Source organism: Fundulus heteroclitus, chromosome 1 (genome assembly GCF_011125445.2).
Source record: "Fundulus heteroclitus isolate FHET01 chromosome 1, MU-UCD_Fhet_4.1, whole genome shotgun sequence".
NCBI classification, from domain to species: Eukaryota; Metazoa; Chordata; class Actinopteri; order Cyprinodontiformes; family Fundulidae; genus Fundulus; species Fundulus heteroclitus.
The window spans coordinates 12480626-12534428 of record NC_046361.1 but is presented as its reverse complement, the minus strand read 5'-3'; the positions used below and the strand labels follow the sequence as shown (position 1 = coordinate 12534428).

Genomic DNA, 53803 nt, shown 5'->3' with positions numbered 1-53803 from the left:
CAGCATCATCCTCCTCATTGTTATTGATGGGACGTTACCATCTCTTACAATATAAGGTGATTTAAAAAAATGCATTTCATGTATTGTTGACCTGAGCTAATTTGTAACACTGAGCACAAGGATCATTGCTGACATAAACAAATAATGTTCAATTACCATCTTCATCATTCCATGAAATGTCCATTAATTGAATGCATGCTCTGTGATCCAAGCCCATGCTAATTGCTGCATTTGACCCCAAACATAACACAAGATTATCAGAAAAGGAACTGATTTTGCCTAAGCTTCCAAGTTAATTACAAGAGAATCAATTTCTCTTGTAATTAGCTTTAATGCAGCTATTATGTCTCCAAAACTAAGCCCCTGAATCCCCGTTTCTCTCCACTGCTGCAGACCTAAGAACAGTTTAAAATCCTACAATTATTATCTTGCACAGCTTCCAGATGATGGGGCATGCTCCTTATGAGATGAAGGATGATGTCCTGGGTTATCTCCTCCCAGATCCTGACCGGGGCATCACTGAGCTTCACGTTCGGAGGTGTTGAGACTGTGCAGAAAAACGGCAACCTCTGCACCTCAGCATTTGCTGATCCTGCTGAGTTTTCTCCCCAGTCCATCAAACCGTTGTCTTTTGGTATTTTTTCAAAGATGGAGCAAAGGGAATTGGAATAAATTATGGTTACAAGTAACAAAGTGCATGTATCTCTAGTCTAAAATTCAACTCTTTGCTAGTTTTCCCGCTATTTGTTTGCACAACACTAGCTCAAGAAAGAAGCACCTTCTACAAATATGAGAGAAATAAGGACTTCGGCACAGTGCTGTAGATCAGTGGTGTTTGCTGACATTTGCTGGATCTGTTTGTTTGCATGGGGGGGATTTCTCTTTCAGAAAGCACCACCGGTGTGTCCATCTGTTTCACCGAGCCTGAGGGTGGACAACCACTCTGAGAACGTCTGCCGCTCGAGAAAAAACAGACAGAAACCAGGGCGGACAGATGTGCGTAGACAGATGTTTGGTCGAATTATCCATATTCAGACAGATAAATACACTAACATGTTCGAAACTTGGGACATTCTGTATACAGCTTTGTGTTAGCTGAGGCAAAACCGTAAATTATTACTATGGAGAGAATTCTTTTTTTTTTCTTTGGTAATTATGGCAGTTTGCATAATAAATAAAACATACAGCAGAAGGAATGAATTATAGGCGTTGACAGTCGAATGTGAGATGCGTTACCGAGAAGCAAGCAGGATGATTTCAATGAGCTGCTTACCTGCCGCCCTTTACAGAGCGTAGTGCTGGAGTGGAGCGTGTAAAAAGAAAAACAGGGAGGGTCTTTATTTATGCATATCCTCTGCTTTAATACTGTTACAATTACAGTGGCAAACAACATCTTTCTCTTCACTGTTCCACACATATGCAGGTGTCAAACAAACAAACAAAAAATCCAGCTTTGAAATGTTATTTTTTTTTATGTTTTATATTTGTTTACAATTCACCAGTTTTGTTCCATGTTGAAATATACATTTAATGTATAAAATCATCCAGAAGACTGATAAAAATGAGTTGTGGGACATTTATGGAAATGCCATTACGTCTTCCCCTCACATTTCTATAAATAACACTTTTTTTTATGTATAAATTTCATGCTATTTCATATATTTTCTAACTTTGTGGCACAACAACCCTAATATCTGCTAGGTATTTTTGTCAATAACTTACTCTACAGTGTAACACCAACAGCTGTGACTTGTCCAGAGGGATTAAGGGTTTACTTGGTAACTTTATGATCACACCCAGGTTAAGACTTGTGCGCATAACATACACAATGTACAGATATCTTTTTTTTTTTTTCAAACCAACAATAAATATTTCTGTGGAAATTCATAAATACACAGTGGTAAACATGAATGAACTGGGATCAATAAACCTTGGCTACACACAGGGAAGTGGAGTTGATTTAAAGAGGCGGGACATGAATGGGATTTATTGAGCAACAGAAAAAAGGGTTCGGTACCGTAGAGCTAGTTCGTTTAGAGACGTTTGCTTCACTTAGCTTTTCCAACGACCTCTTTGAAAGTCAGCAAATAGACTGTCGTCAACTCCTTCCTCTATTTTGCATTTTCATTCTTCTTGTTTGCAAGTTTAATTAATGTTCAACAATGACACAGGTTTTCCTAATTTGGCTACAACTTTCTTGTGCAGAGGTAAACCCAGTTTGATTGAATTCAAACGAAACACATGGGTAGCACCTATCCCTACTTATTGGCTATAGCATTAAGAAGGTAATCTTTTAATATTTATTTTAGATTGAGAGGGACATATCTGTCTCTACAAATCTGGGAGTTTTTTTCTACCATCCCTTTCATCCCCCTGACTCTCTTTTGACGATAAGCTAAACTTGGTCCCGGTCCAGGCTTATTTGTTTTATTTCCAGTTGTTTTAACCCTTTTCATTTCTGCTCCGACTGTATATATGGGCAAATATTTTTCTCACATGACAATCAATCTACCATTTTGAAGAGAGGCAAAAAGAAACGAACCCCCCCCCCCCCCGCTTCACATTATAACCGTGGATGCTGGAACTCAACGATGACAGGACTCCTCCTCGTAATTCAGTAATCCTTTTCAGTGTGAGCATGCATTAGTTCTGTAAAAGATTACATAATTTAAACGCTTTTTGATCCAGTGGTGCTAATACATGCACTGCGTAAATGCAGAGTGCTCCATTTATACCGCGTGATCCTGAATTTAAAATCAGTTTGTTCGAAGGCAGGTTTAAGTCTGCCTTGGCATGTCTTTATAGCTGCGCTATTAACGATCCGTTTCATTGGCTTCACGAAAGCAGCTTAAACTTCAGACATGAGGCGAAACAAGACGTTAAATAAAACAGGTTTACTCTGCCAAAAATGACAACTGTACAGCTGATGACTGGTGAGCAGGAGGTTAGGTTGGTTTGGACCAAAGTTAGGCTGTTTAGTCGGATTCTCCCTTTTAGTATACGGCAAATGAGAAACGCGTGAAAACAAACGTCAACCTTTCAGGTTCTAATTGGATCAAATGTACCCCAAGACACACAAAACCTATCTGATCCGAGCTAACATTGGTCAAAAAGCATCTGTAGAGACATTAAGGCAGGTTTTTTAGAGCGTTCAACCTTCCTACGCGCTGGTTGGGAGATTCATCTTACTATGTTTTTTTGGCACACGTCTTAAAGTAGAGCTATTTGGTTCAGCGTGTTATCGAGTCGGCGCACGTATCAGTCAGTGGGGCTGTTACAGGAGCAAGAATGAATATCAAGACAAACACTTATTGAAACATGGCAGATTGGTCCGTTCTGGTGCTAATGTTCTGGTCCTAGGTGTGCTGACGTAAAGAAGTAGAGGAATACTTTGACGTTTTGGATTGATCGGCTTCTCATCGAGACGAAATGTAAGACAAGCGCGTGAGACGTTAGCAAGAGGCGGACCGTCTCGGTCGACTCGCACGTAGCTTCTGATATCCACGCTCATTATCCAAGTCAAAATCCCAAATTATTCCTTCAAAAAACAGCTCTTTAACTGAACCACTATCTTACAGGGACATCTATCACATATCCGGCTTCAGAACGTCCGCTAACACTGACGGGCAGCTGCAGAAGCAGGTGAAACCGTACAATTATATGGAACACTGTGTCTCAGCTGGATACACGACGCACAGGAGGCGAGGGTTCAGGAAAAGAGTGGTGTGGCTGAAGCTAACTGTGAAGGATGAGGGGGGGGGGGTCGTGTCGAGGCTATAGCTGCCTGATGGGGGGGAGGTTCAGGGTCTCCAGAGCGCTGTGGTAGAGCTCCCTCAGGGCTCTTAGCAGATGGAGACGACAAAACATCTGGTTGAAGAGGTGAGGCAACGGCTCCTGGAAGCAGGGAAGGAAAAGCGTTACGGAGGGTGAGTGAGTGGAAACACAGACAAATAGCAAGGCCTACATCTATTTGTGGAAACAGGTCATTGATGCATGATGACTGCATAGAATAAACAAGCATTGCTTTACAAAATAGTCATTGTCCCATTTTGTCCCATTACTGCCACAAACTGGGTTTTAATAAAAAAAAAAAAATTGTGTCCATCGATGTCAAGGTGGGAGGAATTTTTTGTCGCAGATAAAAATACATTTTTTATGAATAAAGGCAAAGTCACCTAAGAGGGGCAAAAAGAAAGGGATTCTTCAAAGAAAGCAACAAAAACTGATGTTTGCTACATGTCGCGTCGGGGGTAAATGTGGAGGGAGGCGCTCTAATCAGAAGAGAGTGGAAATTCACTTTTCTGCCAACACGGAAAAAAAGCCAGAGGAGCAGAAAACTAAGCCCATATGTCACATTCCCAATGTTAAGCACGGTGGTGGTAGCATCATGCTGTGGGGATGCATAGGACTGCAACATATAAGGGAACTCCTTTGTGCTGAAGCCAATAAAAACAGTAAATGATGCTAAGGTCGACTTCTGATGTGTCTAACTTGCTGCTTGTTTCCCGTTTTTAATGATTTGGTTGTTTCTTGAAGTTTTTCATCTTTTACATGGGCGTGTGAGAATGAGGACCATAAAACATGCATGTTGCAGAGGTATGTCATCTAATTTATATTGCTTTTTACACAGGGCTGATATATTTTTACCCCTGCTCCATCTCACGCACTTTGACAACATGGACAGTCAGTAAGCACAACGGTAATCACATATAAGGCGCGCCGGATTATAGGGCACACCACCGATTTTTCAGAAGATTTAAGGATTTTAAGTGTGCCTTATAGTCCGAAAAATACAGTAATAACTTAGTCTGAAATGTTTAATATAAAGCAACTCTAAATGAAATATTTAGCTGAACAGAACAGGCTGATTATTTGGCAAGAAACAAATCGGCTTTGTCTCCTGCGAGCAATTAATGAATGCATAATAAACACTTATGAATGAGTTATAAAGTGTTTACAGAGTAATTACCTATTTATTAGCCATTAATAAGGGGAGCCTTAAAGCGGTATCCTTAATACACATTCAGCAAAAATAGAAAACCCAACTTGGTCGTGCACAGGGCTTTAAATGTACTTTAAGTTATGATCCAAAACCAGTGATGCCGTTTCTTCCATTTCAGACACACACAAACACATGAACATGTCCTCACCCCGAGCACATGGACTCTGTTGTAGTACGAACTGAAGTCTTTACTGAGCGAGACGAGAAATTTACAGATCTGCAGGGAGACAAACGTGGAATAAACAACAACAACCTTTAGTCATCAGAACATAGTGACGGCTGATTAATCAAACCTACCTGTTCGGTTTTAATGTTCACTCTGGCTCCTCCTCCTTCACAATCCAGCGCCTGTCCTGATTGGTCGAGCAGCTCCGAGAAAGGGATGAGGTAATTGAAGAGCAAAAGCCACTCTCCCTGTCGGGGTCAGGGGGAAAAAAGAAGAAAAACAGCATCGCTCAGGGTGCTTTAGGTTCTGCAGTGGCAGGCAGACTTAACCCCAAAACAACAATAAAATCTAAAGAAACGATTGAGGAAAATTCATGTGAACCTCTTCTTTGAGAGCAGAAAAGTCGAGCTGGGAGCCATCGGGGATTTCTGGGTACAGACCTGCAGACAGAAGGTGTAAACGGTGCATGAGTGTTTATGCTGCGCCAACATTTTAAACACGACTGCAGATGTTCTGAACCAGAGAAAAATGTGTGCAAACACTCATGGGTCCGTGTCCAGCCGTCCACCAACCATGTTCCCCCACAAAAAAGCTGATCCTGAATCCTCTAATCCCAATTCACATTGATCTCAGTCCAAACCTTTTTCTGCCAAAAGCAGAATCTTCCTTCGGTTATTCACAAATCCAAGCTCACATTTTTGTTGTTAATACAACTTATTAGAAAACATTTACTTAAAAAAGACCAGTTATTGGGTTAAATAAAAGCACACAACAGGTGAGGCTCTCCTGTTGGTAAAGTACTGGAGAAATTGGCAGCAGTTATTAGGAAATTAGGGCAAGAAACATTAAAATATATTTGGAAAAAAATACACTTACAGCAACTCTTCTCTAATGTTACACACAGCAAGAAAAAACATATTTAGCATCAAGTTATTGTCCAGAAAAACATGTTAAGATCAATTGAAGCGTTGTTCTATTACCCACAGTCCAAAGATCAGTCAGCAGCTTAACACCGAGGTACATGCAGAGGTTAAAGGCAGATTTTGGGCAAACTAGAAGAGCAAAGGTGCTGATGGGAGTTCATGGTTTCCTGTTTGCAAAGCGTGGATGTCAGAGCTGAAAGCTGCCAGCGGGTCTCACCCTTCTCCACTCCTCTCTCGTAGCTGTCGAACAGAGTGTGCAGCCTGGCACAGTTGTACATGACAAACACGCCTCCTCTTGGCCCTTTGGTTGACACGCCCCCTTCCCTCTGGACGTCCAGTGTCACCTGAACACAAGGAAAGCCGTATTTATAATCCCAGCAGCCTGATGGAGCGGATTCTACTCAGAGACGTGTTTGATATCATGCAGAATCTAAAAAAAATTTTTATTTAAACGGTGAAGGGCATCTTGGGAAATATACTCTCTGTACGTGGTACAGCGCCACCTGCATGACAACTTCAGGTGTGAACAGAGTTTCAACTCACAGGACTTGTGTGAACGGTTGATAGTAGCTCAAATCTGATCGTGGCAGAGGTCATGACTTTGATGATGTCATCCCAGGTCTGACCTGCAGCAGGAACGCATTTTTTCTCATTTATAACCAATATAACAGGTTACATTTCATAACTTGCACACACAGACAAAGTTGGCAGGAGGATTCAACCCCCCTGTGAGCCTTTTCAGATTCAGTCACTTTGCGACCACAAACTTTGGTGTATATTTATTTGGATTTATTACGAAAGGCCAACACAAGGTTGTGTTTTATTTTGAAGCAGAAATAATAGGATTATTGCTTTCAGCCTCCCTGAGTCAATCCTGTGCAGTGAAAGATTTCTACGACTGCAGCTGCAAGCCTTCACACATCTAGAAACAGACATTTGTGTTCATTCATTGTTCTCAGGATGGAGAACATCTGCCAGCAGCAGGTCCTGTCCCACATTCGCAGGTCAGGGTGGGCTGTTTTAGCAGAGCCATTCCAACACGTGAATATGATCTAAGCCGTTCCACCGTATCTCCGGCTGTATGTTTAGGCTCAACGTCCTGCGGGAAGGTTGATCTCCGCCCGGTTTCAAAGCAGGGATGGACTTCTATAGGCCCAGTTCCACCGGCTCATAATGACCGCGCACCACACGGCTCCGCTCCCTGATGAGTGTTTCGGGAGCAGTCTGTTTTTTTTTTTAAAATGTCCGGCTCTGCTGAGCAGTAGGGCCAAAGCGAGCTGACTCGATAGTTTTGAGCGAACGCCCCTCTTTTCAGTGATTGGCCAAAGGGAGACGAGAAATGAGAAGGTTTTCTCCAGGAAGTCCAGAAAAACTGAAGAGCGACACATTAATATTAAGGACCACTATGGACAGAGAGGGTCAAACAGCAATACAATTGTATTACTTATAAACCATGGATCTCTGCAGCTCCTCCAGAGTAGCCATGGGGTGGATGGCTGCCTCGCTGATTAATGCTCTCCTTGCTCGTGAACATCTGTACAGCTGTTGACAGTACTGCAGTCGTACCGTAGCTTTAACATTTCCAGATGGTGGATTAATCAGAGCTCCATGAGATGTCCAGAGCTTGGGATGCTGTTATATAATCTAGATCTGCTCCAGACCTCTCCACAACTTTATTTCCATTTACTGAGCGTAAAGCACACACGTATGAACTCTTTATTCTATTTTGGTGGCTTTTGAAAGCAGGTGGTTACAACAGATTAGTTTGGAAATAAGAGTAATGAAGGCTGCAAGACAAACTTCAGATTTTGATTTATACTGATTTGTTCATTTGTGCTGGTCTGTCGCACAACATCCAGTTTCAATGCAATGATGTCTGTGGTTGTAACGTAGCAAAATGTGAATAGTTCAAGGGGTGTCAAGACTTTTACAAAGCAATCTATATAAAGAGCACAACCCTTTTAGATCAATACGCACCTTCTACTTTATCTCCGTACTTCATCTCAGAGGCCTCCTTCATCTGACCTTTTCTCAGCCTGGATGGGAGGAAAACCGAAGCTACATTTACACCAGTACCAGGGCTAGAAACATGCTGCTACAACGCTGGCAGGAAGGGAAAGAAAACAGCATTCACTCATATTTCTTTCATTTAGTTAATGTAGAAATGAGCATTTTCAGTAATTAGTGTTAGTTAAGGAAAGCAAGAGAGAGGGCAACCAGTGGGGACTCGGGAAAGATAAAATATTTAAAAAAATTTAGGGGTGTAACAATACACAAAAAGCACAGTTCGGTAATTGTTTGGGTATTAAAGTCACAGTTGTTTAAGTGTTTCAAGTCATGGTTCTGTACTTATGTAGGCTTTAAAGCCTCCGTTTGGGACATACTTGGAATGCTTTCAATAAAAAAAAAAAAACTACTACTTTAGTCAGCAGTAAACAGAGTTGTTTACAATTTCTGAAATTGATTTGATTTCATTATGTTCTAACACTAGAAAACTAGGAATTATAGAAGTCACTGAATTTTTTTCTCCTATAAATAAAGTATTAAATGGTAGTCAGTCATTCACACCCTGACGTTAGTGAGCTATGTTAATAGCCACAGCTGCCCTGGAGCAGACTGGCAGAGGCAAGGCTGCCATACAGCCACCGGACCTTCTGACTGAGACGGAGCGAGGGATCGAACCGGCAACCCGCCAGGACGAACTCCCTAACTCGTGTCCCCATTATCATCAGCAGGAAGCCAGTTCCTGGACAGATACATTACAGTATAACCGCTTGAAAAGGGACAATGTAAAGGTTTTCAAATATTCTAACAAGAATTTGCCGTATCTGAGAATAAAACATGTTTATTGTTTTAATATATCAACCAGCTAGTGTCCCAGCCGTACCTGAACGCAGCATGTGAAGCTGTAGGGAAAATCCCCTCTCATCATCAGATTCCTCTGACCTGCATCACACACAGAGCAGAGTCTGAGCTGACTGGATGCTACAGGACGCCCTTGGGACGCCGGCTGACTCTCCTCCAGTCACAGGGACGTCTACGTTCACCTTGAAGTTGTTTCAGGTGAGTAATTCAGTGAGGTGCAAGGCGAGCCACATGCCCTATTGCTGATGAAAAAGTTTTGCTTCAGTCCAGCTTTCTTTCTCCACTTTCGAGCACGAGAAACCTTAACGTTCCCATTTAGCAGAGCTTAGTGGTAGCTGGGGATCCTCTCTGTTTTGGTGTCACTTCTTAAAGTTGGGCTACAGAGCGTAACATTGTGCACTCCACACTAGGGCTGGACGATATAGAAAAAAAGCATATCGATAAAATAGAAATCCTATTGATCGATATCGATAATTATCAAAAAAATTCTAAATATACATTTTAAGCGCAGCCCTGGCCATTTTATGATGTTGCTTATTTACCTATTTTTAAATAAATGGATTCAAACACAACCCTTTAATCAACCAACTTTTTACGAAAACTGTGTTTAGTGTTAAAAAAGAAAAAAAACAACACCTGCTCTCTGAACTCTTTGAAGGCTGATGGAGCTTTCCTGGGTTTGTGATTGGTTGGAAGGATTGATGACTGTAGTATTAACTTACATGATAGGCTAGAATGCACTGTTCTTTTATTGAACTTTTTTTTGACCCCTGTTTTTCTATATTGAACCATCGATATCTATCGTTATTGAATTATCGTCCAGCCCTACTCCACACACAGACGTCCTGCATGTGCTCAGCTAAAAAAACAGCTGGATTTGTTCGGTAAATGGCCACACGGAGCCGACAGCACTCAGTCAGCTGTTTGTTCTCCCAGTATGAATACCTGTACCGTTACACCCCTAGAAGAAAGGCTGTTAAAAACATAAAAGAAGCCATAATATAAGAAAAGAGTAACGCGTCTTACTGCAGGTACTGTGCGGCGGTGAGGTGAGAACCGGGGGTCTTCACAGGTCCACACACAAGATGTCTCTGCGGCAACAGAGAGCAAGAGCAGGTAAAAAAAAAACAGCAACAAATGAGCTGCACGGTGGCATGGGAGGGCGAACGCTGGCGGTTACCTGACTGTGTGCCGCTCCGCTGGCCCTCCACAGCACCGCTATCTGCTGCTGGCGAAACTCGTCCTGACAGGAAGTCACATGTAGCACTGTCACCATGGTTCCCTGGAAAGAAGAGGACGCTCTTTGAGAACAGAGAGGACTGCGCGGCGCGTGGCGTCAGCGTGAGCGAGGCAGGCGTGTCTGCTCGTCTCACCGTGATGTCGGCCGTGGACAGGTCCAGCTGGGCCAGGTGGGAAACACTGTCTCTGTGAACTGGAAAGGAAAACTTTCTCACATCAAAAGCATCCGCCGTCTTACGTTTGTTCCCCCCGACGCCCGCTCAGACAAATGCAGCACGTTTAAAGCAAAAACGCCGTTTTAAAAATTGTTCGCCGGGCTTTATCACACGAAGTAGAGCGAGTCAAAACTGTCACACAACAGTAAAGGCACCACATAAATTTCTAGATATCTTCATTTCTAAATTTTCCCTGTGCAGCTGGGCTCTGAGATCGGAAATAAAGCAGAAAAACAGTTATGTGAAAAACGGAGAACGTCCCAGATTTCAACAGAACCCTCTTCAGAGACAGAGCGGCTGTTTTCTACACTGTTGAATCATTGTGGAACAACTATAGCTCTCTATTATCTCCAGGGCGCTTGAGTTTATCAAGGTTTGCAGGTATTTGTTGGTGCACAGTTCTCCAAAGGTACCGCCACGGCATTTCACCCAAGTGACAAGGCGCTCAGGTCCTCTGGCTGCAAAAACAAGCCCAAATCATCACCCCTCCACCACCGTGCACCTCAGCTGGAGGTGTTTTGGCGTTTGGGTCGACAAGCCGTGCTCAGCTTCCGCTGAATGTGGTGCCGTCTGGAGTTTTGCATCGTCGTCAACTTTAACATTTAACTTGCTAACTGAAACCTGAAGACTACACCTGAAAAGCTTTTTGACGGCTCTGCGGTTTTTCTGACCGTTGCACGCTTGGATGCAGGGGTGACTTTGCAGGGGTGCCCTTTCCTGGGAAGATTGGCGACGTTCCTAAATGTTTAATACTTGAGTAAAAGCGTTCTCACTGTAACATGGAGGACTTCAAATCGTTTGCAAATGGCCTCGTTACCCTTTATGAATTGATGGGGTAGCGAGGCTTCTCTAAGCTCATTGCTGATTCCATTCCATCTTAGCGTTGGATACATACATACCAGTATGATTCAAAACAGGAAATTTCCTGATCAGTTCATTAATCACATTTCATCAGGAGATACTTCCCCCCTTACAATTTATAGCATATGGCTGCAAAAGGTGAAGTTTGTCTAAACACTGTCGCCATTGGGCATCAGTAGAAATTTATCATACTGAGCTTAGCTATAGTAGTTCTAGGCTCGAGATTCTCCCAAATCAAGGCTGTATTGTATTTTTTTTTGCCAATACCACTGTTTACCATTTTCTCTAAGTTATTACTGATTTGAGCACATGGTGCGGTTGATTGAGAATGAAGATGAAGTGAGCCAGATGAAGAAAACGTTATAAAAATAGTTCCACAGGCAGTCTCTGTATCACGCAAAAACAATAGAAAGCATGCAAGAAGTAGACCATAAAGTCAACTTCTCCCATAAAAATGTTCTCTGGTCTGCAAAAAAAAACAAATCATCACCTGGATTTAACAAAGCAAAACATAAGAGCCTCCTGCCAGATGATTACTGCATGAATTATTATGTTTCAGCTGGTAATTGCTCATAGTTGCTGCTAATTTCCCAAACAGCCATATCAGAAAACATATCCCTGTGGTCATGGAGCAGAAGGGTCTGATTAATGGCCAACATTATGCAGGTCGCTCTAATAAATGAGATCTTGGATCTCAAAGGGATAAACAGTATAAATATAGGTTAAAATAAATTAAATTATATTTTTTTAAAGAAAACATCTAAGAAGATTGCTACATCGGCTAAAACTGGGTCAAGATAGAGACCAACGCGTCACTCAAAGCTGGAGTGGAACCATCATCATCTTCATGGAAGAAACGCGGTCAGCAGGAAGATCTTAAATGAGCATCACTGGTGATCACTTAAATTTTGTGAAATCAAATCGTAAAATAACAGCAGAACTCATGTTTAAATGGCGAAAGTAAAGAACGTTTCCACAAGCGGACGGGAGCTCAAAGGATTGGGGCCAACCGGCTGTGTAGCCTGAAGAAAACCTCTGACCAGTGAGGCTAATCAGGGGAAAATGGCTTCACTTTGCTGTGGGACGTAAAGATCTGGAGCAATGGGAGAAAGAAGGTCATAGCCTCCAGATTTGTCCTGTTCCAGATTTATTAATGCATCAAGGTAAGAAGATAGAAGCAGGAACTGATGCACCCACCATGACTACTTTCTGCTGTACGATGGGGGCAGTGCTAGGCTCTGTGGGCGGACGCAGTTGGTCAGGCCTTGGCTCAGCAACATGTGAGCACAGGATGAGATCAGCTGACTAACTGAACACGCTGAACGACCAGGTTATCCCATCAGGGAACGCTGCCGTATTCCAAGATGAAAATGTCAGGAATCATTGTGCTAAAATTGTGCAAAAGAGTTTCGGGGAGCGGAAGACATCACACCACCGACGATCTTTTTTGAAGTGCTGGAGAAGTCTTGGCATGGCGGCCCGATGCCTCACGACAAACGTTAGCGAAAAATTTATTCCTGCCGCAATGGTGCTAGAAAATCTAAGGCTACGTTCACACTGCAGGCCTTGATGCTCAATTCCGATATTTTTGTGAAATCGGATTTTTTTGCGTGTCCGTTCACATTTTCAAATATATGCGACATGTATGTGATCTCCTATGTGAACTGCATTCATACGCCTAAGTGTGCCGCATGCGCAGTAGAGGACGCGATGACGTCATACGTAGCGAGCGTGCTCATTGTTTGCGGAAGTAAACATGGATCGTAATGCTGCAGCGTATCTTGCGTTCTTTACGTTATTCTCCAACCGGAGCAGCACTTTACCGACGCAATCTTTTTAAGAAGATCGAAAAGGAAGATAGCCACATTTTAGCAATGTGAGCGGCTTTACTGAAACGGACTTCATTCATAATTTTCAAATGACAAAGGCAACCTTTATGTGCGTCTGAACGGATCTCTTTAGCGCTCTCACGTAAAAACACACATCTTTGGCGGCCAGAGCAGTGAGTAAACGCGTTGCCGTGGGGCTGTATGGACTTGCAACAGGTGCTTGTTACCGCACAATAGTCAACCTCTTTGGCATAGCCAGGTCCACCGTTAGTGACGTTTGTCAAGTATCAATCGTGTAGGTCGGATAAATGCGACCTGGCCGTACAGACACAGGTCGCATTTTAAAATCAGATACGTATCGGATTCAGGACCACATATCCAAGCGGCCTGGGTCGCATTTGAAAAAATCCGATCTGTGTCGTTCAGACTGTCATGAAAAGATTAGATCCAGGTCGCATTTGAAAATCAGATACGTATCGGATTCAGGACCACATATCCAAGCGGCCTGGGTCGCATTTGAAAAAATACGATCTGTGTCGTTCAAACTGTCATGAAAAGATCAGATTCAGGTCGCATATAGGCAAAGAAAATCGGAATTGGTTCACTTTAGGCTGCAGTGTGAACGTAGCCTTAAAGTACTCGGATTATTTTCCTCACAGAGGTTTGTTACCGATATATATCTGCTTGAAAGTAAAAAGGGCCTAAAATTGCTGAACTCTTAGCTTAACAAAAACATCCCGAGCAACACAGAGTACCTCGTCCATTAGGTAGAAAAAACTTTAAAAAAAAAGCCAAATCTTATTCAGAACAGAAGCCTCTAGTTAATATTCAGATTAGTTTATTAGTTTGTAACAAGGCACATTTTGAGGGATTTGAGCGTGGACACAGAAATTTACCTCCAAGTCTGAAGCTTCCTGAAGCCGGGCCTTACCTTTGCAGGTGCCGAGGGTGGGGTCGTACCCCAGCATGCCCTCTTCCTGGAACACCTGTTTCAAATTAATCCTGAGCCCTCCTTCGTTCTCCTCCTCCACAGCCTTCCGACCTCCTCCCCCGCTGCTCCTCCGGCCGCTCCCCGTTCCCCTCTCTCTGTAGGGAGAGCTCTCTAGCACCTTCTGGATCCTCTCCTCCCGCTCGTCGTTCGTCCAGTTAGCTCGAGCCGTCGGCCAATCGATGCCCAGAGCTCGGAGGAAGGCGGCGACGTCGCTGTCCTCGGGGAGAGTTGGGCAGAAGGACACTTCAAATCTAAGGCATGGGAAAATATTCACACGGTGATTAATTAATGAAACTGCTGACATGTTAAGACGATCTGCATTAGAGAACCCGGTTGTTCCTCCTCACTGTTGATTAAAGGGTCCCTCCCAGACTCACCCTTGTCTCCTCAACATCGCCCCCATGTGGTCGGCCAGCAGAACCGTCCTCAGCTGGCCCAGGCTCAGCGTGTCAGGAGCGGGTGGGTTGGGTTTAGGGTGCAGTGCCGGGCAGTTGAGCACGACGCAGCCCTCCCGCTGACCGGAGGGCTTTAGATACTCGGTGATTCCACCTGCCAGGACGGCCCTGAAAGCTGCGACCCGGTCCACTCGCAGCCTCAAGCCCTCGCCCATCACCTCCCCGCCCGCCACAGGAAGGACCCCGCTGCCCCGGAGCGACAGGACCCGGGACATCACCGCCGGCGGAACCTGAGTGGAGACACGTGAAAAAGGGAAAAGAGTAAACAGCAGAGCGCAAACAGCCCACCTCCTGCCCCCCAGGACTGTAGGAGATGGATGAATGAGGATGGCTCCCTATGCATAGGGAAACTACAGGAACCATATATGGAAATGTCAATGCCTACTTTACTATGTATATGGCAAAATCTGTTATTAACATTTTCTCTTAATGTTATTTTTTTTGTTATTTATGATGAATTTAATTTCATCTGAGCGGTCTTCATCGCACAAATAACGTTGATTTCTTCCAGAGTCACAGTGAGCCAAGTCATGCGCCGCTTGGCCAGTTTTCACTGAGCGTTTGGAGCGTAGAGAAGGGCTACGGACCGGTGTAGGTACCAGATCGACTCAGGTGGTCAGATTGACTCGGGGCCCTGCGCCTTCTGATGATGTCACTTTACATGATTGGTTTAACAGTTGCACAATTGCACAAAACATTGTAATTGGTCTGGACAAGTTACTAAAGTAATTATAGCGGGGTGTAGGTTTTATTTGAGAGTGGGATTGCGGTTTGTAAACGGACAATTTTACGAAGAAATTCTCCATGGTCCCTGCGCCTCCCGATGACGTCACATTATGGCAACGCCACTCAAACAAACTACATAGAGCCCGCGGTCTGCATTTGTAACAAATCAATTTTATTTAGTTAATTTAGCGGTTTATTTTTTCTCAAAAGCTTCAGGCTTAAAGATGAACATAGAAAATGTGAAATCTTAGCAATTCAAAATAATCAGCCCACTTTAATTGATAAAAATGAGGTAAAATATTTAGGTATAATGATTAACAATGACCACACTGAAAATGACAGAACACATATTCAAGCCATTTTACAAAGAAAAAAAAAATCAACAAATATTTGACAGTTGGCTCAATTTTTGGAAGAATATTGTTAACAAAAACGGAAGGGATAGCCAGATTAATTTATCCAGCATATATCTTAAATATACCAAATACTACAATAAAAAATTTATCAAATTCATCACAATTTCATCTGGAATAATAAAAAACATGTGATCAGAAAGAACGACATAGTAGTATCAGTAGAAAAAGGAGGAATAAACGTTATTGATTTTAAAGTGATGAATGCCGTGATTAAATTAAAATGACTGCAGACTTTTATTAAAAATTAAAAGAGTTTATGGTTTATCTTCCCTTCACAACTTAAAAAAAAAAAAAAATTGGAGGAAGGAAATTTCTCTTAAGATGTAACTTTGATCCAGCAAAGTTACCGATTAAATTCTCAGACTACCACAGAAGCATTCCAAAAAGATATTAATAGTTTTCATGCCTCAGAAATAACCGTAAATTAACAAAATAAAATTGATTTGTAACAAATGGAGACCGCGGGCATAATGTAGTTTGTTTGAGTGGATTTGCCATATGATGACGTCATCGGGAAGCGCCCGAGTCGATCTGACCACTCGAGTCGATCTGGTACCTACACCGGCGCCCCTCCCCCACCTGCTGCTGAACCCTGCTGGGTAACGCCCCTGATTTGTTTGGGCCCATACGTATCGCAATCAATCCATTTTGTTCCCCCTCCCATCTCTTTCTTTTCCCTCGTTTATATGACTCTACTGCTCCCGTGGCCTTCAGCATGTTGGTCACTAGGATCCGTGTCAGCTGTGAGTATAAATAAAAACAACAAAAAACAGAGAGCATCAATCCAAACTACCACATTTATTGATGGCAGGAGGGGCTGAATGCACGCAGCCTGAAACATCACAGAATATTGTCCCCACGGTGGGTTTTGGAACTGCGACATTTGCACTTATTTAAAATGTGATGACAGCCGCGATGAGACATAAAGTGCTACTAATTCTAGCGCGTTTTTATTCTAGATTTCTGCAAAGTTTGTGTCTCAGGATGAAAACAACAAGACGTGTTATGGATGATATTTTTGCAGTGGCCCAAATCCTGCTGGCTCCTCCGTCATAAAGAAACATCTGCGTCGGGTTACGCTGTGGCCGTCCAAAAGTTTTGAGTACAAAGCGAGAAACCATTGCAACTTTGTTAAAGACTATCATCGCGTGACAACCCCTTAACGGCCACGTGTAGGGGTTCGTTCCTCTGTAAGGGTGAGAACTGTTCGTCCCACAGTATGGTGGTCGCATCCGTGGGAACTCAAATTCCAGCTGTTAATTTTATCATTAAAATGAAGAAAAAAATGGAGGTTAGAGCAATTTTAAATCTTTTTTGTGTCCTATCCGGCAATGTGGCAATAAGAATTGTTGTCTTTTGCCATAGCGCTCCACTTGATTTATATACACAAGAAGCTTTATTAGAATTTAAACCTTTTTAAATCCTTAGGATACATTGACACAGCTATTGGGGTCAACATGATCAAATTATTCTGCCAGCAGTATTCACACAAAATGTGTTCCAGTCACTTCCAGTGAGAAAATCTAAAACAGCAGGCGGAGCTTTTCACCTGACATGGTGGAAAGATGAAGGCTGCTTTGGTTTAGTGGAGTTTATGTGAAGCTTCAGCCTCATGACCAGAGTCAGACTGTGGCGTGTGCAGCCTCCGTCTGACCTCCATCCCATGAGCCACTCATGGGTTAATAACTACAGCTGCAGGCTGCCAGTGTCCCTGGAACATAATGGAAGAGGAGCTGGGGCTTAAAATCAATACAGGGACTGTGGCACTTTCTCAGCTATCTAGATGCACTTGTTTTTTTTTTTTTTGTTGATGTTGTTTTTCAGGCTCTACTTACATGATTTGCAGTAGGCGAGCAAAACTGGACTTTTTAGTTCATTACCAATTCTCTGAGTCTGCCTGCGTTGTAAAGTAGATTGGGGCCGTCCTCTGTTTTCATTGGCTGGCGTTCAAACAGCCGAACACCTGGAGGAACTATGTTGCTCGGCGGAGGAAGAAAATGGGGAGTTTTGGCGGAGGAACTTTAACGTTAATGAACGGTGGAGTTAGGTGACGCTACGTCATCATAACGTGCGGCTAGCGTCCCGGACGGAGCTTGTATGCGTTCAGTGAAGAGCCTTGAAGCTCATTTTCTGTATATAACCACCGACAATCCGAAGCGAGACACGGCTGTCATCATTATTATTACACGGTGGGGTTAAAGTGTCGTTTTACTTTAACGGCTGAACCCACCTGTCCGTCCGCATACAGCGTGTTCAGCATGGTGCTCGGCGACAAGAAGTCCCTGTTCCGCAGGTTCTTCGCGCTGCTCTCCTTGAACCAGAGCTTCTCCGGTTCGGGGAACGTCCTGTCGCCTTTGCCACGGCCGGAGCCGTGGACGTGTTCCCGCTTCCCCCGCAGCGCGGAGCTGAGCGCCCGCACCGTGGCGGTGATCCGCAGGGGCGAGAGCTCCTCCGTGTTCTCCATCGCCATCGCAGCGCCGGCAAGGTGAGCGGAGCGGAGCTCGCTATCTCCTCATTCAGTCTCGGCTCATGTCCGTCTACGAGCCGCTGAGGGGTTGGTTCCGCTGACGGGAGCAGCGCCGGACCCGCGGTGCTCCTCTCGGTGTCAGATACTGGCCGTGTGTGGAGGGGACTGCGCTGGTTGTTTACTGTCTGCGGAACTACGTAGAAATCATGTTTCTGCCGAGATGCTTTTTTTGGTTGTACCGGTGTGGCGCCACCTAGTGGGCTGCAGCAGTAAAAGCAATCTTAATTTCACTAGGCGGATTTATTTGTATAGCATATTTCGGTACAAAGACAATACAAAGTGCTTTACATGATTAAAATATAGGAAAAATAAAAACAGAATAAAAGCAAGTTGGAATAAAATGTTAAAAAAATTGAACAAAATAAAGCATGGGGAAATGGAAACTAAAAGCGAACATTAAAAACAGTTGGGCGACAAATTTGAACTAATCGTGTTTCAGTAAAACAGTTTAACTAGAACAGTCGAAGGAAACCCTAAACAAATGTGTTTTAATCTTGATTTAAAGGAACTCAGGCTTTCAGGACTTTTACAGCCTACTTACTGAATGTAAGTTTGCTTACTGACTGTTTTTTTATTTTATTTTTTCTGACCAAGCAGGCATTGCCAGCCTGGTTTCTTTAACATTTGACATAACATCAGACAGACGTTAATGTTTAAGCTTAATACACACAGGTTCTGTTTTATAAAGTGTTATGCTATTAATAAACCACTATATGCATCATTGTTGTTATGACGTCACTGCTGCGGTGTTATGAAAAGAGACTCACTACTTACGGATTTTCTGTTAATCTTAGTGGTTTACAACATATTTCAATAATTTCATTGACCAACAGTTAATTTTTTCATGCTCGCTCCTGTAGGATTTTGTCATTTTAAAACTCTGAGATGTCTATTCTTTAATGTAAACATGAACCCAATAATAAATATGGAAGCTCGCATCTTTGGTTTTATTACACATAAAAAAAAAAAAACGTCATTGCTGAAGGAGCTGAATCCAAGCATAATGAAATAAGGTTAAGTGGAAGGAAAAACTGCGGCACAAACAGGCGAACGAGTGGCAGGAGTAAGTGCAGTCTCGAGCAATGTGAAGCCAAGGCCGTTTTTAATAGATGAAGATTCACTAAAGCAATGACACAGAGACAGATCCAGAACATGGGCTACAACTGTCTCATCCGTCCAGCCACTCCTGAATCAGTGACGGCACTAGAAATCTTACTTGGAGACATGACTGGACTGTGCTCAATTTTCTAAAGTCCTCTTTACAGAAGAGGAGAAGGACGACTGGAGAGCCACAGAATCCAGGTAGGGGGTAGTCTGATCTCTGATATAGGATGGAGCTTGATTATTAAGGGCTTTATATGCGAGGAGAATTTTAAATTAACAGGAAGCCAATGAAGGGAAGCTAAAATGGGAGAAATATGATCCCCCTTGTTGATTTTGATCATAACTCTTGCTGCAGCATTTTGGATCAGCTGAAGACTTTGAACTGCATTTTGTGGACTTCCTGATAGTAAACAATTACAACAGTCCAGCCTTGAAGTAACAAATGCACGGACTAGTTTTTCAGCATCACCCCTGGACAGGAGATTTCTAATTTTGGCAATATTCCAGATGTGAAAAAAGGAAACACTGGAAACCTGTTTAATATGGGGTTTAAATGGCAGGTATTGGTCAAAAATGACACCAAGGACTCTGACCCTGAGGACTCTGGACCAAAACTATTAAAGCAACTAGTAGTTCCTCAACACTCAGCAGAGCCACAGGACGATGGCCTCTATGCCACAATGTAATGATGCAGTCATTTGTAGAAATAAAACCCCAGCCAGTTATGGAGCGCATATCCTTTACACAGTAAATGAATCTACACTTCAGTAGGACAGAGTTTCCTTTTCTTTGAACGGGTTTCATGTTGTAATTCACATTCTTTGAGAAATTTAATTTGGGGTTTTGATTAGACGTAAGCCATAATCATCTGAATTCAAAGAAAGAAATGCCTGAAACAAACATTGTCAGTTATAGCAGAATTTAAAGTTGATTCACATAAATATACGAATCTGTAAAACAAAATGAAATGCATCACTGTACGTAATGAATCTACACAGCTGGCAGGAGAATGAAGGACCCTCTGGTGAACTGGGGGGCAGAGGCCGGCCATAGACTGATCAGGAGCACGGTGAAGGATTCAGCGCTCTACAGTTTCCAAAGCTCACATCGCTCTGAAAGCACTGCTTAAGGATCAGAGAACATGGAGCCCGCCGTGGTAAGGAAAGGCTTTCTGCAATTCCCCGATGGGGAACCCGTTAAAACAGCGCTAAAGCCCTGTGCCTCCTCCAGCTATGGCGACTGTAACACCGACACTGTCACCACCAGTTGGCCCTGTATGAGTAAATAAGTGGTTTTGCCACCGTGGCTGCCCACACATGTTTGTGACAACTGGCACAGAGCCTTTTACATCACTGTGGAGGAATATTGACCCAGTCTTCTTTTCAGGATTATTATAATTCAACCACATTTAAGGATTTAGAATACGAATGGCTAGTTTAAGTTCATGCCACAGCATCTCAGTCAGATTTAAGTCCGGACTTTGACTAGGCCACTCTAAAACCTCGTCAGTCAGAGGTGGAGCTGCTGGTGCGCTTCTGATGACCATCTTTCTGCATAATCAAAGGATGCTTATTGTGCTGGAGCTTACGGTTACAAACGGTTTAATTCATCTTTATGCTAGAGAACGGAGTTCATAATTAACTTATATATCCGTAAGGGGCTAAATACTTTATCAGAGCGTTTTAAACAGATTTATAATCCACAAACCGTAACGATTTCTGCTTGCATGCATGAAGTAAGCGTCGCATGCAGCGAGGTGACGGCTCTGCTTGCTGTGGTTGTGCAACGTGCTTCTCACACGCCTCCCACTTCACAACTACTCTCCTCCTCTGCTCCTTCACTACCTCCTTTGAAGTAGAACAGCAGTGCGTTGCTGTTGTGCGTCAGAGCAAGGTGAGAAAAAGGAGGCCCAGCTTTGTAGCTGTTTTTTTAATGAAATGCGGCGCTGTTTAAATGAAAGTCTGGCGGGATGGAGCAGAGAGAGAGGAAAATGACTTTCATGCTGTCGAGTGACTTCTCTCCTCTCTCGTTATTGTGTTGTCAGTTCCGTTAAAGGAAAACGTCAGCGAAGCAGAAAGTCTCTCATTTAGTGTGTGCAGCGACGGCGCAGCTCAGAGAGACGGCCGCTTCCACGCAGGTACAGGAAGACGCTCGACTGCAGAGGTTCAAGAACCACGACAGAGATTCAGAACAATCTCCTTAGTCAACCGGTGGCTTTGTGTAGATTTTGACAGATTATATTTTTCCAAAAATGTTCAGTGTTAGCGGTGCTAGTTTAAATCTGTCAAAAAATGAATAATAATAATAATAATTACAGGATTTTTCCATCCTTGACCATTTTTATTTTTAAAAGATTCAGAAAGGTCCATGATGTGTTGCTGCTTTTAAAGACTGGACTTGCTTTTACTCTTAATGTTGATGCATATAGGAAGAAAATAATTTCCCGAACAGGGCTTGACAAGGAAAATGTGACTGAATCCATTTCCCGACTGCTTGATCATTATAAATAATCACTCGTCCATAAATTTTAATAGAACACCCAGGCTCCGCTTTGTAAACGTGGTGAGGAAGGAGATTTGTTTCTTAAACCAGCAACTGAGAAAATGTAATATTTGAAAATAAAGTATTTAACACTGGCCACAAAATAAGTGCTTTTTGATTTTAAAAGTGTATTTAAATTATGGTTGGTGTTTATGTAGGTAAGGATCCCAAAATGAAAGGTGATAAACATTTTTTACCTTTCCTTTTTGTTTTTTTGTTTTTTGTAATGATAAAGGATAGTATGATAAGTGCGGAAAGCCTGAGTTCTTTTAAATCAAGATTAAAAACACATTTGTTTAAAATTGCCTTTGACTGTTCTAGTTAAACTGTTTTACTGTTTTTAATGTTCTTTTTTGTTTCTACATTTTATTCCTACTTGCTTTTATTCTGTTTTATTTTCCTATATTTTAATCATGTAAAGCACTTTGCATTGTCTCTGTACTGAATTGTGCTATATAAATAAATTTGCCTCTGCCTTGATAACCTCTCAGTGAAAATTCAGTTTTATTGTTAAAAAAAAAAAAAAAAAAATCTTCACAGGGCGTTATTTAAGCCTCCTGCAGTTCTGCCTGCCGTGTGCGTCTGTCTGCTGACTAGGAATAGGAAATATTTAAAGCAACAGCTTCAGTAAATAGCAGAGACAAGGGCAGTTTCTTTCTGCTCGTCCTTCCTGCACGCAAACCAACGTAACATGGCAGAACAAGACTTTTTAATGACGAGCAGTGAAACAGGACGTGCTTCTCATCAGTCTTGCTCATTAGGTTTTAGGGCTTTTTAGGAAACGCATCATAGCTCTGTGTGTCGTATTGTAACCTGCTGCATGCAGCTAAGAAGATGCAGGATGAACAGTTAAACCAAACCTTTCAGCTGCCACTGTCAGCTGTTTGTGCTGAAGGAAATTATAAATCATTTACTTTAATGCCTATAACATTTACAGACAGACAAACTTCACTGTAACAAAGTTGCTCTTCAGCAGTTCTTCACATTATATGAAAATACACACTTTTTTAACATAAAACAAGGTTTATTAAGAACACAACACATCAAAGGGCATCAGCTCTTTCGTAAAAATTCAATTCAATTCAAAAACAGTTTATTAATCCCAAAGGGAAATAAAATAAAAATGGCGTCCGTCTCTCTAAGCGTCGACGCAGGTGCCATTCTTGGCTGACACGAAATTCCCGGTTGCATTCAGGCTCACCAGCAATCCGGGAGAAAACGTGTCATTGAGGAACGACACCACCATCGGACCGTGAAAAGCTTTATCCGGGAGTAGCCCGGCTGCTTTTGGTTTCGCTTTGCTTCGCCACACTGCAGCCGGACACGAAACACGGAGCCGGTGGTGAGCAGCTTTCCTGGACGACCACAGTGAGGACTTGGGTTGGTCCGTCTGTGCTCCTCTGTTGCAAGGAGGATGCAACACCGTCTGATTTTTACTTCTTTTTATCTTGCTCCTCATAGTCGTGTCAGCTCAGGGTTTATTGAGTGCTGTGGGATGGAAACGGACCCCATAACCAGCTGGGTCTCAGAATCACAGCTGCATTATGGGTTCCGTTACAATCCCACCCACAAAAAAGGAAAAGGCCGCAGGATATGGACTCTGGTCCCGTCGGCACTGCTAAAAAGACAAAACACAGTTACAAACTGGGAAGAAAGAGGCTCGTTATTATCTTCTCTTTGGTGGGAGACATCCTAGTTCATAACCTGGCACTGTAGGAAAAAAAAAAAAAAAGAAGAAAACTCTTTCTCTAAATCTGTTTTAAAACCAAAAGATCTTTACAAAGATTGTTGTAGAAACTGGTTTTTGAAAATAGGAACTGACTCCTCTTTCCACTCTGGGCCTGTGTGACTAAAGAGCGCAGCGATGGTCCAGTAACTTCCGCTGAACTTTTTTTTTTTTTTTTTTTTTATTATGCCGTTTCTCTGCAGATGTGACTCAGTCGCACGTGATCAGCAAAGAGTCATATTGTCTTATTACCGTAATTTGAGCGACACTTCTTGTTGATTACGAAGTAGGAAAAGTATTTTCCCTGCCGTAAAGCTGCGTTTAGCAGGCGGGGTACGGTGCACCCAAGATGCTCAGAAAACGTTTGAAGTGGGGTCAGCAACACAAGCCTCTGTGTGTGAGGGAGTGGAGCTGTTTGCGATAGAATCGGTTAAATCGAACCAATCCAGCCTGATCTCAGTGATTGCAATTACCTGATTTAAGCTACAGAGTTACAGCGTAATCAGAACTGATAAATTACTGAAATCAAATGGTTTCCTTACGGCTGAAACGTAAATGTTCCTCATAATCAAACCTGTTGCAAAATAGTTACAATCTCCTTATGATTTAAAAAACAAACAAACGCACGTTGTCTTGTACAAAAGCAAGTGACATATTTAGATTCTTGTGGTTTGGACATGTTTTACATTTATTCCCTGCAGGTTCAGCAGGCAGATTAGATCGATCTAAAGGAAAATACCAAAGCGGTGACTCCGGCTGGAAGTCTGCGTGCGCGCGGTGGAAGGAGCGGCACCGAGGCGCGTCTGATACATCTGCTGCTGCCCTAACGGCCTCCTCTGTGATGGTGGAGTCAAAGAATGAAAAACAACTTTTATCTCTTGCTTGAACACATTCACAACCCGGCCTGGAGATCCAGAAAGTGGAGCCGCGTAAGCCCTTCCACTGCTTGTCGCGGGCCGAGAGTGGCGGCTTATCTCTCTCAGTATACCACCGCACCGGAGCTCTAGCTTGAAAAACCTGTTGTGTATTATCTTTTGTAAGACAAATGGAAAAAAAGAATGCAAGAACGAGGTTGTACAAGAGGTCACTCTGACAAGGAAGGGCTGATAGGGCGATTATAGAAGGAGATAGCTGGGAAAGAATCTTTAAAGGTAAAGATTAAAATCACGGGATTTTTTTTCTACTTTAGCCTGACTGAAAGCTTTCAGGAACCTAATTGTACATAACAGCTCAAACAGGAGCTGAACACAAACAAAAAACGACCAAATTACAGGCGAGAGATCAGCCGCGCTAACATACTTTCAGTTTGACAGCAGTATGAAAAACCTTAGGAACCTGAAACGTTTTCACTTTTGCGGCTGTCATTTTCACCGTCCGTCAACGCAGCAAAGGGCTCTAACGTTTTGAAAGGAGAGGCAAGATTTTAGAGAACTGACAAACGGGGGGGAAAAAAAACAAAAGAAGAGAATAGAGCGCCTCAGACAAAGACTGGTGAATCAAGTCAAAGTCAAAAACACACGGGCAGCTGCCAGGTAGACTCTGTGTGAACAAATGAGCAGTGAAGGGTGTAGAGTAGGAAATGTCGATCAGCTCACCATCGTCTCAGAACAGCAGGTCGTCCTCTGCAGTCCTGCCGGCCCAACAGCTCCGTTGCTCCCAACTTCCTCTTTAAATACTCCAGAGATTCATTTCACTTTCACTTCTCCTGAGCAGATCAAACTCCTCCTTTCCTTCCTTTGTCCACTACCTCCCTGCCTCCTCTCCCTTCTGCCGGGGGACGGACAGGTTTTTTTGTTTTTTGTTTTTCCTATCTTCCCTAAAGAGAAACTTAAATACTTGTTATGTTAAACTGTCATTTTAAAAATTTGTCTCATAGTAGACGTGCTGTTGGCTTATTGAACATTTACCGATAATAATGGTAAATTCATTTTTAATCTGAACAGATCGCGTTAAGGTACAGTACTTTGATGTCAAGCCAGGAACTTCAATGTATTTTATGTGACAGACAAAAGAAAAGAACACTGAATGGCGGAGGGGAATGAAAATGCAACTAGCTGGACTGGATTACTGGACTTACCTGCGTGGGTAAAGCCAGCTCTTCTGCGAGGGCCTCAGATGTTTGATGGAGAGCATTGCAGAGCAAACGGCAACATTAAGATCAAGGAACACAGCGGACAGGTCAGGGAGAACGTTTTAGGGAGAAAGTTGGGTTATAAAACAATAATTACACGTTCAAAACAAACTTTGAACGTGTCACCGAGCACCGTTGCATCCATCGTCCTAAAGTAAAGGACCATCGCACGACGGCAAACCTACCAAGACCAAAGCCCTCTAGGCAAGCCAAGGAGGAGAGAAGAAGTGTGAATGTTTGGCCTGAATTCACAGTGTAGCAGAAAAGCAGCACGCATCACGCTGTACAGTCTTTATAGTGAAGCATAGTGGAGACAGCATCATGCTGTGCAAAGGATTTCCTTCAGGGAAGGTGACGGGGAGATGAATATGTTGGATGAAAATCTGTTGGACAGAGATCCGCCGTCTAACGGGACAAAAGCACAGGCCCAGAGCCACTGCAGGTTGGTTTAGATAACAGCATATTAATGCGTAGGAACGGCCTAGTCAAAGCCCACACCTAAATCCAACTGAGAATCTGTTGCGTTTTTGTTAAAACGTTCTTCGTCCATCCAGCCGTTCTAGACTCTAGATTCGCTCTGGACGTGCAGCCGGCTGGCCTGAACCCGAATGGACGCCACCGTTTTCAGATCACTTGTAAAAGAACTTTGAAAACCTCTTATTTTCTTTTTCGTTCCTCTGTTGTGCTCTGCTTGGTCTTTGTTCATCACATAGAAATTATATAAAACACATTGATGTGGTGCTGAGTTGACAAAATATGAACGCCTTCCAGTGGGTATGGAAGTCCTCTCCCGCCGGAGGATCCAGGCCACGGCTCCATTACTGAGAGTTAGGCAGCAACGTAAAGGAGTACAAAAGCTTTTTATTTAGTCCGTTGATCAGCATTCGTCTCGCTCTTCGGCCACCTGTCTGTCTTCAGACCCCCAGATGGTTGCAGGTATTGAATTCTTGCCTTTTTAAAGTATGTTTACTTCTTTTAAACCTGTGAACGGCCTACTTTTACCTGAAGACATTATCAGAAGGACACGCTCATACTAACGGCGATGATGTCCAACATCACCTTGGATTCAAGCCTCCGTCAGTGCAGGTTGTGTTCTCTAAGCACTAAACATGTCTAGTTTCGGGGAAAAAAGATTTTAGGTTTTTCCCAGCAAACCCAGACAGGTTAGTTGGTAAAAACCTGAAACGGTGGCGGTGGTGACAGGTGAATGTGATACAGCCAGCATCTGGCTGCGGTAAACGGGTTTATTTCTCCGGGGAACCGCTCCTCCTTTCTGCCCAGCTAATTCAGCGAACGCACCCTTCCTCTCTGTTAATTAGAAAGGCCTGGACGCCTCATGATGGATGATGGGAGACAGGTGCGACCAACAGAGCATGACGGGACAACTCCCATCAGCTCCGTCTGGGTTTCAGCCTGGAAAGTCCGGAGGATTCGGAGGAGGACCTGATCCTCTCTGGAGACCTCGAGGAGGAAGGTGAAGGTGAAGGTGAGACGAGCCGTTTGCTTGTTCAACCATTAATCCTGGACTTTGGATCTGTATCTTGGATTTAGCAGTAATGGAAACATCCATCTGTTGTTGTTTTTTTTTTTTTTACTTGAGTGAACACCAAACAGTTCTCTATACAAAAGTACAAATATCGTTTTAAAAATGTATCCAAACCTTTCCACATTTTGTCACGTTAAACAGATTTTTAATGTAATTTATTGGATTTTTATATTTTATATAGTGAAGTGAGTGGAGACTGAATGCATATTTAGTTTCCCATTATTATTTGCAAAGAAATCTGAAAAGTGTAAATTAGCATTCAGCCTACCAGAGTCTGTTAGGGATTGGTCTCTAGCAGCTTTGCACGCCTCGTCATGGACAATTTCTTTTGACTTTTGTGCCATTTAGCATTTTGCAAGGTTTTTTTTGCTCAGTCCGACTGGATGGACAGGGTCTTTGAACTTACTTTTTCAAGCCTTGCCATGGATTCTCAATTCTATTTAGGTCTGGACTTTGACTAGGCCATCCCAACACATGAAGATGCCTTGATCTAAACCTCTCCTTAGCTCTGGTGGTGTGTTCAGGGTTTCTGTCCTACTGGAAGATGACCCTCCACCTCAGTCTCTGCAGCATCTAGCAGGTTTCTATTAGGTTCCAGCCAGAAAAACCAGTGTCCCTGTCCCTGCTGAAAAAAGCATCCCCACAGCATTATGCTGCCACCACCATTCCTCATGGGGAGGATTGCATATCCAGGATAGCGTGCAGGGTTAGCTTTCTGCTGCGCATAAAGTTTTACACATAGGCCAAAAGGTTCAGTGCTGGTCAGGAATTATGATTTTGTTTTTGCCATTCTTCCATTAAGGCAAGCTTTGTGGAGCGTGTGACTAGCAGCTGTCCTCTAGAGAAATTCTCCCACCTGAGCTGTGGATTACTGCAGCCTCTCCAGAGCTTCCTTCTTCGCTGCCTCTTTATTGTCCCAGTCCAGACATTGTTTTATAACCTAACCCTGCTCCACATCTTTATCGTTGTCGTGTCTGCTGTGTTCCTCGGTTTCCATGATGTTCGTTAACAAACCTCTGAGGCCTTCACAGAACAGCCATATCAGAGCGGACATTAAATACAGCTGGACTCTGCAGGAAAAAACATCTAACCTGTACTGTTTTCTGGGGACAACCAGATAAAATGTAGCCTCGTGAGACCATCCTGATCTCGCGAGCTTTCAAGGTTTCACTCGCAGATCAGTCTGGATACTCTCCGTTAAAGAAAATTTGGAGCCGTTCACCAAACGAACGTCCAATCAGCGTTGGTTTTGAGGCGGGTTGAGGTGTGACGCAACGGGAAGCGCGACAGTTCAGTCTAAAGAACATGGCGGCTTCAGCCGATGAAACTAGCGTTAGCGTGGCTATCGAGCAAGTTTTATCGGAATTACAGAGTATTTCTCTGCTGAGCTAACGAGCCTTTACCTGCAGCAGCAAGAGTAGCTTGGCTTGTGGTTGTGTTTTCGTCGTCGCTCGTAACAGAGCGACGACGAATCTGATTGGTTTATTTGGCCCGTCTATCACCAACATAGGCCAATCAGCTGACCAGTATTTTCGCCCCTTCCCAAAATTACTTCAACGGAAGGTTTCCAGATGGATATGCGGAGCAAATCTATCTGGCGGAGTCAGGTAAGATAAAATGACCATGTGTGGCTAAATCTGGCACATTTACGATGGATTTAAGTTGCATATTAATTGGTGTACATCACCTCTTTCAAAAAAATTTTTTGAGGGGGTGATGTTATATTTGTTAAGGATTTCTTAACTTCCCGGATTCAGTTTTAGTCAAAGCCCCAAATTTCCACCTCTATATCCAGTGATCTAGTGCTAGGTATTCATTCAAATAGTCCAACAGTTTCACTTATCTTGAGCTAAAAAAAGGTCTACAAAATCTTTAAGACTTATGGAAACTGAACTTTTCTTCAGTTTTAATAAAATGTATATATAAAAAGCATCTGGAGAGGTGGCACAATCTGCCTTTATCTCTTAAGGGATGTTTAGGCCTAATTAAAATGAACATCCTCCCTCGCCTCTTATATCTCCTGTAAATGTTACCTTTATAGATAACCCAGAGAGCCATGATGTAGACATTTTTCTAAATGAACTGGGCATGGTAAGAAACCCAGATTAAGAATTCTTTTTTTTTTTTTTAAGAATTGAAATTTCACAACTTCCCACTTTTATAGGAGTGGTTATGTGATTATCTTCATTCTTTCTCCCACACCTACCCCTGGTCTGTTTCACCTGCCTGGCTTTGGAGTTTAGTTGTCTGTGATAAAATTACAGACAGAAACTCATTTATTTCCAACAGCATCTGAGTATGGTGGGACATGCGTAGGAAGCTGTGTAAAGACCGTATCTCATCTTTGACTCCTGAGAAACCGAGGCTTTGCTTCAGGAATATCTCACAGTCTGATATAAGTTGTGGCCGATCGGTGACTTGTGTTAAAACCACAGGTTGATGAGTTTTCAACAACAGCTGTCACATTTTAATATTCATAGAGAGCACTTTTTTGGCTTTCTCCAGATTTCTCATTTTGTTAAATCTAACATTTCACAATTGCATAAACACAACTTATGTTTAAGGATATTGGGGCCTTTTCAAAAAGACAGAATTACTTTCATTTTCTCTTCATTATAACATATAGTAGCAGGATATTGAACACTAATCAAAAATGGGAGATTTTAATAATCAAAATAGCGAGAATGAAAGGAAAGGACTCATTAGCATATGCCTGTGCAAATTCTCAGTGATCCGAGTCATCGCAATGCATTAGCATAGTTATGCCTACTTCCTGTAACTATATTACGTCAGAAAGAGATTGGTACCTTTTACTGTTATTTCTGGGAATACAAATCTCAAGAAGTGAGCAACATTTAAGAATCGGGTCTAAAGAAACCTTGGATAAATAACAGGTTTACTAATCATTGTTGCTTGCTCTGAAACTGGATGTCAGCTAAAGCTCCCACTGTTACTTTGTGACAGAGAAATTAGTCCCCATGAAAGGGTTGCTGATGTCCCTGGGAGGAAATGAGCTTTTTTGTTTCTCAGTGTTTGCTCTCCATTGCTCATTCACTTCCCAGATGATTTATCTCAACCAGGCCATTTAGCACAGATGATGGAGTTTTGTTCTTAAACTTGAACGGATGGTAAATATTTGTTTTTTCCCCCCTATCTTTGCATATTGTATCTTGACGACTTCAGATCTGATTTTGTTTTAAGCTTGAAACAAAAAAGTGAAGGCCAACGGTTCACCGCCTGACCTAAGCTGAAACCTTTTATCCCTTGCAGACTGTTTCTCGGTACAAGCTGCAGCAAGTCCTGTTCGGATGAGTCTTCTTCCAGGTAACGAGATCCCAGCAACCCTAACATGCTTTAAATCTGCATCGGTAGGTGAAGCATATTCTTAGAAAAACTTAGCTTCTTGAGCGCATTTAGTCATTGAATTATATGCAGACTGGTTGGTAGATAAATTATACTATTTAGTGTAAGGTGATGGAATAAAAGAAAGGACATTCTTAATTTTGATCTTTTACAGGTTCAAGACATGTTTTAAACTCATCAAAACAGGCTAATGTGTAAAAACACGGAAGTCTTTAATCAGTTTTTCTGCTTTAAAATGAACAAACATGAAGACATTTTAGTACAACAGGACTGAACTTCCCATCCCCATTCAACTCAATCATACATGCACTGATTGATAAATCATTCCTCAACCTTTTCCATCACAAACACACACACACACACACCCCTAAAAAAAACAACAACAATGCATCGATGACAGTGGAAGGAAGACGGATGGATCTCTGGAAGAGATCTGATGTAGTCTGATCTGAATCAGAGGTCGGCTGCGTGGAGAACGGGAGCCCCAGCAGGTCCTGGGAGGAGTCGTAGTGTCACCCACTGGGCCGATTCTCCACCTTTTCTCAAAAGAGACGTTTTTCGTAACTGTGGGAAAGACCAAGAGCCAGAAGGAGAGATCACACGACATGTTAAGCCTCCGCGACAGAGGAAGTCTGGAGGCTGGTGTGATTGTGGTGAAGACATGAAACTAACCAGTTTATTAGGACAATGGAATATGAAACCAAGTTTTTTTTACATGTTCAAAGCGGAGTGGAAAGTACCAGCTTGTGAGCGTTTTAGTACCTGTGCAGACTGTGGACTCCGCCCTCTATCTGAGCTGATGATGTTCTCTTTTCAAATTTCAGATCTCCGGAGTACATCAGGGCTCTAAAGGACAAAAGCAAGCCGTTACGCCGCCAGATGTTGACGGGATGGAAACGGTTCAGCCAAAATGCCGCGAACGCTGAGCCTCTAACACTCTCAGCTCATCTCTACCTTATGATTTCACTTTATTAGGCACTTTTGAAGGGTGGACACCTACAATCCTGCTGGCCCTTAAACACTGAAGGGTGACGGTGCGGCCTTACCTGAGCTGGGTTAGGCTTTTGGCACCGATGTCTTGACAGGAGTGCTGAACGCCAGCCAGCAGGTAGGGCACGAACTTGTGGATGGAGCCTTTGTCCTGCACAGCTCCAGAGACGCCTTGAGCAACTTTAATCTTGTCGCTCTCGCTGTTGTAGAAGGGATGGAAAAGCAAGGTGTTGGTTGGTGGGGGAGGAGTTTGGTAGGGTGAAGACCAGGTTGCATTCATTAATATTTCAAATGTGCTTTGTTCTAGTGCCGACGCCAGCCGTCAGGGTGGGAGGTGGGTTTGTCTGAACTGTCACTACACTATCCTACACATCCTGACAAGAAAGGACACCCTCTTTGTCAGCTTTGCGTAATCAAAAACTGATCCGGTGCACAGTAGCACGTCACCATATAATGGTTCATTACAAAAGAATATATTCGATCCAGTGGATTGTAAACCACAGCTAACCACAATAACATGAAGCGGTCGTTTTCTGTCTGACCTTCAGTCTCTCGCGTCAGTGTGACTTTTGCTTTCATTTCTTTGTGCGCAGCATTCTTAAGGTCCGGCATTAACATTTAAAACCGGGTTGAAGTTTGGACTTTAATAAAATCTGGAAGACCAGCACGCCTGAGATTTGATACGGGCAACGGTGGACGTGTTTTCGGCAGCTTGCTACGGATCCAAGACCATCAATGTAACTGTATAGAGATCAGAAAACATCTAAGCCAATCAGAGGCAGTCAGTCCAATCAGTGACACTCAATAATATTCAATACAACAAAAATAAACAGATCAGAAACCAGTTTAATACCAATTCTTCGTTCAGTCCCTTACGCTCGACTGTAAGCAGTCATTCCAAAATGCTTCCCTTTGTAGGAAAACAAATGTCTGGTAACAAATATTTATTACAAATATTCTATTCATTCTTTCAGTTTTACCAGCATAAACCAGGCTACAAGGACGTTTCATTAGACATAGATTTGATCCCGTGTGAAATAGAAAACTTTCTGCCAGTATGAGGATGCAGGAACACGTTCCCTTTAATCAAAGCGCTGCACTGAGCAGAGCTAGAAAAGGAGGTAGTGAGGAGGGGTAGGACAGTCTGCTCTAAGGAATCTCCAATAGTTGCTCTCCTGTGGAAACTTGTCCTAACAAGAGATAGTTTAGTCTTTTTGCATTTTCTATGAGAATAACACTTTAATGTCGTGGAACCTAAATGCTTCCTGTTGGTCCACGTCTCTAATCTGTTTTATGATTAGATGGACTTGTGGTTCGATACTTGTGGGTTATAGAAGATATCTGCTGTGAACTGCGGCTGTATAATAGACGTCCGGCTGTTTGGGAACCCCCTTCTAACCCTTCCCAGCCTAATGGGCAGCACCGGTTGCCTCTGTAAGCTTATCGTAGCAAACACTTGACCTCCTGCTCCTATACAGGCGGTTCTATATCTCGATGACGCATCTTACTTAAAGAAGCAGCAAACGTGGAGGGAATCTTTTCACGCAGCTTTTTAATTTTTGATTTTGCGAATTTGAGATTAAACTTGGGGAAAAAACTAGAGCAGTTCTGTCCTGATATGCCCTTCAATTGAAAGAGGATGTGCTTTCTTCAACCATAACTCTACTAAAGTGAAGTTGCAAATCTTTGCAGAACTCCTTGCTGCACACTTCAGTTTTTACAAAGTAAAGTTCCTGTGAAAAATTTGATACAAACATCCTGTTGTTGTGATAGGTCGCTGCTCCTGACCACATCGCATTAAAAAAAGGGCATTTCCTATAAAGTCTGCCATATGTCTTTCTAGCAGGCTCATCAGTCTTTGCCACAAGACACTGACGTCTAGATACCACTGAAAATGAAATGAGGAAGAGGATTTAAAAGCTGGAAACATTTTTTCTTTTGCATGATATAGAGTAAGCAGAGCAGGGGGGGGGCAATAGATCTGGTCTGTTTACCTGAAGTATCTGTTCTGAGAGCCGAGGTTTTTGTCCATGGCGTCCAGAGAGCCCATGCCACGGTATTTCTTCAGCCGGATCCCGTCAGAGAAGAAATATTCACCAGGAGCTTCACTGGTGGCGGCCAGCAGAGAACCCATCATCACTGCACACCGACAACAAAACAGATCAAACCTTTATTCCTGCATTTAACTTGAGACTGAGCACTTTCTGATGACAATCTGTTTCAAAACATACCATCTACAGCAAGCCTTTAAAACACAATGTAAAACTCAAGAGGTTGTTTTCCTTTGAACTGCACCGGGTTACTGGAGACATTCACACAAATGGAAACCAAAGCGGCAAAACGTATGGAGCTGAATTATTTCAACAATAATATATCTGGACAGATGGTTAGACCGACGCTGCCATTGATCCTCACATCTAATGTCGATTTTACTGACAAAAATATAATGGCATCACGAGTGCAATTTCCTTATGAAAAATCATCTGAAAACTGCAAACGTTATCTCTTAAATCATTTTTGGAGACACTCTCCAGTAGAAAACATTAAAGCACAGATGCAACTTATGAACCGGAAATTTCGGCGGATTGGATCGGCATTTTCTGATCCGTAAAAAATGTCGGTATCGAATACCCGAAGCGGATCGGCCCCATCCCATCATCCTCACCCGTCGATGCTCCCAGAGCCAAGGCCTTGGCGACGTGCCCGACAGTCTGGATGCCACCGTCGGCTATGACGGGTACACCAAAACGTCTGGCGTACTCAGAAACTTTATAGACAGCCGTGGCCTGGGGCCTGCCGCACGCCAGCACTGTGAATAGAGACAAAAAAAACAAAAAAAAAAAACGCACCAGGAGTCAACATGGACAGCTGAGGAGGATGACCGGTTTACCTCTGGTCACATGACTGAGTGCAGAGCCGTACCATTCACATGACCTGTTCAAAGTCTAGGATCTTTACTGGCTTTACGGTTCGAGTAAAGGAAAACGACAAACAATTCATGTCAGATGTTTAGATTTCAAAATAAAGTGAAAGTTGAGTTCTCAACGCATGCTTAATTTAAAACTCCAGGAAGTGATGGAAGCAAAAAGAATGCGTACGGTGAATGAAAACAAGCTGCTAATGGGCTCCTTCATGTTTCAGATGAGAGAATGAGGAAGTTAAACTCGCCGCATCAGCACAAAAACATCAACCCCGTTTCCAAACCTCTCAATGCAGCAAAGCCAATAGATGTCAGGAGGAGTGGAAATAGCCACTGATCGATCAGTACAAAGAAACAGGAACGACGACTAAACAACAGAAGCTATTCACATTACAACCTGACTTATGTATAATGTCAGGGTGGCACAGTAGTCCTTTACTGAGAGGTCCTAATTAAACTCCAGTGGATTCAACAGGAATCAGCTAAACAAAAAAAGGTTTTATAATTTAGCGACCAACGGCTCAGTGTATCGTAGTTAGTGGTGAAACTGCTTCCCTCGCTTTCGTATATACATCGCTGAAAGACTCACGTTGTTAGTCATCAAACTATGACGCTGACGTATTTAGGGAACTCACATTTTTCTTCCTGATTAGAAAAATAAATAAAATGTACCCCGTCAGGCTACGAGCCACGGCGGAGATCTTCAAAACCTGGGAGAACATTCTGGACAATGTGTCAGAAACGGGGAGAGAACCGTGGTGTCAGTGCACACATTAAAGCGGCTGTACTCATTCTTTCACCTCTTGGTATCTCCTGCATACCACGCAACGCAAAAACCAGATACCAGAAGTCAGTCTGGGTGGTTAATGGATTAATATGGACACAGGAGCAAACCCCAAAACCTCAGCCATTAAAACCTACAACCATCAACAGATGCAAAGCTGTTACCAGAGATGCACCAGTCACAGATTTTGTGGCCGCTTTTCACACATTAATTTTTGTACGCTTTGAACTGCAAAGCCAATTGAGATTTCTCTTGATGTAAAAAAAAATCGACTTTCAGGATAAACGGAACGTTTAAAGTGTTTATAGTGGAATAAAAACAATGACTAAAAAATATATATAATAATATAGCATACAGCGTCTTGCAAAAGTAGGTGTTAAAGATGGGAAGGCACATTTTTAAGTTTTGAAGATCTCTGATCACAAACGAAAACCATCTAACAGGAAGAAGAAGGAGCAGTTTAGCCTTAAGGAATGGGCAAAAAACCCAGAGTCAAGATGTGAGACACTGGCAGCTGGAAATGCAGCAAAAGGTGGCTCTACGAGGTACTGACTGCAAGACGGATGGACCATTATATAGACTGAACAATTCTACTTTTTCCTATTTGTTGTTTGCTTCACAATAAAAAAAATAAAAAACATCTCCAAAGTTGCAGGCATTTTTTAAAAATGAAATTCAGCAAACTCTCAAACAATTCATCAATCGAGGCTGGTAGAGGCTGAATTTCGGCCGATTTCGGTCACTGACCAATTTCTCAGTGCATCTCTAGACGTTACCCAATCAGTGCAGCAAGGCTGTGAAGTGGGAGGGGCACATAATAGTGGAGCCAATCAGGACTCGGCACAAGCCAGCAAGGGAAACTTACTGGAGTATCCCGTAATAGTGGTTGGGGTTTTGGGGCTGTGGAGTTTTATAGCTGGTGGGGCACTGAGGGGAGCTGGACGTGGACATGAATACGCACACAAGCACAGGGAAACACAGCGGGAGTGGGAGGTGCCGGGAGAGACAGAGGCGGAAAGTATAATGAGGCAGGAAGACAAGAACATGACGATCAAATAAAAAAAAAATAAAAAAGGGAAAAGAAATTCAAGTTGTGTCCAAGAAAGACAACTAAAGATGAAAAATGGAACAACACTAACTACACAACTAACAATGATACAAACACCTGACCAGAAAATGTACAGCTGTGGTGAGAAAGAAAGCACTCCCCACCTATAATCCAGATTTAAATGATTTTGCAATTTAGTAAAGAGCACTTTCTTTTTTCTTTTGCAGTAAACCCTTAGTAACAGAGGTTGTACTTTATTTACAATGACAGCAGCTACTGCAGTGCTCCCATTGGATAAGAGCAACGCATTATGGAAAATAAAAACCGATCTCTTGTTTTCTTCCATCCATCATCGCTATGACCCACAACCACTGGGATCACAACTCAACACAAGCTGAAAAGATCCATGTTGGATGTAAAGTACTGTAAAGTATAATTTTGCCATCAACGCTCTCCTTTCCCCTCTAACTAAGCCTGAGCATCAGGATCAGAGAGCAACATGCGAGCAGAGCGCAGCGTCCTGTGTTTCCTGGGTTTGGCCCTCGGTTACTCACCTTCCTGTGTGATGCAGATGGAGCCGCTGCCCATCCCCACCCTCAGTGCATCCACGCCTGCGTCGATCAGGTTCTTGGCCTGGGCTGCTGTCACCACTGCCACAGACAGGGGGAGACACAGGACCTGTTAGAACCCGCCATCTCTTTCCTTTCAAAGCTAAAAAACAAAAAAACGGCTGAAATGCCTCCTCTTCCACAGTCATCTGCTTTCAGAGAGAAAATAGCCTCCACGGCACTATTTCAGAACTTTTACTTGGGAAGCAGAGATAAATGAAGTTTGTTTTCCAGTCTAAGTTGCAGTTATATATATTTCAATGTATACATTGAAATATAGGCTGTGTGTGGTTACCGTTGCCTCCAATAACTTGTAAGCTGGGGTACTTTTCTTTAATATATTTGATCATGTTGATCTGGAAGATGGAGTTGCCCTGAGACGAGTCCTGTTGACAGAGAAACACGTCATCACTATTAATTAATCACAGATACTTGTATAAATGCATGTATAAGTGGAAGGAGAGAATCAATGGGAGGACACCAGGAAGGAAGGTAGGTAAGTAGATAGGAGTATGTTTGAAACAAGAAAACGATGAAAGGACAAAAGCCAGGAAAGGAAGGGAGGTAGGACATAAGAAAGGAAGAAAAGGTAAGAGGGAATTGAGGTAGGAGACAGAAGGATGGACACAACAAAGAAGTTGAAGTATGACACCAGAAACAAAGGAGGAACAAAAGAGAGGAGGAAGGACACAATAAAAGTTAATAAAGGACAAATGGCAGGAATCTAAAAAATAACGGATTGTGTGGCATGGGGAAGAAGGGAGGGAGGTAGGACACAAGAAAAATTAAAACCGCAAGCGGTGATGAGCGGCCCTCGCAGCAAAGCGCCGCTCCGGCCTTGGCCACCGCTGGGATTTGCGCACCGCCGGCCGCCCGCCACCGCAGATGCTGTCACGCATTTTGCCCGCCCGTCCACTGGGCGATTTACACGAACGTGTTCGGCAGCGCTCCCCCACGACTCACAAAAAATCTGGTGCAGATTCACCACAACGGACCGGTATAGCGCCCGCTTCACAGCAGACGCCGCACCAATCCGCATGTCGATCTCCCGCTCCATCTTCCCCTCATTCGTGAACAAGACCCCAAGATACTTGAACTTCTCCACTAGAAGCTGGCCCTTGGGACTTTCCTTTTTTAAAAAGCTTATAGTTAGAGTGGCTCATGTTACCCTGAGCTACCTCTATAGTTATGCTGCTATAGGTTTAGGCTACTGCAGGACATCAGGGTCTATTGTTCTTCAATTTTGAATGACTGTTGTAATTTCAGCTTTTAACTTTTTGATTTTTCTTTTTTCTTTATAGTAGGCACACCTGGTCTGGCGTTCTGTTAGCTGTGGCTTCATCCAGGGAAGACAGATCACCCGCTACTACCATCTAATGTAGAACTTCTGTGCTTTTTTGTCTGTCTTGTTGTGTCTCTGCTCTGTCTTCTGTTACCCCCAGTCTGTCGAGGCAGATGACAGTTCATACTGAGCCCGGTTCTGCTGGAGGTTTTTCCTTCCCGTTAATGGGGAGTTTTTTTTTCCTGCTGTCGCTTCATGCTTGCTCAGTATGAGGGATTGCTGCAAAGCCATGTACAATGCAGACGACTCTCCCTGTGGCTCTACGCTTCTTCAAGAGAGAATGCTACTTGTCAAGACTTTGATGCAATGAACTGGTTCCCTTATATAGGAATTTTTTGACCAATGTGTATAATCTGACCCAATCTGTATAATCTGATTGATTTTGACGTTGTAAAGTGCCTTGAGATGACATATTTCATGAATTGTCGCTATATAAATAACATTGAATTGCATCATCTCTTCAGACCAAATGTCACATTCTTTGAGACAGTTATCTCATTTTAAAGATATAATCATCTAACAGTATTACTCTTAGCAAGTTAAAGCTCCATAATAATTTTAGACCAGGTTTTAGTTCCACTCTTTTATTATGCACATCTAGGCTACCTATAAATATAAAGTATGGCATGCCAAAAAACATTTTCAACAAAAGGCAATTTTAGTAATGGCCTTGCGATTTTATATCTAAGCATTAAAAATGATAATATTTCACCAATTTTCACAGCAAGATGGAAATAACGACTATCCAACATTTTAAGATTTTGTAAAAACTTTTTTCCTTTTTTACCTACCTTTTGAAATTAATACTTGTTTCTACTTCTCCAAAATTAAACTTCAAGAAAACTATTGTGCTGTCCTGGGGCCATATGCAGCTAGACAGCTAGGACAAAAGTTCCCCACAAAAGCTTCCTTTTCTTGCATTCTCTGAATAACCTTTGTTCCCAAATCTGGCTTTAAACATTCTTTTTGTAAAAAGATGAATATTTTTCCAAGGCAGAAGTGTGTAGAACAAATTCAACTTCAACATTAGCAGTTTCCCTAGCTTCATCGCTGAAAAGCAGCTTTTAACCGGAGCAAAATACGTCAAAGATCTTTTTTTAAGGTGAGAGCACTCACTATCTCACGTAATTCACATAGAGATCTAACAAAGTTGTGATGTCTCACTCTGATTAAATATGAACCCAAAACTTTTCTAACTGTTTTTGCCTTGGATTTCCTCTGACTAAGAATTATTATCTTATTTATGTAATGTATTCACGACATGAATTCCTTGCTGTCTTAACAAAAGGCAGAACAACTATAATGTTACTTTCTATAATTATTACAGGCTCTGCTGAGATGTCAAATTCTGGAGAATGCTTAGACACCCTGACACACAAATATGGATTAACTTCATTTCATGTGCACTCGTGAACTTGTTTTAGTTGATTTAGTTTTCTTGATGTACTGTAGAGCGTGATGAGGTCTGTTGTTGTATTGTGTGCACTGGATTGAGGGGACAGTTGGTGTTGTTTGTCAAACCCAATCTTCTTAAGCTGCAAATTCAGTAAAGTTACCAGATATATATATATATATATATATATATATATATATATATATATATATATATATATATATATATAAAACGGTTGCAGTTACAGCTCAAACGTCGTAACAACACTTCTAAATCTGAGTCTGACGCACAATTTCAAATACAAACACGAAGCAGTTTGATTTTTGTCCGATGACGAGCGAGCGAGCGAGAGAGAGAGAACTGGTAAAGCAGCACATAGTAACAATAAAGATGAGCGCCATAAAGATGTTATTAATCAGGGAAATCTTTCTGATTGTTTCACAGCGGTTACCTGCAGCGGGTAAACACGCCCACGACAACACACTTAGGCTCCCCGCAGCCCGTTTCTATCGGAATATGCGCCAAAACTGCCTCTTTAAAATGAACTGCACGGTTCAGTCTGCGCCTGTCTGAATTGCAATGTGAAGTTTTACACATCTATGCGTGAGCATAATCAAAAATTCCCCCCAGGAGCAGCGTTTTTTTTTTTCCCCAGGACCCGCGGTAACGACAGCGGTGTTCTTACGATGGAGTATTAGGGCCACACATGAAGAGAAAAAATAATTTTGCCATGACGACATTAAACTGGTGCAGATCAGTTGATGCAGCGATGCATTTGGCCACCGGAGGCAGTGGCGACCCACCAGCTTAAAATCTATGTATTGACATCTTAAAAATGGTCTTATAGCTTAAAAGATCATCCTGTTTTGGTTGGTTTTGTAGCCGAATAGAAGAGATGTTCTCAAAGCATTAAATAAGCCTTTTGACTTTTAAAAATGTTGTCCTTTTAAGGTAATTTTAAGTTACTTTTTATTAAATGTATCAATATCCTATGGAAGTCTGGACATATGGCAGCGGCGTTTCAGGTGACTTTACCACGCCACTACGCCGCCCTGCTCCATCGAATCCAGTTGATTTTGTAGCCGAACAAAAGAGATGTTCTCAAAGCATCAAATAAGCCTTTTGACTTTTAAAAATGTTGTCCTTTTAAGGTAATTTTAAGTTACTTTTTAATAAATTTGTCAATACCCTATGGAAGTCTGGACATATGGCAGCGGCGTTTCAGGTGACTTCGCCACGCCACCATGCCGCACTGCCACATGGAATCCAGTTGGGCCTGGAATCCACAACACAGCAACATGTCTGTGGACACAGTTTCATGTTGATTAGCTCAGAGGGGTAACATAGCGACTGCTAACAATAAAACATGACACTTCCTGTTGTCAGGGGGCGTGGCCTAAGTGATGTCATCATTTGACCATTGGATATTGTAGAAGACCCGATGATGATCAATCACAGAAAGTTTGGTGCCTCTGTGTGTTTCTGTGTAGGAGATATAGCAGTTTTTCCTGTTGTCAGGGGGCGTGGCCTAAGTGATGTCATCATTTGTCCATTGGATATTGTAGAAGACCCGATGATGATCAATCACAGAAAGTTTGGTGCCTCTGTGTGTTTCTGTGTAGGAGATATAACAGTTTTTCCTGTTGTCAGGGGGCGTGGCCTAAGTGATGTCATCATTTGACTATTGGATATTGTAGAAGACCCGATGATGATCAATCACAGAAAGTTTGGTGCCTCTGTGTGTTTCTGTGTAGGAGATAAAACAGTTTTTCCTGTTGTCAGGGGGCGTGGCCTAAGTGATGTCATCATTTGACTATTGGATATTGTAGAAGACCCGATGATGATCAATCACAGAAAGTTTGGTGCCTCTGTGTGTTTCTGTGTAGGAGATATAACAGTTTTTCCTATTGTCAGGGGGCGTGGCCTAAGTGATGTCATCATTTGACCATTGGATATTGTAGAAGACCCGATGATGATCAATCACAGAAAGTTTGGTGCCTCTGTGTGTTTCTGTGTAGGAGATATAGCAGTTTTTCCTGTTGTCAGGGGGCGTGGCCTAAGTGATGTCATCATTTGACTATTGGATATTGTAGAAGACCCGATGATGATCAATCACAGAAAGTTTGGTGCCTCTGTGTGTTTCTGTGTAGGAGATATAACAGTTTTTCCTATTGTCAGGGGGCGTGGCCTAAGTGATGTCATCATTTGACCATTGGATATTGTAGAAGACCCGATGATGATCAATCACAGAAAGTTTGGTGCCTCTGTGTGTTTCTGTATAGGAGATATAACAGTTTTTCCTGTTGTCAGGGGGCGTGGCCTAAGTGATGTCATCATTTGACCATTGGATATTGTAAAAGACCCGATGATGAATGATGATCAATCACAGAAAGTTTGGTGCCTCTGTGTGTTTCTGTATAGGAGATATAACAGTTTTTCCTGTTGTCAGGGGGCGTGGCCTAAGTGATGTCATCATTTGACCATTGGATATTGTAAAAGACCCGATGATGATCAATTACAGAAAGTTTGGTGCCTCTGTGTGTTTCTGTGTAGGAGATATAACAGTTTTCTGTTTTGTGGCGAGTAGGTGAACTTTGACCCCTGCTAACGCCCCTTCAACATGCTCAAAAACTCACCGTTTTGATAACTTTTAATTGGCCATGCCTTATGATCAGACTGACCGAGTTTCAAGCCGCTCGCTCGAAATCCCTAGGACGAGTTCGATCAAATACCAATGCTGTAAACGTCAAAAATGAGGTAAAATTACGACCTTCAATCTAAAATGGCCGACTTCCTGTGATATTTGCACTATGACGTTTATTGTAAATTCTGAGCGTCTTGCTTAGATCTACAACTGTACAAAATTTCATTAATCTACGATGAAGTAAGTGAATAGCAAAGGGTCCTTTGAAAATTTCTAGGTGGCGCCGTTGAGGCATTTTTCTTTAGATTTTTGTGACGACCTTAAAATACAAAATATTTAAACAGTCACCATGCATCTGCAAAGTTTGGTGAGTTTTTGAATATGATAAAGCCCCCAAAAAGGCCCCTCTTTAGGGGGGCAGAATAAAAATAATAATAATAATAAGAAGAAACAACACAGAAACAATAGGCCTTCGCAGCGCTTCGCTGCTCGGGCCTAAAAAGGAAGGAAGAAGATAGGAAGGTGGGATGAAGGGAAAGGAATGAAAAAGAGGATTGATGGAGAGAAGAAAACATCAATGCATGACAAGGACACAGGAAAGGAAGAAAGAAAGAAGGTAGGAAGGATGAAAGAGGAAGGAAGAAAGGTAGGACAGGTAGGAAAATGATGAACAAAGGGAGGATGATGACAAAATGAAAAAAGAACAAAGGATTAAGGACGGACAAATGTAAGGAATGTAGGACATAAGGAAGGAAGGAAGGACAATATTTAACTCTAACAGTGAGGTGAAAAAGTGCTGGCCCCCTTATTTCTTATATATATATATATATATATATATATATATATATATATATATATATATATATATATATATATATATATTTGTTTGTCTGTCACTCCTAGTGTTTCAGAACATCAAAAAATTTAAAAAGAAAGAAAGAAAAGAAAAACCTTTATTTTAAAAACTGCATTTTTTTGTTTACTTGTGTTGTCTTTGAATATTTTTTAGAAACACTAGGTGTGGCAAAAACATAAGAAATCCGGAAGGGGGCAAACACCTTTTCCCACCGCTGTACTCCATAGTCTTCCAGAATTGGGACTAGGAATAGAACTCGTCTTGTTTCAGTAAATTCTGTAAACAGTGTCCAGGCTCCCTGCCAATGTGCCGTGGAAGTAAAGGAACTCACCAGCACCACCACATCCACCCCACTCTGAACCAGCAGGTCCAGCCTGTACTTGTCGTCGTTGTGAGTCCCGATGGCGGCGCCACACAGCAGCTGTTTCCGTGAGTCCTTGGAGGCCAGAGGGAAGTCCCGGTTCTTCTTCAGGTCTGTCCGTGCAATAATGGCCACCAGGGAACCCTCCTCATTCACTATGGGAAGTTTACCTGCAGGAGGAAAAAAAACAACCCTGCAAACTCTGTTTGATTTTACTGAGACTAAATGCAAACAAGCGGCACATTGGTCACCTTTCTTGCTCCTCTGGAGGATTTCATTTGCTTCTTTCAGTGTCACTCCAGCGGGGGCCACCACTAGATCCTCTCGCTTGGTCATCACCTGTCATGGAGGCAGAGTCAGCTTATCTCCAGTATTCTGGGTTCAGTTTGCTGCGGCAAACAAACAAATGCCCTATTCTTAAACCGGGGAACACAGTTTCTATATTTCTATGCAGATTATTACTCAATCAGGTCACAGTGGTCAGTAACAGAGACAGAAACTTTTCTCCGGTTTTACAATGATGTTTTACGTCCCAGCGTAGACGTTAGTCCCAAGTCTTCTGCCGTGTAAAAATCCATCAAGGTCACACGCATGTTGTTAACCGACTCGAGCTTCCTGTGGATATTTGGGTCACATGTGACTTGTTTTCCAACAGGATGAACTACAGGTTATTATGATCCATTCTGTCTCAGAGGTTTAAATGAAGGAGTCTGGGAATCTGAAACAACACAAGCTGGTGGGCTGCATCTTGGGCAGTCAGCCTTTTTCAGCTTTAATGCTACAACCCACATTCACAAACAATGTCCTTCTGGTACATAAAATACATCCAAAATCCAGGGCTTTCATTAACATTTTTGACGACGAAGACAAATCTGAGAAAGGTGGCCATCATTTGCATTCAGCTCCCCGTTTTAAACATTTCTCTGAGATAAGTCTCTGCCTTTGCACCTCTAATGACTGACATTTTCCCCATTCTTCCTAACAAAATTCACAAATCTTGTCAGATTAAAAAGTGTCAGTGAGCATCAATTTATGAATATCTCCACAGTTCGTCTGTTGGCTTTAGCTATGCACTTTGACTAGGCCACTCTAACAAACAGGTAGGAATCGATCTAACCCATCCAGGTGTGGCTGGTGGACCTTTGCCCCACCCCAAAGTTTTTTTTTTTAAGCCTCTAACAACTTTCCCTCCAGGGTTGCTCTGTGTTTATCTCCGTCAACTCATTGAGCTTCCAAGTTCCTGCTGAAGAAGCGCATTCCCACATCATGAGACTACGCTGCCAAGCGTTGGCAGGTTTGCTGTCGCTCCACGCTTTTTCCATTTTGTGAGGAATGACTGAACGGAGCTCTGTGAGATGTTGAAAGTTCGACATGTTTTAAAACCTAATGCTGCTCTAAACTTTCTCCTCAACCCGTCTGCTGGGTTCCCGGGTCTTTGTGGCGCCGTTCGTTCACTCGTGTTCAACAAACCTCTGGGTCCAGAAACAGGACAGCTGGATGTGTAGTGATGTAAAATTAAACACACTAGACTGTTTATTATTTAGGTGACAACAGATTGCACTAGATATGTCCTTTATTTAGAGTTATCACAGTAAAGGGGTCGCCCTACAAATGAAAGCCAAACTTTTTGGTTTTAATTGGAAAGACATTAGAAAACAATAGATCCTTTTGCTCCACTTATTAAATGAGCACTAGTTATTGTTGGTGATCACATAATTTTTGTAGTGGGACAAAAGACATGAATAATTTAGCCAGGTACTGTAACATGACAGTTGAATGGTTAAACAGCTTAAAAGGGCCCATATTAGCCACTGAGCCCAATAAAAGCTTTAGGTTCTTGGTTGAAACTGACAATGCTAATTGATTGAGGGTCAAGCTGCTTCCTGCTGAAACTGTCAGGTTTAAAATAGTCATTTCCCTTAATCCTAATTTAGGTGGATGCTTTTTTTTGTTCAAACATTGCTTGCTTACCTCACTTAGTGGCAAGTGGTGGTCCTCCTCCTTCAGGAAATCGATATCTCTGGAAGAGATGATGCCCACTAGCTTGCCGCCCATTTTGCCGTTGTCTGTGATGGGGATGCCACAGAAGCCGTGGCGCGCCTTGGCCTGGAAGACGTCCGACACCCGCTCATTGGGACTCATCACCACAGGGTCCGTAATGAAGCCCTGCTCGTACCGCTGGAGGGATGGAGGAAGCGTGGACAACCAGGGGTTGGGATGCAGAGGAATTGGGGGGGGCAGAAAAGGGTGACAAAGGGAATATATAGAGCAATCACTGACTGCATTCTACAGCTGGGAGACGAACGATGCAGAGAGAAATTGGCCAAAGGATCTACAGACATTACTGCCCCCAGAAAGTAGGACAAACATGCAAAAACAGACAGTGAGATGTTGAAGACTGGGATAAAAAAAAAGAAGAGAGAACAGTGCAGACGCTGTTGCCATCAGTACCTTGACTTTGCGAACTTCATTAGCCTGAAACTCTGGAGTACAGTTGTGGTGGATGAAGCCGATGCCCCCTGTCAACTGAGACAAAAACAATACAAGCACATAAATAAACATTTAGTTATATATTTTTTTTAAATCACAGCAACCTAAAGAGGGCTCTGGGATTCTGTGATACTCACCGCCATAGCAATAGCCATGTTGGCCTCCGTCACCGTGTCCATGGGGGAGGACACTAACGGGGTCTTCATGGTGATCCGTTTGGTGAGAGCTGATGTCAAGTCCTGAATACGAAACATAATAAAAGACTTCAGTTTAGCCTTTAAATCTGGACTCAGAGTTTCAACACTTTCATAGACTTCTGGGACTTTGTTCCAGACAAGTGGAACATAAAAACTAAATGCCGCTTCTCCTTGTTTGGTTCTGGTTATGCAGAATAGACTTGAGCCAAAAGACCCAAGTGTTCTGGAGGGTTGATACACTGACAGCAGCAAGTCTGCAATATATTTTGGTTAGTTATAAACTAACAGAAGGATTTTAAAGTCTATTCCCTGAGATACAGGGAGCCAGTGTAAGGACTTTAGAACTGGGGTGATGTGCTCTACTTTTAGTGAGGATGCAGGTAATGTTCTTAAGGTGATAGAAGGCCCACCTTGTAAATGTCTTTAGATGCTTTTGGAGGTTCAGGTCTGAGTCCATCACTACACCCAGATTTCGAGGCTCACCGGTGGTTACTACCTGAAGCAGCTGAAGTTTTGTGCCAACTCTTTATCGTTCCATTGGTCCAAAAATGATTACTTCAGTTCTGTTTTATTCAATGGAAGAAAATTTTGGCACATCCATGCATTGATTTATTCTAAGCATTTGCTCAGTGCTTGAATGGGTTCATAGTCACCTGGTGACATGGTGATGTAGAGCTGTGTGTCGTCTGCATAGTTATGGTAGCTGATGTTTTATGATCTTAGCTAGAGGGAGCATGTAGATATTGACTAGGAGGGGACCAAGGATGGACCCTTGGGGAACCCCACATGTGATTTTTGTCATCTCTGATGTAAAGTTACCTACTGATTTAATAAGTCCCTGTCCTTTCAGTAGGATTAAAACCGGTTTAGTGCTGTACCAGAAAGGTAGTTTACCCGTCTCTCGCCCACTGACCAGTGGATATAGGCACCAGCCCTGCGTGGGTAAGAGGGTTCGGTTCATGGTAGCTGGCCTGGCGTTGTTTAGTAGCTGGGACAACATCCTGGAGGGCAGATCAGCAGAGCTGCTGCTGTCAACAACACATTGCTATTGGCTGAGCTTTTACTGGAACTGTCTGTGCTCTCTTTCATCAGAGCTTATCTGCTTAGCTGTGTTTCTTTCCTAGACAGAGACACCTATGAAAGCTAGTCTGTCATTACCCTCTCTAACATGAAAAGTATTCTTGAGTCAGTGCTTCTGTGTTTTCTTTGTTTCTAATGTCTTCTCAAACCCCCAGCGGGTCATGGCAGATGACCCTTCACACCGAGCCTGGTCCTGTCAGACGTTTCTAATTTTTATGTTTGTTTGTACATTTTCTGAAAATATGTATATTAGTATTGCACAAAACATAATGGGATTGCACGCCTAAAAGATGCCACAAGGTTAATTGGGGCCTTTGTGTTCCTTTTGTCAACAGCTGCTTACGTCAAATCCATATGTATACAAGTCACCTTGAATGTACACAATTCATCTTAAATCTCTGCTTCATTTCTTTATTTTTAGTATTTTTTTTGATCAACTGTATATATGTGGATACACTGTATATACCTTATGCACTTTTTCCTCCTTTTGGCACCTTTTGATTATTGAGCTGATATGACAAGTGAATTTCTCCACTGTGAGATCAATAAAGTCTATCTTATCTTATACCCTGCAGTTTTTGGCCAGTGTCTTTCATTTTGCGTTGGATGCCATTTTGGCTTCCTCTGTGACCTGAATGCATCACGGATGCGTTCTTAAAGGGGCCAACTTACAAGTTGGTATGCCATCACACCACATCTCTCCGTTTTGTTCTCCAGTCTCTTGTTTAATAATATATATTAAACAAGAGACTGGATAAGTAAACACTCCCTTAATAAGAAGGGAGTGTTTACTTATACTGGATTCAATAAATTGAATTGAATTGAGTTTACGTAGCCGGGCCGGCTGCATGTATGTGCATATGAACAGCTGCTACTCAGTGTCTAGCCCCTCCCTGCCTAACTTGTCACCATCAGAGCAGTGCAGCGCTGGAGCAACGTGGCAGAGAGTACCCCCAGCAGGTCAAATGTTCTCTTGCCAACAGCATTAGAAAGTTATGAGTTACTTTCTTCTTCACAAGACACATTCCTCCGAAATGTGATGCTATTTTTTTATCCTTTATAAATATGCCCATAGTAGGCGACAGGTGAGAAGGAAAAGGAGGAGCTGGGTGGCTGCCAGAGCGGAGCTAGAGAGCTGTGGCTTGTCACGCATCTCGTTTTGGTCTACAGAGCTCAAGCACCACCTAGTGGTGAAATATCCCTTATTGCTCCTTTAAGTAATCCTGAGCCTGTAGATCGGGTTGGTCTTTGACCCCGTCGTGTTGTCACTTTACAGCGAGGCATTGCAGGACGGTCAACTGGTTCTTACTGTAGCTGGGTCAATTGTCACTACCTTGCTTTCTGATAGCTCCATGGTACTGCCAGTAGATGGCACAACAATGTTGATGTCTGCTTATCACGCCCGGTAAATACGTTTTTTTCAGTTTCAAAAAGGATACTGTAAACACTACTAGGACGAACACTTGGCATACATTGTTTTATTTGAAGACGTGTTTCTTTTTACAGTCAATTGTGTGACTAGGCCCCTTTAAGAGAAATTTTGGTCAGCAGGCCACTCTTGGGAAGATTCACCACCGTCCCATGCTTTCATCTTTTGTGGATAATAGGGTTGAATGATAAAGAAAAAAAAAAAAAAAAGAAAAGAAAAAAAAAATCATATTGATCAATAATCATGAAAAAAATTTGAAACATAAGAGTTGCTATGCTGTTGTTTAATGACCTATTTTTAGATAAACAAAAACTAAATTCAAACTCAACCATTTGTTCACCAACTTTTTACCAAAACTGCAAGTTTTTAAAAAAGAAAAAAAGAAAGCATGCTCTCTGAACTCTTTGAAGGGGGCGGAGCATTCGCTGGTCTGCTTTTGTGATTGATTGGGAGGATGTAATGACTGTAGTATTAATCCACATGATGGTACAACTCTGCTCCTCTTTTGCAGAAGCATAGTCGGTGATCCTGTGGACTTCTTGGAGCACGACCCAGGAATGTTAATCCACGGTGTGCGGTGCTGTGGATCCACCAAGAGTTTCCAGATCCTAAAGGGCATTATGTGGGGTTTCAGCATGCTGATCCACCTGTTGAGGTTCAGGCACCGCTCGACTGAACCGAGAAACACATACGGCAATGACGTCCTCTTTTGATGCACAAACTGTGCCACAAATGTTAAGGGATCAAGAAGATCTCAAAAACAAGACGCATCAGCACTGCAATATATCCTGAAATGTGTTTATAGTTAGTAGTACTTACTCATTCATATAGTTTAATTAAAATATCCTTCATATATTATGTAATGTTTGTGCTTTACACAAAATGTACAATTATTTACACAATCTTTCAGTAAAGTTGTAAAATGATTTTTCCTACCAAATGCAGATGCGGTCTTGATTGGTTTTGCTGTCCAACACATGTTTTTGATTGGCTGCCAACCGCTTCTTTATCATCTGACACTCTGACATGTGCCAGCTTATCCAACCTTTTGGATAAACCTGTAAAACTGCATTAGCACGACAAAATCCTGCGGGGCTAAGCATGTCTGTGCAGCATTTGTCTGAGTCAGCAATGTGTGATAGACAGTTAAATGGCCTATTGTGTTTAAAGTGGTGTAAAGTATTTGCGGAAAAACTAATTTGGGGAACTTGTTTTACAAACATTAAAGCCTCATGCTTGGACAATTGTATTTATTTAATTATTTATTTTGGGGGGGGGGGGTTTCTGGCCTACTTTTAAAGATTGATAAAATGTTATTAAATCCCATCACTGTCTTTTTCTTGATCTCCTTTATTCATTATTCTAATGTCAGTCATTGGATATGAACCAACAAGGGTCAACAGGAAATTGGTGCAATATAAACAATTCCAGGTAGAGTTTAATAGAGACGTTACATTTGTCTGTCTTCACTCACCACTTGGTCGGCCGTAAAGTCAATGTAGCCAGGTAAAATCAGGAAGTCGCTGAGGAAAAGAAAGATTAGCTGGTTAACATTTATCCCTCCTAACACAGCTTTAATAAAAAAAAAAAAACATCATCCTCTTAAACTGGACGGGGCTGACTCATAAGCTAAACATTTACACACCTTTATGTGGAAAATATCTCCACAGAGCTTTCCATTTTTCCATTTTCAAAAGTATGTGAATGATAAAACAAAGAAATTGTCTGGAGCAAGTTTGAATTCAAGGGTTTCTTGAGCACCTCCAGAGTTTCATGTTTCAGCAGAGTGTGAATGACTTACACAGCATCAGGGAGTCTGTGCTGCCCAGTCAGAGAAGCAGCTAAAAACAGATCTTTAAGAGGGACAGCCAGTAACCAATCACTGGCAGCTTCCTCATGGCCAACATGGCTCTGCACCCAGGGCATCATTACAGGGGTGGGTGGTTTTTTTTTTGTTTTGTTTTTACTTAACTGCTTGCCCGATCAACAGGGAGGAGGTGCCGTGTGTTGTGCTCAGTGTAAACAATGTAGGCAAATACGGGCGAAGAAAGTTTTCCATACACTGCAGACTTGATTTTGAGTATTCTAGACTAGACTTAGACTTAGACTTTCTTTATTGTCATTTTGTAGCACAGAGTGCATACAGAACGAAATTTCGTTTTTTCTACTACTTCAATCATCTATTATTCACAGTAAACAAACTTGACCTGATTAAACCTGGACTGATTTTAAAGCAGCCAAATAACATTTCATTACTTTCTTAGGATAACATTACATGTTAAGATTCTAACATATTTATATAGGCCTAAAAGGGGGGTGCCATTTATGTGCCTGCTGGTTCAATCTGCTGGCTTAATCATTAAGTCGTTAAAGTCATTAAGTTAATGACTTTAACGACTTCCCATTACTAAGGGGGTGGACCTGTTTCGGTTGAATTTGCATGTTATATAAGCCATTATAAGGCCTTTGTTGGGCAGTAGTATAAAGCTTGGTACTCCACATTACTCCAGACTTTTTGAATTGAGAAAGCTTACTGGATAGGAAGCAAAACAAGTCCAGTTGTTTTTTTTTTTACTTTTTTTGGAATGACCACAACCTGGATGACTGAGAATCTTCACCAGCATAAACCACCATTAGATGCTACTGCAGTTGGTATAAAACATTTTGTACTTTTACAAAGTAAAAGTACAAAGTGATATCCAACACGTCTCAGATATGCTACTTTTTACGGCACCAACTTTAAACCCAAATTTAATATCTGTGATTGGTAATAGGTGCATGAGCTGTTCTGCAGTGTTTACTTGTATGTTAGGCCGTCTCCCCCGTTGAACAGCTGCTGTCCCGTTAGCCCGTCCTCCGGGACGTAGCTGGTCTGCCCGCTGATCAGGTAGTCCGCCATGGTCCAGACCTCCGAGCAGAGTCAAAAAGGAGACCACCTTAACGGGGACTGAGGGAAGGAGCACACACGCTGACCCACAACCCAGATCCAGAACTTTCTGCGCGTCCTCCGTTGAGCTAGCGGCCCAGATTCCTTCCAGCAGCCGTGGTAGCTGCTCCTATCCCGGGGGGTCTTTAAGCGTCCAAGCTCAGCAGAACCGCACACTGTGTGAAACGATAATGTCCTTTCCCAGGCCTCCCGGTCTGCGGGGGCATGTAGCTCATGTTCAGTCCGCACGTGTAGCCAGCCCCGCTCCTTTTCTATTTTACTGGAAGGTGACATCTAATGTTAAGATGCATTATCGCCATCTACTGTGGTGGAGTGTGGACCAGAATGTCTCCCTTTATAATCTAAATTCGTATGTATAATCCTGTTTCCTTCAAAAATGTAATAACTGCTCTATTTATTTTATGTTTAATTAATAACTTATTAAGTTTTAATGTCTCTATATCATATTTCTTAATTTCTTGTTTTAGCTTCTCTCTACTTGCTGTATATTTGTCACAATTAGTTATTACATGTTCTACTGTTTCCATGTCCATACCACACTCACAACTACCTGTTGGATGTTTACCTATCAGATGCAAAGTTTAATTTAATCCAGTATGTCCGAGCATCAATCTTGTCATTACTACTTGTTCTTTTCGATTTTCTCCTATTATTTCCATATTCCCTACTTTCTTTTGTATTTGAAACAGATGACGACCTTTAGTTTCTTCCTCCCACATTTGTTGCCATTCAGATTTAATTTTGCTCTTTATAATTGATTTTATTTCAGATTTACAATATGTCATTTCCATAAGTCTGCTTTGTTTTAAAGACACCTTAGCTAGATGATCTGCCATATCATTCATTACCTTCTATATTTTTATGAGCAGGTATCCACATAAACCTAATCTTTGTTTCAGTTTGTTTCATTCTAAATAACACTTCATAAATTTCATAAACTAACTCCATACGACTTTCAGAGGAAACATTTAAAATAGACATTAAAGATGATAATCAATCTGAACATACAAGATCTTTTTAAATTTTATTTTGCTCTACCCACTGTAATGCCATGAGTATTGGTAACATTTCCACTGTATATACAGCTAAACTGTCAGATGTTCTTTGTTTCATATATATTTAGTTCAGGAATAGCATAAGCAAATCCTGTTTTATTTGATATTAAGTCTTTTGAACCATCTCTCTGTGTGTGTGTGTGTATATATATATATATATATATATATATATATATATATATATATATATATATATATATATATATATATATATATATATATATATATATATATATATATATATATATATATATATATATATATATATATATATATATATATATATAAAAATTTTAAAGGATTTATATATATTCTCAATTCTGTCCTTTACAAAATGTACCCAGTTATTATCTTTATTAATCTGCATTTCTTTATAAACCTCTAAACCAACATTTGCAAAAGGAAACAACCAAAAAAGTGTAATTGGATAAAGGCACCGCAGCACAGTATCTCTTTCCCTGTATACCTATTTCCCTACTGCATTTATCTGCTGCCCATGCAAAACAATCTGTCTTAGCTCTCTCAGCAAGGTGTCAGGATTCTTACTGCTGGATTATTCTCCTCCTTATGTCCCTGCAAACTCACCCAATATTTTCATCATAATTTGCTTTTGTCCTAATTCCAAAGGAATCTCCCCCATTTCCACCTGCACTGCCAAAGATGGAGATGTTTTCAAGGCTCCACAGCATAATCTCAAAGATTGATTCTGAATTACTTCTAATTTGCTAATCAATGTTTTTGCAGCCTGCCTATATACTATACATCCGTAATCCAACACTGATCTGATCAAGGCAACATCAGTATTCCTGATTGTCGTCTGCTCAAGACTCTACTTAAGCTTTCTATTTATTAATGTATTGAGTGAATGTAAAAAGACAACAACGTATCATTTTATGTATCAAAGATCAACTGTATTTATCCAAATGAGCAATGCATGTGTGATGCTTCCAAAAGCCATGATCTTAGTTACTTTCTGTAGCAAAAACATACCGAATCTTAAAAATAAAAACATATTGAACTTTACTCAACAAAA

The 53803-nt window shown here is 42.1% G+C and overlaps 2 protein-coding genes across 3 annotated transcripts; both read right to left on the bottom strand.

Annotated features, from left to right (window-relative positions):
• Nucleotides 1–1336: 1336 nt before the first annotated feature.
• Nucleotides 1337–18378, bottom strand: dalrd3 (DALR anticodon binding domain containing 3). Its single transcript, XM_036135198.1, has 13 exons — nucleotides 17919–18378; nucleotides 14469–14776; nucleotides 14032–14342; nucleotides 10330–10388; nucleotides 10137–10238; nucleotides 9983–10047; nucleotides 8069–8127; nucleotides 6635–6717; nucleotides 6309–6435; nucleotides 5550–5608; nucleotides 5300–5416; nucleotides 5151–5219; nucleotides 1337–3894 (listed from the first exon to the last, which is right to left on the bottom strand). The coding sequence occupies exons 1-13, from the start codon at nucleotides 18156–18158 to the stop codon at nucleotides 3775–3777; spliced, it is 1719 nt and encodes a 572-aa protein (XP_035991091.1). The 5' UTR covers nucleotides 18159–18378; the 3' UTR covers nucleotides 1337–3774.
• A 12382-nt stretch (nucleotides 18379–30760) lies between these two features.
• impdh2 (IMP (inosine 5'-monophosphate) dehydrogenase 2) lies at nucleotides 30761–51976 on the bottom strand. 2 transcript variants are annotated; one of them, XM_012866781.3, is made up of 14 exons: nucleotides 51570–51976; nucleotides 50243–50291; nucleotides 46200–46301; nucleotides 46024–46098; nucleotides 45544–45750; nucleotides 43824–43911; nucleotides 43543–43742; nucleotides 37272–37362; nucleotides 36923–37018; nucleotides 34282–34425; nucleotides 33611–33755; nucleotides 31673–31816; nucleotides 31389–31472; nucleotides 30815–31190 (listed from the first exon to the last, which is right to left on the bottom strand). In XM_012866781.3, the coding sequence occupies exons 1-14, from the start codon at nucleotides 51665–51667 to the stop codon at nucleotides 31169–31171; spliced, it is 1545 nt and encodes a 514-aa protein (XP_012722235.2). In that variant the 5' UTR covers nucleotides 51668–51976; the 3' UTR covers nucleotides 30815–31168. The 2 variants fall into 2 exon arrangements, with proteins under 2 accessions (XP_012722234.2, XP_012722235.2); XM_012866780.3 differs by having other exon boundaries at nucleotides 30761–31190; nucleotides 43543–43911.
• Nucleotides 51977–53803: the final 1827 nt, after the last annotated feature.

Bases quoted from the DNA above. Each gene is read 5' to 3' on its own strand.
- impdh2 (XM_012866780.3), bottom strand. From the start codon at position 51,667: ATGGCGGACTACCTGATCAGCGGGCAGACCAGCTACGTCCCGGAGGAC. The intron at 37,019-37,271 runs GTAACCACACAC...TGTCTGTGGCAG, and splicing joins ACAAGTTATTGGAGGCAACG to TGGTGACAGCAGCCCAGGCC. The intron at 31,473-31,672 runs GTAAGGCCGCAC...TTTGTCCTTTAG, and splicing joins AAAAGCCTAACCCAGCTCAG to AGCCCTGATGTACTCCGGAG.
- dalrd3 (XM_036135198.1), bottom strand. From the start codon at position 18,158: ATGGCGATGGAGAACACGGAGGAGCTCTCGCCCCTGCGGATCACCGCC. The intron at 14,343-14,468 runs GTGAGTCTGGGA...CCCATGCCTTAG, and splicing joins GCGATGTTGAGGAGACAAGG to ATTTGAAGTGTCCTTCTGCC. The intron at 8,128-9,982 runs GTAAGACGCGTT...CCTCCCATCCAG, and splicing joins ACCGCCGCACAGTACCTGCA to GCTGAGAAAAGGTCAGATGA.